This window comes from Elaeis guineensis, chromosome 3 (assembly GCF_000442705.2).
Source record: "Elaeis guineensis isolate ETL-2024a chromosome 3, EG11, whole genome shotgun sequence".
NCBI classification, from domain to species: Eukaryota; Viridiplantae; Streptophyta; class Magnoliopsida; order Arecales; family Arecaceae; genus Elaeis; species Elaeis guineensis.
The window spans coordinates 6,287,361-6,359,449 of record NC_025995.2 but is presented as its reverse complement, the minus strand read 5'-3'; the positions used below and the strand labels follow the sequence as shown (position 1 = coordinate 6,359,449).

General features: G+C 38.3%; 2 protein-coding genes across 6 annotated transcripts; one reads left to right on the top strand and one right to left on the bottom strand.

The window, feature by feature from the left end:
- The first annotated feature begins 31,547 nt into the window (after positions 1-31,547).
- On the top strand, positions 31,548-32,573 carry LOC105042302 (uncharacterized). Its single transcript, XM_010919450.4, has one exon. It carries the CDS (start codon positions 31,867-31,869, stop codon positions 32,431-32,433), a length of 567 nt encoding a protein of 188 aa, XP_010917752.1. The 5' UTR covers positions 31,548-31,866; the 3' UTR covers positions 32,434-32,573.
- Positions 32,574-38,986: 6,413 nt separating this feature from the next.
- LOC105042301 (uncharacterized) lies at positions 38,987-56,268 on the bottom strand. 5 transcript variants are annotated; one of them, XM_010919447.4, is made up of 6 exons: positions 56,052-56,268; positions 55,621-55,703; positions 53,169-53,568; positions 50,681-51,249; positions 50,492-50,558; positions 38,987-39,613 (listed from the first exon to the last, which is right to left on the bottom strand). In XM_010919447.4, exons 3-6 carry the CDS (start codon positions 53,536-53,538, stop codon positions 39,102-39,104), a joined length of 1,518 nt encoding a protein of 505 aa, XP_010917749.1. In that variant the 5' UTR covers positions 53,539-53,568; positions 55,621-55,703; positions 56,052-56,268; the 3' UTR covers positions 38,987-39,101. The 5 variants fall into 5 exon arrangements, with proteins under 5 accessions (XP_010917749.1, XP_010917748.1, XP_073109701.1 ...); XM_010919446.4 differs by lacking the exon at positions 55,621-55,703 and having other exon boundaries at positions 55,943-56,268; XM_073253600.1 differs by lacking the exon at positions 55,621-55,703 and having other exon boundaries at positions 53,169-53,604.
- Positions 56,269-72,089: the final 15,821 nt, after the last annotated feature.

Genomic DNA, 72,089 nt, shown 5'->3' with positions numbered 1-72,089 from the left:
TGTGAATCTACAATCCAACTATCAACCTCATGCATGCCTCACTTGATGATCACTCTTCCCACCGTAGGTTAAGGTATAATATCTCCTATCCATCTTGATTTCTGTACCTTTGCTTGGATGCCAGGATGTACATATGGGACTACTGTAATTCTTTCACTCTTCCGTTGTCTATCTTAATATAATTATAAGGATTCTAATTTCTTACAGTATTGTGATAATGGGTCTATCTCTACTCTTCAAGATGTATGAGTTAAAACATTCTATCATATTATTTTGTACAATATCACTACATGCTCTCTTTGTGAAGAAAGCTCTAGTCTATGTTTGAGGAAGAGTATCCTTATTATTTATAATATTCTTGTAATCCTCTTCACTTAGACTCTTCAAGCATTCCAGTGCAGCCTCATACTCCTATAATGTGTAAGCAAGCGCTACCTCCCATAATTCATTTTTAAGAACCTTATATTTATATTTTTTTTTAAAAATTATTTTGTATGTATCTCATACAAAACCTATGCACAATGCCCCCAAGAACTTGTTGAAAGTATCTGTTGGGTACAAAATAACCACAGTCGAAGTTCTCAGCAGAATCAGCTCTGGGAGGACCCCGCCCGGACTCCTACGGGAGCCGGGCTCCGCCCATGACTCCAACTTCAAGAGAGACTCTGTCCGGACTCCTACGGGAGCCGAGCTCCGTCGCCAACCTCGACTGCCGGTAAGCTCCGTCCGGACTCCTATGGGAGCCGGACTTTGTGCCTGACTTTAATTGCAGGAGACTCCGCTCGGACTCTTACGGGAGCCGGGCTCCGCCCACGACTTCAACTCCGAGAGGACTCCGCCCGGACTCCTACGGGAGCCGGGCTCCACCCACGACTCCAACTTCAAGAGGGACTCCGCCCGGACTCCTACGGGAGCCGGGCTCCGTCGCCAACCTCGACTGCCGGTAAGCTCCGTCCGGACTCCTATGGGAGCCGGACTTTGCGCCTGACTTTAATTGCAGGGGACTCCGCCCGGACTCCTACGGGAGCCGGGCTCCGCCCGCGACTTCAACTCCGAGAGGACTCCGCCCGGACTCCTACGGGAGCCGGGCTCCGTCCACGACTCCAACTTCAAGAGGGACTCCGCCCGGACTCCTACGGGAGTCGGGCTCCGTCGCCAACCTCGACTGCCGGTAAGCTCCGTCCGGACTCCTATGGGAGCCAGACTTTGCGCCTGACTTTAATTGCAGGGGACTCCTACGGGAGCCGAGCTTCGTCCTCGACTCCAACGACTGCAGACAGACTTCGTCCGGACTCCTACGGGACCCAGACTCCACCGACAATTTCGACCGCAAGTAGACTCCGCCCGGACTCCTGCGGGAGCTGGGCTCCATCCTCAACATCAACTGCTGGTAAGCCCTGTCCGGACTCCTACGGGAGTCGGACTTCGCCTTCGACTTTAATTGCAGGAAGACTTCACCCGGACTCCTACGGGAGCCGGGCTTCGTCCTCAACTCCAACGGCTGCAGAAAGACTCCGCCCGGACTCCTACGGGAGCCGGGCTTCGCCCTCGACCCCAGCGGCTGTGGACAGACTTCGTCCGGACTCCCACGGGAGTCGGGCTCCGTCCATGACCCCGACTGCAAGTAGACTCCGTCCGGATTCCTACGGAAGCCAGGCTCCGTCTTCTATTCCGACTGCGGGAAGACCTCGTCCAAACTTCTACAAGCACCGGGCCTCGCTACCGACTCTAACCGAACTTTGACCGACCAATCTGGATCCCCTGGCAGGCCACAGTAACGGACAACACTGCTCCACTCCCTGCGGTGAACCCTACGCAGCTCCATTACTCCCTGACAAACCGTATTAACGGCCATGATTCTGCTCCACTTCCTGCGGCGGATCCTGTGCGATTCCACCAGCCCCAGATGAGTCACGACAGCAGACGTCGCTCCACTCCCCGTAACTGATCCCACGTGGCGAGCCACGACGATAGCCACGACCCCACTCCATTACTCTCCGCAATAAATCCCTCCTGACTCTGGGCGGCCCACCACCAGATGGTTAAAAGCGTCGCTATCAATCTGTTGCCCTCTCCGTCTATAAAAGGGAACCCCAGATACGTTATTCCATAAGCTCTCACTTTTCATCTCAAAACTCTGCTAAATTTTCCGTTCGAGCACTCCATTCTTGTTGAGGCAGAGAACTGACTTGAGCGTCGGAGGGTCTTGCCGGAGCAACCCCACCTCTGCTTTAGACTTTCTTTGCAGGTCCCGGCGGCGACCGCGACTCCCTCGACTCCAGCTTCTCTGGCGCAAGCGAATTTTTGCACCAACAGGATTGACGCTAGAAGGAGGGGCTCCGAACCTTCGCAGTACCCTTATTCTTAAAGGAGCGCTCAACGGATCCGCCTCCGGTCATCTTATCCGGCACCCACTCCTCCTTTCCTCCACTGGATCCTCACCTGATGCCTTCTCGCGAGACATTCACACAACTACCCACGGCCTCCACAGCCGTATCTCGGACCCCGGTCTCGCCCCTGGTTTCCCAGGCCCCGCATTCTCCGGCTATGGTCACCGACATGGGGTGGCCGGACGATCGGCCTCTCACGAATTCCGTCAACACCATCTCGGGAGGATCCCAGCAGGAAACAACCAACATACCGGCTGTATCCCCCAAGCGGCAAAAGGTTGAAGAACCCATAATCTTTATCGAAGAAGACACCCAGGGAGTCCAATTCTCTCATAATGATGCAGTCGTAGTTTCTTTGAATATAACAAATTACGACGTCCGTCGCATTCTTGTCGATAATGAAAGTTCGGCCGACATCTTGTTCTACGACACCTTTTCAAGAATGTCCGCTCTTAACGGTCATCTGAGGCTGATTAGCTCCCCCTTGGTAGGGTTTACCGGCGACGCCGTTCCGACGGAAGGGATGATAACTTTGGCTGTGGCCGCGGGTCAATATCCAAAGCAGTCCAGGGCTCTGGTGAATTTCTTGGTGGTGAAGGCGCCATTCGCCTACAATGCCATCCTCGACCGATCTGACCTCAATACTCTCCGAGCTGTCGTATCGACCTACCATTTGAAGTTGAAGTTTTCCACCAACCAGGGGATCGGAGAGGTCCGGGGAGACCAAGCCCTGGCCAGGCACTGCTACAACATCGCCTTGCAAAGAAGCGATCAATCTGACCCCTGTCCCGTCGATGGACTAGATGCTCGCGATGACCTCACCGAAGAGAGGGGCGCCCCAATCGAAGATCTGGTACCGATCTCTTTGAATGACGGAAATGCGGAACATGTAGCGCTAATCGGCTCCAACCTGGGGGAGGAGGTGCGGACGCATCTCATTAATTTTCTATGAAGGAATGCGGACGTTTTCGCTTGGGTTCCGACGGACATGTCGGGGATTGACACGGAAGTCATGGAGCATCATCTGGCCGTCGATCCAAAGCATCAACCGACGAAAGAAAAAATTCGGAGTCATGCCTTGGGGAGGCAAAAGGCGATAGCCGAGGAAGTGGATAAGCTCCTCAAGGCCGGGTTCATTAAGGAAGTCAATTATCCTGATTGGATTTCCAATGTTGTCCTGGTCAAAAAAGCAAACGACAAGTGGAGGATGTGCATAGACTTCAAAAAGCTGAATAAGGCTTGCCCAAAGGACAGCTACCCCCTTCCCAGAATTGACCAGCTGGTGGACGCGACCTCAGGCCATGAGCTCCTCACCTTTATGGATGCGTTCTCTGGCTATAATCAAATTAGAATGGCGTTGGAAGACGAAGAGAAGACAGCTTTCATCACTAATCGTGGCCTTTACTGTTACAGGGTCATGCCTTTCGGCCTCAAGAATACGGACGCAACCTACCAACGGTTGGTGAACAAAATCTTCAAAGAGCAGATCGGTCGAAACATAGAAGTCTACGTGGACGATATGCTCGTAAAAAGCAAGTCTTTCAGAAGTCATGTCGCCGACCTCGAGGAGACCTTCGACGCTCTCTGAAAATATAGAATGAAGCTGAACCCCACTAAATGCGCTTTCGGAGTAACCTCAGGAAAGTTCTTGGGCTTCATGGTATCAGGACGTGGGATCGAGGCCAATCCAGAGAAAATTCATGCCATCCAAGAGATGGCCGCCCCAAAGTCGATCAAAGAGGTTCAGCACCTCACGGGGAGGATAGCGGCCCTTAATCGCTTCGTCGCAAGGTCGGCCGAACGGTGCTTGCCCTTCTTTCAAATCCTCAAGCAGCCGAAGAACTTCTGTTGGACCTCTGAGTGCCCACAGGCGTTCGAAGAGTTAAGAAGCTACCTTCGCTCACCCCCGCTGTTGGCAAAGCCTGAACCTGGGGAGGAACTATTTTTATACCTAGCGGTCTCTCCCATGGCCCTCGCGGCCGTCCTTGTCAAAGAAGAAGTGAAAGTCCAGCGATCAGTCTACTACGTTAGCCGCGTGCTGAGGGACGCCGAGACAAGGTACACCAAATTAGAAAAACTGACTTACGCCTTGTTGATTGCAGCTCGGAGGCTCCGACCTTACTTTCAAGGGCACACCGTGACGCTACTCACCAATCAACCGATCAAGGCAGTCTTGCACCGGGCGGACACCTCCAGGAGAATGGCAAAATGGGCGATCGAGCTCACGAAATTTGATATCAACTACCGACCCAGACCAGCAGTGAAGGCCCAAATACTGGCGGATTTCGTAGTAGAGTGCACCATCCCAAAGGAGGCTGAACCTGAGCAAAGCAAAGTTGATGACCTGAAGTCTCAACCGAACTCCCCCAACGAAGAGGCTAATCCCTCCGATCGCTTTTGGACCCTCTATGTGGACGGATCTTCCAACATGTCGGGCGCAGGCGCAGGCCTGATCTTGGTCAGTCCAGAGGGAGTCATCGCGGAGTACGCTCTGCGTTTCGAGTTCTCCGCAACAAACAATGGAGCGGAATATGAAGCTCTAATCACAGGACTAAGGATCGTCAAAGAGCTGGGAATAGGTCAACTCCGGGTACACAGCGACTCCCAACTAGTGGTGGGATAAGTCAGTGGGAGTTATGAAGCGCGGGAGGACAGTATGGCCAAATATCTTGAGAAAGTAAAGGAGCTTACCCCCGCCTTTAGCAGCTTCGACATTAGGCAGATTCTAAGGTTGGAGAATACCAGAGCTGACCTTCTCTCCAAGCTGGCAACGTTGGCTCCGGCCGAGTTGCCCAAAGGCGTTCTCTTTGAAGTTCTAAAGCACTCGAGTACAGAAAGAGTCGCGGCCCGTGATGGAGATTGACCACGAACCCAACTGGATCGACCCACTGATGGAGTCCTCCCCCAGGATGTGAAAGAAGCTCGGAAGCTCCGAAATTAAGCCTCCAGATACCTCCTTTATGAGGGTAAATTGTACAAGAGATCATACTCTTTACCCCTCTTAAAATGTCTCCGGTCCTCGGAAGCTGACTACGCCTTGTGGGAAGTACATGAAGAAATTTGCGGAAACCATTTGGGAGCTAGATCTTTATCCCACAAGTTGCTCCGTCAAGGATATTACTGGCCAACGATGCATCATGATTCGATTGAATATGTCAAAAAGTGTGATCGATGCCAGAGATACGCCAACGTCCAGAGACAGCCCGCCACCGAGCCCACACCCTTGAGTGCCCCATGGCCTTTTGCACAATGGGGGATGGATATCCTTGACCCCTTTCCCATGGCGTCTGGGCAAAGAAAGTTCCTCCTTGTAGCGATCGACTACTTCACCAAATGGGTTGAAGCCGAACCACTAGCGAAAATCACAGAAGCAAAAGTGCAAGATTTCGTCTGGAAGTCGATCGTGTGTAGGTTCGATCTGTTCAGAACCCTAATCACTGATAATGGACGGCAATTTGCGGGAGCAAAATTTATCGAATTCTATGAAGATCTAAACATCTCCCACAACTTCACATCAGTAGCCCATCTCCAGGCGAACGGCGAAGCTGAGGTGACTAACAGAACCCTTTTGCAGGGGATTAAGACAAGGCTTGAAAAAGCGAAGGGAACTTGGGTGGACGAGCTTTATCATGTGCTGTGGGCGTATCGAACCACCCAGAGGCTACCTACGAGGAAGACCCCCTTCGCTTTAGCCTTCGGTACGGAAGCCATCATCCCAATTGAGCTTAAACTCCCATCGGCACGGGTCGTGGTATTCGACGAACATCAAAATTCACAAAATCTTAGAGCCAACCTCGACCTGCTGGAAGAAAGACGGGAGATTGCTCAGGTTCGAATGACAGCCTATAGACAGAAAGTTGCTCGATATTACAACGCCCGAGTCAAGAACAAAGCCTTTAAAGTAGGAGATCTAGTACTTCGACGAGCTGCTGTCTCGCAACCTCAGGATCGAGGGAAACTCGCCCCAAACTGGGAAGGACCGTATGAAGTCAAAGAAGTAGTCCGACCAGGAACTTATTATCTTAAGAAACTCGGAGGAGCCGACCTCCCGCGACTGTGGAGCTCGAAAAACTTACGGGTGTACTACCAATAACTTCATTTTAATTGAAAGTCGCATACCTGTATGTCTTTGAATAATTCGCACAAACTGTGTCAGAAACGAAAGGGAAACGTCGTCCCGACAAAGTCGAAGGCCCGGTTCCATTTAGATCGGATGGGGGGAGAGGCCCTGCAACGCCCATATGCGCCCCCACAGCCCTGTTAGGGACAAGAGGAGAACCTCGCCCTAACTTGAGCAAAGTCGAAGGCCCGGTTCCACTTAAACCGGATGAGGGGAGAGGCCTTACAGCGCCCTAACATGCCCCCACAGCCCTGTTAGGGACAGGAGGAGAACCTCGCCCTAACTTGAGCAAAGTCGAAGGCCCGGTTTCATTTAGACCGGATGGGGAGAGAGGCCCTGCAACACCCATATGCGCCCCCACAGCCCTGTTAGGGACAGGAGGAGAACCTCGTCCTAACTTGAGCAAAGTCAAAGGCCCGGTTCTTTTAGACCGGATGGGGGGAGAGGCCTTACAGCGCCCTAACGTGCCCCCACAGCCATGTCAGGAACAGGAGGAGGACCTCGTCCTGACATGAGCAAAGTCAAAGGCCCAGTTCTTTTAGACCGGATGGGGGGAGAGGCCCTGCAACGCCCATATGCGCCCCCCAGGAGGAAAACCTTGCCCTAGCTTAAGCAACTTCAACCGGTGGTAAGCCCAGCCCGGACCTCTACGGGAGTCGGGCTCCATCGCCAACTTCGATTTCTGATAAATCCCGTCCGGACTCCTACGGGAGCCGGACTTCGTACCCTACTTTGATTGCAGGAAGACTTCGCCCTGACTCCTACGGGAGCCGGGCTCTGTCCACGATGCCAAGGAAGACTCTGCCCGGACTCCTACGGGAGCCGGGCTCTGCTCACAACATCAACTCTAAGAGGACTCTGCCCGGACTCCTACGGGAGCCGGGCTCCGCCCATGACTCCAACCTCAAGGGGGACTCCGTCCGGACTCCTACAGGAGCCGGGCTCCATCGCCAACTTCAACCGCCAGTAAGATCCGTCCGGACTCCTACGGGAGCCAGACTTCACACCTAACTTTAATTGCAGGAGGACTCCGCCCGGACTCCTACGGGAGTCGGACTCCGCCCACAACTCCAACTTCAAGAGGGATTCTTCGCCCGGACTCCTATGGGAGCCGGACTTCGTCACCAACTTCAACAGCTAGTGTTCTTCGTCCAGACTCCCACGGGAGCCGAACTTCGCCTTGACTTCAGTGGAGAAAAACTCCAAGCGAAAAAGGAAGGCAATGGATCGCAACAGCGACGATTGAAAAATAAACAGCGCCCGAGGTACAGAAAATCCTGTCACAGCAAGGATTGGGACTTCCATCGGGAGTTCCAGCTTTCAAGGAAGCTTTCGACGCAAAATAGGACAACTTACTCAGGGTGACAGAAGCTCGGACCCCCAGACTCAAGCCCTAAGAGGGACCCCAAGCCCGAATGGCCCCGGGCGAGCCTGCGGCCATTGACGGAAAAGATGGGTTAGTGCAATGGCAACCGGATACCTTCGAACGGCGTAAAAATCGAAAAGGAGCTCGGCAAATGACAATCCAACACAAATAAAAGGGACCACCGATGACCTTAGGACGCCGTAAAAAAAAAAAGAAAAAGAAAAAAGGGAAAAAAGAAAAGGAGAAAGAGAGAAGAAAGAAGAATAAAGAAGTTCGACAGACAACTATTCGATGCAAGATGCGGATGAAGTAACAAAATCTCCTTTTCATTTTTCAATTAACAAGATGTACATTACAAGACCCGGTTGGCCAGGAAAAAAAATATACATCATTGCAAGTCTCGCGAACACGGTTTGGAAAGAATACACCGGAGGCTGCTTCGAGCTGCAAACTTCTCTTCCCATTTCTGTCCTTCCCAGCCGCGTTGTCCAGTGCGTGTGACGGGCTCATCGGCTTTCGCCCCACCTTGTTTCGCTTCACCTCCGAAGTCCCAACTTTAGGGGGAAAAGGATGGGATAGATTCCCGGGGGCTGTAGGGGCGACGGCAGTGGCGACGAAGACCTGTTTCAAGAAGAACCGGAGTCACCCCGGGGGCAGCGGTGGCACCAGAGATATGCGTCATCACCGAATGCTCCGTGACAGCCACCATCCAAAATGCTCCGGCAAGGTCGGCATGCGCTACTTCCACCATCCCCGCAACAAGTTTCACTGCCCCACCGTCGACGTCGACCACTTCTGGTCCCTCGGCCCCAACGACATCAAGGATCCCGCCACAGCTTGTGACGGCAGTTCTGCCCTCCTGATCGGTGTCACCCCATCTTGCTACTCTGAAATTCCCAGGCAGAACACCTTTACCGGCGGTCCCCATTATTAAACCCCTGTTGTCGAAGGAATTCTTCCTCGAGCCCCCTTCGAAACGACGGGGACCCTCAGCGGCCGCTCGATGGCCGGAGAACTCACCGACCGCTGTTCTCCTCCTCGCCTTCCTCCAAGCCCTTGACATCCCCTTGAGGATGGCCTCCGGGGTGGAGGACATGACGGGGAAACCCCTTGGAGAGGAGTAGGGGGACTGAAGACGGCAAGGACCAGCGCGGAGGATGCTCGGAGTTGGCAGGGGCACCAAGGAAGTGGCTGAGTAGCTAAGCTCTCAGACGGAAGAAAGGTGCCGTCCTTTTGGCAGGATGAAGCCCCGAAGGAAGGGTAGGGGGTTTAAATAGGCAGCGAATCTTAGTGCAATTATGACGGCGGGTGACCTTAGGCCAACCGGTGCTTACCATGTGTCCCGCGTGTCCCACTCGCCGCTATCGAGGATTGACTGTTCGCGAATTTCCATAGCGCGATGCTTGGGCTCGCATTTCGGCGGGAGTTCCGAAAAGACTCTTCAAGTCGCCCTAACCGGAAAAAGGGCTCTGGCGCGCGCACATTTAATGCAAAAATATATGGGGGCGGCCGTGCGCAGGATTCGAGGGGACAACTTCGGCTATATCTCTGTACTTCATTCGAAATTCAAACTCGAAAGTAGGGAGACTGGTGTTGGGTACAAAATACCCACAGCCAAAATTCTCAGCAGAATCAGCTCCGGGAGGACCCCGCCCGGACTCCAACGGGAGCCGGGCTCCGCCCACGACTCCAACTTCAAGAGGGACTCCGTCCGGACTCCTACGAGAGCCGGGTTCCGTCGCCAACCTCGACTGCCGGTAAGCTTCGTCTGGACTCCTATGGGAGCCGGACTTTGTGCCTGACTTTAATTGCAGGGGACTCCGCCCGGACTCCTACGGGAGCCGGACTCTGCCCGCGACTTCAACTCCGAGAGGACTCCACCCGGACTCCTACGGGAGCCGGGCTCCGCCCACGACTCCAACTTCAAGAGGGACTCCGTCCGGACTCCTATGGGAGCCGGGCTCCGTCGCCAACCTCGACTGCCGGTAAGCTCCGTCCGGACTCCTATGGGAGCCGGACTTTGCACCTGACTTTAATTGCAGGGGACTCCGCCCGGACTCCTACGGGAGCCGGGCTCCGCCCGCGACTTCAACTCTGAGAGGACTCTGCCCAGACTCCTACGGGAGCCGGGCTCCGCCCATGACTCCAACTTCAAGAGGGACTCCACCCGGACTCCTACGGCAGCCGGACTCCATCGCCAACCTCGACTGCCGGTAAGCTCCGTCCGGACTCCTATGGGAGCCGGACTTTGCGCCTGACTTTAATTGCAAGGGACTCCTACGGGAGCCAGACTTCGTCCTCGACTCCAACGACTGCAGACAGACTTCGTCCGGACTCCTACGGGACCCAGACTCCGTCGATAATTTCGATCGCAAGTAGACTCCGCCCGGACTCCTGCGGGAGCCGAGCTCCATCCTCAACATCAACTGCTGGTAAGCCCTGTCCAGACTCCTACGGGAGCCGGACTTCGCCTTCGACTTTAATTGCAGGAAGACTTCACCCAGACTCCTACAGGAGCCGGGCTTCGTCCTCAACTCCAACGGCTGCAGAAAGACTCTGCCCGGACTCCTACGGGAGCCGGGCTTCGCCCTCGACCCCAATGGCTGCGGACAGACTTCGTCCGGACTCCCACGGGAGTCGGGCTCCGTCCACGACCCCGACTGCAAGTAGACTCCGTCCGGATTCCTACGGAAGCCAGGCTCCGTCTTCTATTCCGACTGCAGGAAGACCTCGTCCAAACTTCTACAAGCACCGGACCTCGCTACCGACTCTAACCGAACTTTGACCGACCAATCTGGACCCCCTGGCAGGCCACAGTAACGGACAACACTGCTCCACTCCCTGCGGCGATCCCTACGCAGCTCCATTACTCCCTGACAGACCGTATTAACGGCCATGATTCTGCTCCACTCCCTGCGGTGGATCCTGTGCGATTCCACCACCCTCAGATGAGTCACGACAGCAGACGCCGCTCCACTCTCCGTAACTGATCCCACGTGGCGAGCCACGGCGATAGCCACGATCCCACTCCATTACTCTCCGCAATAAATCCCTCCTGACTCTGGGCGGCCCACCACCAGACGGTTACAAGCGTCGCTATCAATCTGTTGCCCTCTCCGTCTATAAAAGGGAAACCCCGGATACGTTATTCCATAAGCTCTCACTTTTCATCTCAAAACTCTGCTAAATTCTCCGTTCGAGTACACCATTCTTGTTGAGGCAGAAAACTGACTTGAGCATCGGAGGGTCTTGCCGGAGCAACTCCACCTCCGGTTTAGACTTCCTTTGCAGGTCCCAGCGGCGACCGCGACTTCCTCGACTCCAGCTTCTCCGACGGCGACCGCGACTTCCTCGACTCCAGCTTCTCCGGCGCAAGCGGATTTTTGCACCAACAGTATCGAATTAGATCCTACATTGTAAGGCTAAAAAATGTAAAACAAGTTTGTATAATTATAATAAGAAAATATCTAAAAAAATACTAAAAAAATCAAAAATTAATTGCTCAATATTATCTTTTGTTGGTCTGATATGAAAATCCAACTTTTTTTTTATATAAAGCTAGTGTCTATTTGGAGTAAATTTAAAAACAACTTCGATGACTCTCTTATTCTTGCATCCACTACTGTCCAAACTATAGAAAATATCCTCTTATTGGCATCTCTCTCAATTGTCACCAACAGATATCTTTGGCAAACTAACTTAAGTAAAAAGCCATTTAAACATATTATAGGCTCATAACCAGCAAAAAATCCATTCTTGCATACATTAAAATATACATAAGACCTTTGAAAAATAGGCTTTACCTTAACTTGTAGCCTCCATACATGAATAACAACCATCCTATTAGGGTTTGACATTTTCAGTTTATGAGCATCATCATGCAATCTTATATACTGTACCTTATAAGTTGACTAAATTTTCTCAAGTGCCCTCTTTTTTGCCCTATAGCACTGGTATATTAAAATGTTAACCATCATATTTTTGTGAATATCATCCTGCAACTCCTTATCTATAAAATCAAAAATACTTCTAAACTTATCTAACTAGTGATTAGCAAGCCATGATGACTTTGTTTGGTAGTTTTTATAGCTTCTATTATATTTATCTTCTAAATACTTAATTTGGAATGATTTTTCTGTACTCATCATAAAACAAATATTCTTTATAGGTTGTCATCAACACATAAAGCAGGAATGTAAGAATTAGTATTTCTTTTGAACCTAATATTATATCCATTCAATATCTCACATGTCCTTATAGCATCTTTAAACTCCTTATAATTATCAAACTTCATTCTATTTGAGAATTTTTAGGTCCTTCAAATCTATCCTAATATTAAACTCTTCAAAGTTTTCATTACTTCTTCTGACACCATCACCATCACTATCAAAATTTGAATAATTAGATTGAGATATTTTTCTTCATACCATATCCTTTTACAATTGAGTGAATGATCTAAACTTTTGTACATATACATTTCTACCTCAAAATTATTTTTAAAGTCAATACTCTTACCAACTTCCCATTTATATTCATAAAATTCTTATCACAGTCAATAATAGTATTACCATCACTATTAAAATCATTATCAATATCATCATCAATACTAGTGTGAACATCATTATCAATGCTATCAATATCTTTGTGAGTCTTTTTTATCAATATTTATATTTGTATTATCAGTAGCATCAATATTACCATTAGCACCCATATTCTCATCTTTTTCCATTTTATTGGCAAATTGAGCTATATCTATGACTTCAAGTGTATCTATATGACGTTCAACATAAATATGCACGGTATTTCCATAATTGACTTGACTAAGTGTCTCAAAAATCTACTAGTCATCATACAGAAGTCTCAGTCCATGCTCGAAATCCCTTTCTGATACCCCATAGTATACTTTGTTCATATTACTATAACCCAACTCATTTAGCTTATCAATGATACTAATATATGATAGTTTATCTAGATTAATATTCTCTACCTCTATCATTTATCTACCGATATAATTGAATGCAGGATGGTTGACAAATGAACTACCACGATGAATAGCAACTGCAACAATTATATCTATACTGCAAAATATTAAAAGGTTCATGTAAATATTCTATAAAGATACTGAAGAATTTCTAAACAAGACATAATGGATACACTAAACTGTTAGAAATAATCTAGTATAGATATTAGGAGTGTGTTAAAATATTGTATAATGGGTCCTTTAGCAGGCTGAAGAATACATTAGCGATCTTATAGCAGATGGAAGCAGACATTTGAGGTTCACTACTAAAGCATTATGCTATGTATTTTCAACATTTCAATATCCAAAAGTAAAGACAAAGGGACCATTAAACATATTATAGAAAAAAATAACATATCAATATATTATACCGAAACTCCTAGGCAAAAAATATCACAGACAAAAATATCAATACTAAAATAATTATTCCATAAATAATATATAGATCCCCACATGCAAAGATCCATGCAAAAATCCTAATGCCCCTATTATAAATCTATTTTCTTGATGCCGTACCTCTCAAGTTGCCACAGTACTTTTAATTTAGGTATTGTGGCAGTTTTTTTTTTCACAACAATGGTGGCATTGCAATGGAGAATATGTAGATGGATAAGTTGGACGAGTAAGTTGCAAGTCTATCGAATTAAGAGACAGTCGATATTAGAGTAGAAGATTTGAAACTATTGATTGGGAGGGATGGAGGATTAGGATAAAGTTTTTCTTTTAACTGACTTTTATCTATTTTTATTTTGCCATATGAAATTTTTTAGTGGGCCACATGTGGTCATATAACAATTATGAGGAAGCTACGTTGAGCTCCATCTTTCTATTTTCTTATTTGGCTTGATTTTATCATTTTATTGATCAAATTAACACACTTAAAATTTGGATTACTTGATTGCTAGTATCTCTAAATTTTATTATACAAAAATATATTTTTTTCTAAAAATATAGAAAAAATTACCTATTAGTAGCCTCAAATTTCTTCAAGTTTCACTTATCGATCTTCTTATTTAAAAATTTTCAATTAGCTCCTTTAGATTCACTAAGTGATGCAATGTGATCCCACCATCCATCTTTATTTTCTTGATCTTAACAAATTATCTATACGATGGTCGTATAACAATGTTAGAACTAGAATATCTTGACTAAAAAGTATTCTAATTATTGATAATGGCCACAACCCTAGTAAATAATGTTAGAATCTTGTTGGAGGGCTTCCTCAATTTTCTATTGGCAACCTACTCCTATGACTGGCTTAGCCGTTAGATTTTCTTCAGCCATGAGAGAAGCAAGAGGTGTAGAGGGAGGAGTGGAGGATTTGATGAAATAATTAATGGCTTAGCCAAGAGCACCCCTCTAATCATGGAGCTATAGCCACTAGCCTCTTTACCCCAAACCTCTGCAATGGCCACAACCCCAACAAGGTCATCTATGTGAAGGGAAGCAAGGTGATTTTGTACATGCATTTTTTAAAAATTTACAACGGAACATACATAGATTAAACAATTTAATCTACAATGCATGTATAGATCAAATCTAAAACTACCATACAGAACCTATGACATGAACTAATATGCATATCTGTAAATCTGAAATATAAAATTCAGCAAGTATAGATAATATCTATATGTAATTAGATCATATCAAATTTATATTTAGATCACATCTAAATATGAATTGAGTTCAAAACTTCATATCTGAGCACGGATAGCAGATCACTGCATTCAAAATCCATAGTAGTTGATTCTTCATGTTGCTTGACAGCCGCATACGTGTTCGATCTCTACGGATATCCATACGAAGCCCTTATGCTAATCAATCTCTCCGAGAGTGCTAGCCCGTGAAGATACCACACTTTGACTGATCTAAGAAAAATATGAAGAAGATGAAGAATAAAAAAATTCTTTTCTTTTCTTCCTGTATCCACGCTCAGATCTCTACAATAGAAATCAAGAGAAGAATATTTTCTTCTCAATTTTTTTACGCACAAGAGAGAATATTTCTCTCTTTCTTTCATGCCTTTAAGAAGAACTTTTCTTCTCTTATTTTTCATGATGAAAATCAGATCTAATCTAATTTTTTATGCTAAAAATAATATAGATTCTCATATTCTAGAAAAAATTCAAAAGAGAGACCCAAGAGAAGAACCGTTCTTCTCTCTTCTTCTCCCTTTTTCTCCTTGATCTAGAACTCTAGAAAGCCTCAAATATCCAATTAGATTTTTTTGATATTTTTTCTCCAAATTCTCATATTAAAGATCAGATCTAATTTGATTTTAATCTTAAAAAAAATAAAAAAAATTTGAAAGAAGAACTCCTTCTCCAAGGCTGTGCACAAAAAAGAAGATCCTTCTTTTTTCTTCTTTTTCTCTCGTTGGAAAGAACTTTTCTTCTTCAATTTTCTACTATAAAACTAGTAAGAAAAGTCCTCTTTGATGTCTAAGAACCAGCAGCAAAAATCTTATAAATCATTCTAAGATAAAGAGGAGAAAAGGGGATGGTGTGTGCAGTATGGGGCGTCCAACTCATGGACGGATGGACGCCCCTCATTTTTTTGTGGCGACAAGAAAGAGGGAGGGAATACCTATTTTCTTTCACGGAACAAAAAAAAGGGGGCGTGGGCTTTCTTGATGGGCATGGGTTATTTCACGTGAAGAGAGGTGGGGCGTGAGGATTAAATATCATATGGGATTTTGAGTTGGTTTAGTCCTATTCCAGATAGGATTCTTGTTGGACGCCCCTCATTTTTTTGTGGCAACAAGAAAAAGGGAGGGAATGCCTATTTTCTTTCATGAAATAAAAAAAAGGGGCATGGCCTTTCTTGATGGGCATGGGTTATTTCACGTGAAGAGAGGTGGGGCGTGAGGATTAAATATCATATGGGGTTTTGAGTTGGTTTAATCCTATTCCAAATAGGATTCAAGAATCTTGTTCCAACTCTAACTAACCCTTGGATCCAAACCTAACCAATTTAAGAATTAGTTATAACAAACAACTAATTAGATCCTAGCCCAATTATAAAACTAATTAGGCCCCAATCCAATGAAAGAATTAGTTAGATTAAATCTCTATTGATCCAGAGATTGAATCTTGATAAATATTAGGGAAGCTATTTGATAATAGGGCTTGATCCAATCAATGCCTATGATCCAACAAAGTTTGATCCAATCAAAATCTATATAAAACTAATAGAATCTCATTCAACTTAAAATTTGATTTGTACCCCTGAGATCAATTGAAACAAGTCCTGATATCCAATAGGGATGCATCCAATCAATTTCAAGCCAATCTAATTGAATCCAATTTAATTAGATCTGATCTAATCTCTATTGCTCAATCAAATTGAGTCAATTAACAATCATATTATTAATTAATTATTTTTTTAATTTATCAACTATTAGTAAATAATTTATTACAACCTTTGTAAAGGATTAATTATCAATCAAATTGATAATTAAATCCTTCAATGATTCATAATCATCGATCAGTCATTTGATCAGACAGGTACTTCTATGTGTGTTATCCTATAAGTTTGAACTTAAATCAGTAGCACAAAAATAATTTTTGTATTAATCGATGTTACCATCTAGCAATGGTTCCCGACATCCAGAAAGGCTGAATGTATGTCCAGCAACACTCTAGAATCTATATGAATATAGTTATCATATAATTTATCCCTTTGACACTTGATGCTCAAAGATGACTAAGGATTAAACTGTCAACTCAGAAAGAGTGGTCCACATTGTATCTCAACCTTAAAAATTCTATGACTCCTCACTAGGACTACTTTGGTCAAAATTTTGCTAAATTGAAACATAATGATACATCATCTCTAATTTTACTTGAAGCGGTCCATCCCATCTTGACTTACACTCAGACTTTACAAGTACTTGACTGTATCCAAAAATCTTCTATCATCGAATTAAAAATTCGGATAGTTCGGCACTAAAGTATAGTGAGTTGCTTACAAATCACCGAAGCAATCTCAGATCAAAGGGACACTTATACCTATATTTCATCCGAGCAATCTTTGACAGCAGAGTACTCCGAAAGTGAACACACTCAGTAAAATATACTCCTATATATCATCCGTATGCCATATCCATATCACCACACGTCTTGGTTAAGAGGACAACTAACTAATATAGCACACAATGACCTATACTCGATACAATTATCATCCTTATAACAATTGTATTATTTAGTCACGAGCAGGATTTAAAAATCACATGATAAATCTTTCTTTATCGTTTTAAAAGTAGCTCTAAGGACTTCATCATAACATATGAGTTCTATTTAGGAAGATGTATTTCTTATGATGAGTCTATCAGATAATATTTATCATTTTATAATTTATATACATGTATGGAGCACAATTATCTACAACCTAGGTGATCGACTTTAGGACATAATTTTTAACAACTTTCACTTGGATTAAAGCCAATCAGATCAGTATCAAATATCCATCTTTTATTTGAGATCATCGAACTCATTAGATTTGATTGCTCTAGTCAATGGGTCGGCTAAATTTTTTTTTTGATCGATCTTCTTAAGATTGACTTTATTTCAATCTTATCGAACAAAATAATTGTAATGCAGAAAGTATTTGGTTCTCAAATGGAACATCAATTCTTCAGCTTGAGCTATGGCTCCAGTACTGCTATCAATACAGAAGGATTGGACCATCAACGGAGGGTGCCTTTCCAAACTTGCTAATGAACTTTCATAATCAAACAACTTCTTTACCAGCATCAAATGCTACAAAGAACTCTATATCGTAAATAAAACTAGCTACTGAATACTGCATAGAACCTTTCCAGTATATCGCTCCTCCTTTTAGGATAAAAATATAACTTGATACAACTTTATTATTTCGATCCAACTAAAAACTAGAATCAATATTCTACAGATTTTAAGTCAGACTCTCCATAAACGAGCCATTAGTCCTTAATATTTCATAAATACTTAAGGATGGTTCTCATAACCTTTCAAATCTTTATGGAGAACAAAGATGACAACCAAGCTTTTATTTCCTATAATGTAGGAATGTCATTTTTGATTAAGAAAATTTTATCCAAATAGCACAAAGAATACTTTTACAGAACTATTAGCACATTTATACATATAAAATTTTGCTTCATTCTCAACGATGCCATACGTTCAAAATATATATTTCAACTTCGAGAAGCTTGATTTAATCTAAATGGACTTGAGGATTGCCACAAAAAAATATCTCGTCATAGTCAACACTATAATTTTGATGAAATCCTTTGATAATCGGATAGAATTAATAGGTCTCCACCTTTCCATCTGCGCCTTTATCCATCTAAAATTCACTTACACCCTATGGGTCTTATCCATTCAGGTGAATCAATAAATGTCCATACGTCATCGATCTTCATGGACTTCATTTCATATTTAATGCTCTGTACCACTTCTCAAAGTTAGATCCCTATATAGCATTCGTATGGGAGATCAAATCTCCATCTCAAATCTAAAAATCGAAGTATCTGTTTGGCTGATACGGTACTCTATCATATCCACTCATAGATGCCTTTACATCAGGCTCTGAATTTGATCTAATCAACTCTGATTCTATTGGTTTATATCAGAGTCAGTTCCTCTACCTATGAAGCTTCACCAAGCTTGCTCTTAACGGCATCAGTTCTTTCACCAAGGAACTTCTTTTTCAAAAAGAATATCTTAAAATTTATGAATATCTCATGTCCATCAAGAAGGTAGAAAAAATATCTCTAAAATAATATTTATCAGACTAAGATTCAATCTATTCGATTTGTGAATATTTCACATAAGTTCGACATTCCAAATCCTAAGGTAAGAGAGCATCGAAATAATCATGTTCATATCTCATATGGAGTTTTGGTAATCGATTTGCTCGAAACGTTCTTAAGCACATATCAAGTAGTCTCTAAAATATAACCTCAAGCAAATCAGCAAATCCCACAGTGGATCGAACCATATCTAACAAAGTTTGATTTCTCCTTTTAGAAGCCCTTTTAAACAGTGGTATCCTAGGAGAGGTCCATTGAGAGAGAATCCAATTCTCTTCAAGATATGTCAAAACTTACTGTAAAGATATTCACTTTATCGGTCTAATCGATGAGTTTTAATACTCTTTGCAGTTAGTTTTTCTATCTCATTATGGAATCATTTGAATATTTCAATCGATTCAAATTTGTGCTTCATAAGCAAGATGCACCCATATCAAGATAGGTCAACAGAGATTTTAATAAAGTAATAAGTCCTCTTCTAATACTAATGTTCATGAGTGCAAATACATCAATATATATCAAACTCAGAACATCACTAACTCATTTACCCCTTCCAATAAAAGATGACTAAATCAATTATACCAAAGGCAAACTTTTGTAATATTATCTAATCTAGGGTGCTAGTCAGATGTGTATATTACACTAACAAGCTATGGTACTGAGTTTATGTCATTTTCAATTATCCACTCATTATTACAGTATCATTCACAATAATATTATAATAATCATTCTTATTGATACCATCAATAAGATTGGACAATAGTGACAATCACTTAAAATGACATCTTCAGGATTGAAAACAAGCTTGATGATTCTTAATGTTAAGACTAGAACAGACTTCCATTTTTTACATTCAGAAGTCTCTTGCCGTTTACAAACTTTCTACTATCCTGAAATCTTTTGCAACTATTTACAAACATGACTTGTACTGTCGGTATCCTATATCCAGGTAGTAGTATTATCAATAGAGAAACTTCAAGAAGTTATTATATAACTATCTTGACTAGCAACCATTTGTTGATCTCTCTTTTAAGTCTATTTGGGTTAGCCCGAGACTTCTTGATCAATTCGCTTAAAAACCATACTCAACTTCTGATACTGACTATCAAAGTTAGGTCGGATAATATTTTCATTATCTAACAGTGAAAAGAATGATAATATTCTAACCATTTCTAAAAAAAAATAATTGATTTATTAGCATATGAACTATTTTAGACCTAAAGACTTGAACTTTAGTCTAAAGATGCTCCCACTATTTTATATGAATTGATAGCCTTTATCTCCAATCTGAGAAATTATCTTAATTCCTTAGCAAGTACTAGAATCCACACAGACTGCAGATAAGCCTGAGGATGGTTTGGTCAACCCATATGCACCTATGGGTAGGTTCTCAACTAATTGTTTCTCCAAACAACTTCTAGTATTTAATTTAGCCTCAAATTTTATTTCAGTAAGCAATGGGCCTCCACTGAAAGTCTCAGTTAGGTCCAACCATTAACATGAACCTACTCAGTAATTCTAGCCAAAAAATGATCAGGCCCGAGGATGGCTCGATCAACCTAGCCATTCATCAGATAGTTTAACAGAATCATCATATGATGAATGATAATTTCATTATTCAGAGAGAACACCAGACGGATGGCGCTTGCAATGTCAATAAAAAATAATGAATCCATTATCATTCACTTTAATGGGAGGCTATGATCTAGTTATTTTCATAACCAGCTTATTTTATGGATCTAATAATTTAGAGAATTTGATTAAATTTTTTAGAAGATATCAGTCGACCTACAAGTTATAAATCTTTCCACTGACTTTACTAAGTCATGAAAAGGACTAGTGACTAGCGGGTCTAACCGACATGTTATAATTCTCCCACTGACTTCATCAAGTCATGGGAACGACTAAAAACAAATCGATCCAGAGCACCTAAATTAGTCATACTGATTAACCTTAATGGCACGGGCTAACTCGAATCATTTAGTGATCTAATTAAAATTTAATTCATCAAATTGGTCAGGTAAGTAAGATCAATGAGAGAGTTTGCTAAGCTTACCTTAGACACCATCAAAATTGTCAGATAAACCACTCTCAATTAAAAATCATCGATCGAAATGCCAAACTTACCTTAGACACCAATTGGTTAACTAGTTTTAATTTAACCAACTTAATGATTTTGGTTCAACCACTGAGCCACAATCAAGATCCATTTGATCTAATCAAAGACATGGACTTAACCATCTACAACTATTATATTAAAAAAATCCTAATTAATCTAATTGAATATTTGGTTAGATTTAATCAATTTCTCTACATGGTCAATCAATTCTTTGATTCTAACCTTAGGTCTAACCCAATTAAAGAGAAGAATCTGATTTGAGCTAACCCATGTCCTATGTTTTATGCAACGTCATTAGATATCAAATCATAATTCTAGATCTATTCAGTTCAATACTTAATTCTTAATTCAGTTTTTGCATCAACATGGTTAAGGTTTTGAAATAATTTCTTATGTAAACCTTTTATATAAAATTTTTTAGATCAAATCTAAATTTTTATGATTTTAAATCAAAATAATTTTGATTGATCAAGATTAGATGTAACTAGTTCTTCGCAACTTGCATCACATACAACAACACCTAGGGTTTTAAGATCTAAGATTTTACAAGAAGTAAGTTTTTTTCTTTCACTTTCTTCTTCATGGGACCTTACAGTGGCATCCCTACACACCATAAGAGCATTCCATTGAATGAGAAGAGAGGGTCATGTAACCCTACTTGCTCCTATGATCGGACAGTCTGGTGATTACCCAATTCGAGTACTTTACTACTCAAAATATCTAATCTAATTCATATATCATATATGCAAAAATTTAGATCTAATCTAAATTATATTAGATTTAATTTTATATTAAATCATATTTAAAATCAGATCATAATACATCTCATGCATTGCTAAATCTAAATTTCAACTCTATATTCATATATATTCATGTCATAACGAACCTTCACTTTGATACCATTTGAAGGGAAGCATGATGGTTTTGTACATATATTTTTAAAAAATTTACAGTAGAACATACATAGATTAAATAATTTAATCTATAATGCATGCATAGATCAAATCTAAAACTACCATATAGGATCTATGACATAAACTAATATGCATGTATGTAAATCTGAAATCTAAAATTCAGCAAGTATAGATCAGATCATATCAAATTTATATTTAGATTACATCTAAAAATGAATTGAGTTCAAAACTTCATACCTGAGCATGGATAGCAGATCACCGCATCCGAAATTTGTAATAGTTTGTTCTTCATGTTGCTCGACAGTCGCACACATATCTGACCTCTACGGATATCCACACGAAGTCCTTGTGCTGATCGATCTCCCTGGGAGTGCTAGCTCGCGAAGACACCATATTTTGACTAATCTAAGAGAAACACAAAGAAGATGAAGAATAAAGAGACTTTCTTCTTTTCTTCTGCATCCACGCATCAGATCTCTATAATAGAGATCAAGAGAAGAATACTTTCTTCTCAATTTTTCCACACACAATAGAGAACCTTTCTCTTTTCCTTTCATACCTTTAAGAAGAACTTTTCTTCTCTGATTTTTCATGATGAAAATCAGATCTAATCTAATTTTTTATGCTGAAAATAATATAGATTTTCATGTTCTAAAAAAAAATCTAAAAAAGAGATCCGAGAGAAGAACCGTTCTTCTCTCTTCTTCTCCCTTTTTCTCTTTGATTTAGAACTCTAGGAAGCCCCAAACATCCAACTAAATTTTTTTAATATTTTTTCTCTAAATTTTTATGTTAAAAATTAGATCTAATCTAATTTTAATACTAAAAAAATAAAAAAAAAATGAAAGAAAAACTCCTTCTTCTCCAAGGCTGTGTACAAAAAAGAAGACCCTTCTTCTTTCTTCTCTTTATCTTGTTGGGAAGAACTTTTTTTCTTCAATTTTCTATTGTAAAACTAGTAAAAAAAGTTCTCTTTGATGCCTAAAAATCAGCAATAAAAATCTCATAAATCACTCCAAGATGAAGAGGAGAAAAGGGGTTGGCGTGTGGAGTATGGGGCATCCAACTCTTGGACGCCTCTCCTTATTTTTTTTGTGATGACAAGAAAGAGGGAGGGGACGCCTATTTTCTTTCACGGAACAACAAAAAAGGGGTGTGGCCTTTCTTGATGGTTGTGGGTTATTTCACGTGAAGAGAGGTGGGGCGTGAGGATTAAATATCACGTGGGGTTTTGAGTTGATTTAGTCCTATTCCAAATAGGATTCAAGAATCTTGTTCCATCTCTAACTAACTCTTGGATCCAATACTAATCAATTTAAAAATTAGTTATAACAAACTAACTAATTGGGTCCTAGTCTATTTATGAAATCAATTAGGCCCTAATTCAATTGGAGAATTAATTAGATTAAATCTCTATTGATCTAGGGATTGATTCTTGATGGATATTAGAGAAGTTATTTGATAATAGGGCTTGATCCAATCAAGCTTGTTATTCAATAAGATTTGATCCAATCAAAACCTATATAAAACTAATTGAATCTCATTCAACTTAGAATTTGATTTGTATCCCTAAGATCAATTGGAACAAGTCTTGTTATCCAATAGGGATGTATCTAATCAATCCAAAATCAATTTAATTGAATCTAATTTAATTAGATCTGATCCAATCCCTATTGCTCAATTAAATTGAGCCAATTAATAATCATATTGTTAATTAATTATTTTTTTAATTTATTAACTATTAGTAAATAATTTATTGCAACCTTTACAAAAGATTAATTATCAATCAAATTGATAAAAAATCCTTAACGATTCATAATCGTCGATCAGCCATTTGATCAGATAGATACTTCTATGTATGTGATCTCATAGGTTCGAACCTAAGTTTGTAGCACAAGAATAATTTTTGTACTAATCGATATTATCATTTAGAAATAGTTTTTGATATCCGAATAGGCTGAATGTATGTCCAGCAATACTCTAGAACCCATGTGGATATAGTTACCGTATAATTCATCCCTTTGACACTTGATGCTCAAGGATAACTAAGAGTTAAACTATCAACCCAGAAAAAATGATCCATATTGTGTCTCAACCTTAAAAATTCTGTGACTCCTTACTGGAACTACTTTGATCAAAATTCTGCTAATTGAAACACAGTGATGCATCATCTTCAATTTTACTTAGAGCGATCAATCCCATCTTGACTCGCACTCAGACTTCACAAGTACTTGACTGTATTTAGAAAATTTTCATCATCGAATTAGAAATTCAGATAGTTCGACATCAAAGCACAGTGAGTTGCTTATAAGTCACCAAGACAGCCTCAGATCAGAGGGACATTTATACCCATATCCTATCAGAGCAACTCTTGACAGTAGAATACTCCGAAAGTGGTCACGCTCAGTGAAATATACTTTTACATATCATCCGTATGTCATACCCGTGTCATCACATGCTTTAGTTAAGAGGACAACCAACTAATATGGTATACAATGACCTATACTCGATACAATTATCATCTTTATAACAATTGTATCATTTGATCGCGAACAAGATTTAAGAATCACACGATAAATCTTCCTTTATCATTTTGGAAGTAGCTCTAAGGACTTCATCATAACATATTTCTATTTAGGAAGATGTATTCTTTATGATGAATCTATCAGATAACGTTTATCATTTTATAATTCATATACATGTATGGAGCACAATCATCTACAACCTAAATGATTGGCTTTAGGATATAATTTCCAACACTATGACACCTCCATCCTTTGCTTATTTGCCTTGGCACCCCTCTAATACTAAGAATCATGTTAGATACATGATAGTTAATAGCCTCTTTCCCAATAAATTTCTCTGCTCTACCCTCATCATCGGCTTCTTTTGCTCTGGCTATCCCATAAGATGATGAGCATAACAGATGAGATCACCATCACCTCCTGCTTATCCTCTTTTAGAAGGCCCAATATTGTTCTGTACATTGCCATCATCGATGAGCTTCACTATCATGTGTGAATGAGGCCATCAAGGAGTTGCTTAGTAAAATGACCAAGAAGGACCTACACCCCAAATGTGTCGACTTTTATCTCCATCATAAGGGGTTACTTCTAAGTGGATAATAGTCAACAAGTGCTTGGTAGTGTATAGTTGAAATTGAGTGCGACCCCAATAAGGTCAACTATAGTATATTGAATGATGGTTTGTGCTAGGAAGGAAAATTAAAGGATGAAATGATGGTCTAGTAGAACATGCTAAGCAAGAAATGCATCCCAGACTTGATTGCCTACAACTCCATGATCCAAGGGATCTGCCAAGCTAGGATAGTAGATGGAGGGATGAGAATATTCCTCTTATTAAATTTGATACAGTAAATCTCCTATAAGAATGTAATCTAGTGAGAACCAGTGAGGAGACACTTGGTCAGGATAATGTAGGAATAGAAATAGTCTCCTTAGTAGGAAGATCGATTCCCCAGGAGGTAGCAAGGTTTAGGGCAAAAGGGAAGTTGGAAAAGCCCTCAACTAGGGTCTAAGGGTGTGCAGCGGCACCTTTGTAAATAAGAGTGCAAATCGATCAAATTGAATTGGATCATAAGTGATCCTAATCTAATACGGTTCCTTGATCGAGTCCTAATGTTGGATCCAGATCCAACTCAATAGAAGATTGGGTCAGATCGAATCAGATCCATGGTCAAAAATTTTGTCCCACTGGATCATTTGGGTCGGATCGGATCCATGTATAATCAGGTTCCAACCTAAAAAATTTAGATCCGATTCAGGTCCAAATTCAAGTCAGATCTGATTCGTATAATAAGACAATATATGAGAAGTTATGATAAAAAAAAATAAATATTAATTTATCTTGACTATTAATTTATAAACAATCAATAATTTTTAACTACTAGAGCTCAAACATTATTGAAGAAAATTTTAATACAAAATTTCACACATGAATGGATGCCATCAAATATTATAATGACTTTGATACATTACTATCAAGAACTAACTAAGATATAACTATAATCTAGAGAAAAAAAATAAATATAGAAACCAACTCAAAGATCATTTTCAGTTCTCTGCAATATCTCTATCTTTTCTTGACAACTGAAATATTTTTTTTATTTTTGGTATAGTATTTGTTCTGAAATCTAAGTAAACAAATCATAACAAATAAATAGATTGATGGCCTTTGCCTTGATAGCATGTACAAATGAGTCGGATCGAGTCGAGTCAAATTCAGTAAATCTAAATCTAATCTGAAATATAAAATAGATCCAATTTTAGAACCTGATCTGGCTCCGCAGCTCCTTTAAAATGGATTAGATCAGATCAAAACGAATCAGATCAGATCATGGGTCAATCCGATCCATTTGCAGCCTTATTTGTAAGCATCCCATTTTAGTCGGAGTAGATGGCAAGACTATTAGCAGTACAACAATAGGTTGGACATTATAGTTGTCAAAGTGAAGGAGCAAATGTGTTTGTAGGCCAAGACATTTGTTGTTGCATGGACATGGCTGTGGCATAGGAGGCAAAATTGGGCATCATCAATGCAATAGTCGTATGCCACCATAGCCTTGCCATAGTAGTCATAAGGAGTCTAATCTAACCTCTTCTCCTCCCCCATTTCCTTCCAAGACCCTAAAATGAGATCTTCCAAGCTTCTTCCAAGAACTCTAATCCTTCAAGATCATGTTCTAGGGCTTGGAGCAGAGTCAAGCAATCCTTAACTTTTTATTAGAAATTTTATCCAGAACTAAAATTTTGAAATAATAGTAAGAGTAATTTTATCATTTTAGATGATTTTTTAATTGCATTAGATGGCAGATGGGGCTTGGGACTACTTTTCATCAATAATGTATTTAAAGGAGCTAATTGAAAATTTTTATAAGAGGGAGGACATGTGAAACTTGGATAAACTTGAGAGGATGAAGAGGTAATTTTTAAAAGAAATATATAGGTGTGGGAATAACTATGTGAAAATTTTCATTATTTTCAAAATGCATGTATCTCTCTTCATTAAAACTCTTGCAAACCCATTCCTTTAAGTCTCACAAATTGTATGTAAAAAGGTGAAGAATAACAAAGAAGATGAATAGATGATTTTGCTAACTTGGCGGAACTCTCTATTAGACTGCATGCAAGCATTGAAGGGAGGGAAGACATGGACTTGCGTAAGAACATGGGTGATTGTGCAAAATTATTAAATAAATGATCGCTCATATCTCTTTGAGTTTAGTTGAAAAATATCAACTATCTAAATTATCATATGAGAATCCTCCTTATGTCAAATTCCCTATCTTGCATAGGATTGCTTGTTGTGCTTTCTCATCCAAAACACCCAGCAAGTACCCAATAGATAAGTTTTAAAGTCATCCAGATATCTTCAATAAAACTATTTATATGAAAGAAAAGTTGAAAAAAAAAATTTTGCTAGTACCTGGAGCAATTCCTGTTGATGTCTTGATGGGCATGCATGTGCTTGAGAAGAGGGAGAGAATTATGGAACAATTCACACTACTAATTATATATATTAAAATGGATCATTCACATATATATATATATATATATATATATTAAAATGGAGGCTCTGTATTAGCAAAGGTCTCCGTTTACCATCTGGACATGTTATGTATTAGCAATCTGCATGGGAATTTAATTCTACGTAGAATCCATTCAAAAGCCTAATGAGGTAGATAATTATTTAGAAAAGAAGGATAGTGAAGGCACGTAAACACATGGCTCAAGGCGTTATTGTCATGTAACTTTTCCTTCCTGCTTTCTCTAATCCAGTTTTCACGAAATATGCAGGCTCATATGGAAAAAAAATTAGGGCCCATGCCTTTATGATAGCAATAACAATGTTGCCATACAAACCTTTTCGTTCTGCTTCCTCCAACCTAGTTTTCACTAAATCAATGCTATTTACAAGATCATATTGGAAAAAAAAAAAAAAAAAAAGTGAGGCTTGTGCTTTTATGATAGAAATAACAGCCATAATATTTTTGCCAATTGTAGAATTTAATGTTGCTCAATTTTTGGATTTGACAAGATAGAATTTGGAGCTCCAATAATTAGAAAAAAACAGCATGTAATTTCTAATCATCTAATTGCATGGATTATGGCTCTGGGTTGGTAGCTCTCCCCATGTATATACACAGTCATTTGCCATGTATGGACATCATATTTAATTCAACATGGAAATTTTTCTTTGATGGAGAAAAGCTCTGCGTCAACTTCCACTTGATTTTCTTTTGTCCCTCCTCTTCGTTTGATCACCTGTGCCTTATCAAATTGAATTCGATCATCGAATGATTAGAAATGAAAGTAGAAGTTGTCACTGGAGTTTCTCTGGTTATCCATTGGAGCCTTATGTGAAGGAAATGCCTTTTTTTTTTATATATTAAAAATTATCCACCAGATGCATGGAATTGCCAAATCATATAGATAGCATTAGTAAAAAATCAATAATATTTTAATACATTAATTGAAACTAATAATATTTTAGTAAAAGTAATAAAATTAATAATATTGATAACACTAATAATACTAAAAGTATTTTAATAAAATAATATATTTAAGTAAAAGTAATAGCATTTTTTTACTAATGATCTTCTTAAAAGATTAATAATGTTTAACAATATATTAATCTATTAAAAAAATTATATGTTATTAAAACTAATAAAATATTTAGTAATAAAATATATATTTTATATACTAATAAAAATATATCACTTTCTAAATAACTATATAATTAATAAAAAATAATATTTTAGCAGTGGTATATTTTCTAAATTAGAAAAAAGGTATCCCACGCATGGTGCAGATTATATGATAGTGTAATATATAATGCTATGAAAAGTACTACTTTTTTTAATTTCTAAGCAATGATGTACATTAATTAATTTTATCTTTTCACACATTCTTATTTTGATTGGAATTTTTTTTTTTTTAATTTTTTGTGTTGATGGGCATATGCGTTATGACTAGTATTTTGCAATGCGAGACTCAACCTCAATATCACTTGTTGTTAAGTGGCAGGTCAACCACAAAAGATGTACGTCTAAATACCTACTACCATTTTAAGCCAATGAAACATGAACCAATTATAAGAGTCCAAAAGAAGAAAAATCCTAGAAATAGCATATGAAGTGCAATTGTTGTGGTGTGAAAGTTCCCTGAACCCCAATACAAATGTGAGTTTATTTGTCAAAGGCCAGGAGCTTTAGTAGCATGAGAGTTTCTTCAGTGATACATGGACCAACGAGGCCGTCTTGACCCTTCACAGAGGCATTTGCATATGTTCCAAGGAATAGCTCATTTTACTATTAAAAGTAAATTTCCGAGCAATGCATAGGGTTTTGCTTGAGAGGTTCTTTTCAAATTTTAGTATGATATGATGGGAGACCAAACTCTACAGCGATCGTTTTATTATGATAAATATTATCTCAGACCTTCCTTCTCAAAAGAAAATGTTATCTTAGACCGTGCATGAGAAAACAATTTATCAAAACCAGACTTATAGCCATTGTTTGAGTCTAATTTCTAGATTCCCATTGAGATCAAATATTGTATCTTGTCCAATACATGTTACAAAAGTTAAATCATAAATATCAAGCACTTAGGTATTAAATATATAATAATTGACTAAAAATTCAAAAGATACATTTTATTTAAAGTCAACTTTAATTACTCGAACACGTTATAACATGCCATTTTTATTTTTCTACTCCATTTTTTAAAAAAAAAATCAAGTACTTCTTTGGTAGAAAGAGCTTGAATAACTTCATTTTTCTGGAGGAATGGCCACTTCTATCAGGAATGCTATGCCATTTACAACCCCAGCATTTTTCAATATTAGAACACTATGCCATTTTCATATATACTTTTCATACAATAATTGGGTAACTATATGGATTTTGATCAAGTGCTTGTTGGTTAGGTCCGATAAATCTTAAATCCAAGTTTAATCCAAAAGTTTCACTGAGTTTGAGTTTCTTATCCAACTTATTCATTCGGATTGGATCAAATCAAGATGAGGTTGCTCTAGTTAGATACTAGGTTAAAGTGATAGCTTGTATTAAAAAATTGAAAAAATTATAAATTGCAAATCCAAATTTAATCCAAAAGTTTCACTGAGTTTGAGTTTAAGTTCTTGTCCAACTTATTCATTCAAGTTTAGATCGATTGACGTCGATCTAGTCGGATATTGGGTTAAAGTGGTAGCTCATTTTTAAAAGTTGAAAAAATTATAGAGACATCACCTCAACTTAAGATATGACCCAGAGATACCTCTTGACTTTCAAAAAAATTTAAGCAGCTCTATTAAATCTCCTAACTATTTCAAACCGGTCCTTCCCTTCATTTATATCACGAAACCATCATATGATTGTATAAAATTATTGTAGCATAAAAATACCCTTGATATTTGTTATTTAGGATGGAGTCCTTGCACCAAAAGAGGAGCTTGACAATAAGGATGTCTCAATCAACAATTAGGATCATCGAAAAATCAATAGGCAAATCACCTTCTTCTCATGATCCAGTTGTTGTAACATGGGGCCATCAATCCTCTCGATGTTTAAACCAAACATCAATAAGAAAGAAACAATTTATGATCAAGAAAACTAAAAACAAAAGGTAGACAATGAAATTGATTAATAAAAGATAAAAAATGGACCTCATGGAGCTGAAGATCCCTTTTAACTGAGCTGAGGCGAAGGCATGATTGATAAGCTTGATTTTGTGGTGGACAGCAACGAGCTCCTACATGTGAAAGATATGGGTGGTGGGTGGCAAAGCACTCTACGATGATGGCAAGGTGAGAGATCTTCTTGGCCAAAAACAGGGGGTCTCAGAAGTTGTTTAGGAGGGTGAGGTGCATAGAGCCTAGGTCATGGTTGAAAGAGGGTGGTGGGGAGTTGTGGACCAACAGTGGTGGCCCTTCATTGGGTGGGGCGGCATCCAACTCCTTGACATTGATGGTAAAAAATCCTGAGAGAACGAGAGGGAGGGGTTTACTAGATCATAGGAGAAGTTACGAGGAAGAGAGTACATGTATGGCATGGAGCATCGTGAGATTTCTCCTCCTTTATCTTCATCCTTTTCAAGCCCTCGATTAAGTTTCATACTTCATTGTAAAGAAACGAGAATGTATTTCTTTGCGGAATGATAGCTATTAGAGGGATTTTCTATGAAAATAAATCAACAAAAGCTCTTTTTATGGATAGTTAGACATCTCTATCTCTAGGCATTGTTGTTGTATCTTGTGTCTATTTTGTTCTATTGCTACATACTGAATTTTAGAATCAGAACGGCAAGTTTGGGAACAAAATTTTTTTTGCCCTTTAAATATGAATGAATGAATAAGATAGAAGAAGAGAAGAAGAGAATAGAATACATTAGCATGATGAGAATAGAAGTCATCCTGTTGCTGCTCTTTATTATTATTTTTTTTCCCTCAATAATCAACAAAAGAGAAGGTGTGCAAGAATGAAGCAATAGCCAACGTTGAATGAGGGATCGAATAATCATTGAGGGATGGAGGACTAGAGTGGCGAGGTCAAAGCGAACCATTGGAATTAGGGGTAGCCAAAAAGATGTTTGAATAGGCAAAAAGGGAGAGTGAGAGAGTGAATATTTTTATCATTTAAAATTGGCATAGTTGGGAGATTTGGAGGACTTTTCTGAAATTTTTTAAAGTCAAGGGATGTTTGGGGAGTGTTTTTATAATTATTTTCAAAAAATTAATTTCTCAAAAGTTGAGATCTTTTTCTACGTTTATGACGCGTGGCTTAAATAATAGAGAGAAATAAATCTCGAAGGCAAACTTTCCATGACGGTTCTCTGATCCCCTCTACTTTTCTATTTCCCCTGATTAATCCCATGCTGCTGTGCTTGTCCTCACCTCACCTATATTATTCTCCGCAATCTGGTATCGGGTTTGCAGCCGATCAACCACTTCAAGATTAGGTTCAGCCCTTAAAGGAAATTTTTTGATGCCTTTCCCTTAGATTCTCGATCGCACGAGCCACGCGGATTCTACCGTGTCCAAAAAATAGCAATCTTTCTCTCAAGATCGGCAATTTCTAGGGTGAGAGCCTTGGATTCAGGGGCAGGGGCAGGGGCAGCGGCAGCCATGAGGATCCAACCAGCTCCCAAGAAGCGGAACATCACCTTCCGATACGACGTCGGCGCCGCCCTCTCGGCCGCGGAGATGGTGGTGCTCGGGCACCAGAAGAATCTCCGCCGCCTGCCCCACATCTTCAGCAAGGTCCTCGAGCTCCCCCTTGCGGCCGACGCGGACGTCGCCGTCCACGAGGGCCCCGACGGCTTCCGCTTCGTCGCTGCAGCCGGGGACCTCGCCGGCGAAGCAGTCCGGGCCCACGCCGTCAGGATCCACCCCGGCGTGATGAAGGTCGTGGTCCGCGGCGGCGCCGCTGGCATCGACGACTTGGACCTGGACGGCCTTGAGCTCAACCGGTGGAGGTTCCGGCTCCCGTCATGCACCAGGCCGGCGCTGGCCACCGCCGATTACGTCGATGGAGAGCTCGTGGTGACCATTCCGAAGGGCGAGGGCTCCGATGAGTCTGATGATGATGAAGAGGAGGAGGAGGATGGAGGAGAGGCGGAGCTTTGGGGTCGAGAGGAGAAAGGGGATCTCAGAGGTAATGGAGGCATCGGCCGGCTTGTGGCTGTACAGTAATATGCTTTACTACTTCAGTTTATAGATAAAGATGGTTCTTTTGAATCATGGATGAACTGTTTGTGATGTGGTTTTCAATTCAATGGAAGAATGTTTGATGTAATTAATTATATATGGTTCTGGCTGTGTTTACTTTGCAATTAGCTTGTCAAGTTCATTCTTCTATCTTCTTGACCTAATTTCTCTTGCTCAATGAAGTGGAGATTTCTTGAGTCCCATCTGCATCGAAGTAGGAGCCCTCCCCTTGATCGTCAAATGAAAGCATCTATTTTCTCCTGTATATATTGAATTTTGGTTTATCAAAAGAATTTTGTGTGTGATTCGGTTCACTTTCATGTCAATCTAAAATTCCTCCATCTTCTTGATTGTTGTGTTGGTTTATATGTCTTATTCTAAATATTACTTGAGAAAAAGAGTTTTTTCCTATATATCCAGTTCCTACTCTTGGTCAATTGATGTTGACTTGATTAAAACCTGTTACTTATCTTTTGTTGGAAGTCCAATGTAAAGATTTTGAAGATTTGCAGGTCTTTTCCATTGGGGAAGTGAGGATCCTTCACTTATGTTACATGGTTGGTAGCACTTGAGAGTTGTTCTCCAGATGCCTTTGGCCTTGCTGTTGATAACAAGCACTAATAAGGGTTTTCTTCCTGATCTGTGCTGCCAGTGATTTATTATTGTTCATGCAGTTGTTCTCATTGAGTTCAATCTTGTTTGAATGGGTTTCTTTCTTCACTTCAGGCTTTCAAGTTGGTTGGCAAGTATGTGTCTATGTCCTAGGCTAGAATTCAAGCATTAGGTCCCCTCCAAAGGGAATTGAGTTAACAAAATGGAGCAAATATGATGTTATTGCCATGAAGGGTTCTGGTTGATCTGGTTTCACTAGGCTCAATTGTTCACTCTCATTCTAGCAGTTGCTTGTGTTTTTCTATGTTTTAGAGACCTTAACATTCGCATGTTCATGCACTTGGCTTATATTTTTATTGCAGTATATAATCTATGTTGATCATCACCCTTCTGTCCCATTTTTCTTACTGTCTATATTGTGGAACACTTTTGTATTTTTCCACTGTGCGATCCAATTCCGTGAGAGATGGCATGTCTACTTAATCTGATGCAGCTCTTTCGTTTAGTCAGATGTTTGAACGATTAAGTGTACAAGTGAACTTTTATTAGTGCTGACCATTGTCTGCTGGAGAAAGAAATTCTGTCTTCTTAATAGATTTTAACTTTTGACATTTTCTGTTGTTTCCATTGCTTTGTTTCACACTATGGTCAAGCTAGATTTATTCTCCACTTTTCTGCTTTCTAGCTATTAAAATTCCATATCAATGTTTCAGTATTGCAGTAAGTATTCTTCTTGCTATATATTACTTCTGAAAATATCTGGGTCATTACTTCTGAAAATATTTTTGGACTGCCCAAGAATAATTGTTTTTTTCCAGCTCACTTGCTACTGGATAATTGCTTGCACTGCTATTTCTTTTAAATAGATCAGTTGTGATATCACTGAGAACAGCCTACCTTGGATGCCGCTGGTCCTTGTCGTTCCTTAGCTCATCTTCATTCATTCAGCATATTTGCAATTCATTCTTGATGTTGTCTTATTAGGAAAGCTGTTTGTTGGTTAGGTTCTTTTGAAGCAAAAAATGCTGCATATTTTTGTTGTGTTCCTATAGTTTTTCCAGGTGCATGACATCCTTGTGAATGTCTTCCTTGGATTCGTTCTTCCTGAAAATATTTTTTATTCATGTTTTTTGCCAGTTTGTGCTTTCGTTTATCTTTATTCTATTCATTTCTTTTTCCACTTTTCTTTAATGTGATGCTTGCCAAAGAAGCGTGAACAAGTTGATCATCTGAGTTGGATGATAAGTATAGATATGTCAACAGCATGGCGTCACCAATTAATTTGCAAGGTCGTTTTCAAGCTGAAGAACAACATATCTTATTAGCTTGATTGGGAAGGGCCACCACCTATTAAACCTATGACTGCCCTCTGTTTTTGTTTATCCTCCTTTGCTGCGTTGGGGATTGGATTACATAGTTTTATCTTGAATGTCTTCAATACCATGTTATCCTCTGTTGGCATATTTCATTGAATGATCATGCTTTTATGCTAAAACGTTTAGACTATTTTGGTATTCTATGTCACTGGCAAACCGTGGTATAACTGCAACTCAAATATTTGATTTAGAGTTGGATGAACCATTCTAAAGCAAAGGGCACTGGAAGCATGATTCTTAATCTAGCAAGCCCTCATACTGGAGGTTACAATGTCTCTTAGAGGATGCTTGATTAGGGAGAGTGGGGGTCCGAAATCAGAATGAAAATAAATGATTTCTATTCCAACCGTTTGGTTGGAAGGAATTCTATTTGGATTCCGATTCCGGGATGAAATAGTAATGGTCTAATTTACTTTGAACGCAATCCCTGTTCTCCTCTCTATGGATTCAAATTTTCATTTCGATTTCGATTCTGATAATGAACCAAATGCTTGGGAGGATTTGACTATTCTGATTTCAATTTTAATCCATTTCAATTTTTATTTCGATTTTAATTTCGATCATGAACCAAGTATCTCTTTATTCTAAACGATCCAAGCTCAAGACTTAACATGCTTGAGGTAATATAAGACACAAGCAACAATATTTACACTATCCAACTAGAATGATCTCAGTTACAAACTTGTGTGCAAGGCTTAAATGAAGAAAACAACGCATTGGCAATGCCTGGAATGTAAACAAAACAAAATAACTTCAATCAAAATGGAAATGAAAGGCTCACGTGATGTTAGGTGTAATTATCAAAACACCCCCTCAAGTTAAGATGGACCTCCTTTTTAAGTTTTTCAGATGGATCTTTTAAGTTGATTAAGTCATGCAATATCGTCCCACCTTTCATTTCCTATTACTTATCATTTGATGGTCAGTTGACAACTTTATGACTAAAATACCATTAACTGTACTTGTCAACAAAAAAACTTAGGTTCCATATCATGAGAAATACCAGCCCAAAATGGTGCCTAATAATTATTGATTGGATCTGATTCATCATGGATCATTAATAATTTATCAGTCAAAAAAAAGAAAAAAGAATTAGACACATCTCTAATGATCTGAATCAGGTCCCATCAATAATTTTTTAATAATTTTTTGTGCATCGTGTATAATGCAATAAAATTGACGTAGAGCACGCTGTCCAATCATATAGAATTATATAGCATAATTAATAATGAGATAGATATTAAATATAACTCTATTTTTTTCATCAATTTTTTTATGATGAAAATATCTTTTCTTTCGTAGAATAAAGAATAAATAATTTTATTACTTTCTGATATCTTATATGATTTTCTTTGAATATATATGACATTCTGGACAATATATGCGACTTTTTGTGTCTTTATGACATTCTAAACAATATATATAACTTTCAGATTTTTTATATGATTTTCAATGAATATACATAACATCCTAAATATATATAATATATTGAATAATATATATGGCTTCTAATATCTTATATGATTTTCTATGAATATATATGACATCCTGAACAATATATATAATTTTTTATAAATATATATAATTTTTTAGACAATATATATGGTGACTTATATAATTTTCTATGAATACATATGACATCTTGAATAATATATATGACTTCTTATCAATATATATGATATCTTGAACAATATATGACTTTCTATTGGTAACTAACAGAAAATCATATAAGACATTAGAAAATCATATATATTATTTAATATATCCAACATGAAGTCGTATAAAGCATGAAGAAGTCATATGTATTGTTTAGAATGTTATATATATTGACAGAAAGTTGTATAAAACATTTGAAAGCTGTATATATTGTTTAAAATGTTATATATATTCACAAGAAGTCATATATATTATTCAGGATGTCATATATATATTAATCAGAAATCATATAAAGTGATAGGAAGTCATATATATTCATAGGAAGTCATATGTATTGTTCAGTCATATATATTCACAGAAAGTCATATAAAGCATCAAAAAATCATATATATTATTTAAAATATTATAAAAATATAAGTTACATATATTGTTCAATATGTCATATATATTCGTAGGAAGTTATATAAGACATCAGAAAGTAATAACATTGTTTTTTTTTTATTCTACGAAAAAAAAATATTTTTGTTATTAAAAATTAGAAAAAAAAAATTGAGCGGCATTTAAATGTCTGTCCTGTCGTTAAGTGTATTAAGTGATCCAATGTAATTGAACGTATGCCCCATATCAATTTTATTGCACCGCATGTGGTGGGCTAGAACTTTTTCATAATTTTTCCAAATGTGCCAGTGGCTTGGACCTCCAGATCCCCGTCATCAAAATCATCCGCCTCTCTAATGTCCTCCGCCTCTCCGCCTTTCACTTCGCCAATGCTGGTGTTGTCCCACTATTCTTCGCCTTCACTCTTCGCCAAGGACTCTCATCCATGAAGCTGTATGAGGCCTGCTCTCTGTTTGATATAATGGCTGGCATGGGCCCATTTGTTCGCAGGAGTTTTGCAAGGGAAACAGGCTATTGGAGGTGGAAATCTGTGTAGAGTGAGAGAATCTCATGATTTTTGTTTGAACCGAGTAATATGCATTAGCCATGTATGGAAGGATGGAGTTGGCTCGGAGTATCCTCGAGAGAATAAGGGAGACGGGCAGCCCTGGGGCTGATCTTTACGCCAACAACACAGCGATAGGCGGGTTGCTGAAGCTGGACTAATTTGATTATGGGACTTAGTGCAACTAGATGGTGGAGACTGGAGAGGGAGACTTCAAATTTTCATACAAGCCAAGCTTTATTATTTTGCCCGAGAAACCAGAATCTATGGATAAAACCCAATAAACCGGCATCAAAATAATCAAATTTCTAAAGAAAAAGAGATGGAAGCTGGCATCTTTGAAGCAACAACCCTCGTTTGAGATCCAGATAGCCATCTTATATGATTTTTGGGAAGAAATGGGTTGTGGGAACCATTTACACCTCCCGCAAAGGATTCGGTTCGAAAGAGAGATGGATTCACAAAGCGTGGAGGGAGAGCAAGAGGAGATGGGGATGGAGGTAGATGTGACGTGGGCGGTAGGAAGCTGCATGACCAAAGCCTTCTGATTAGAAATTCGAAATAATGACGAGAACAATTTTACCGCTTTAGATGATTTCTTAATAGCGTTGGATGGAAGGTCGGGCTCTGGACCACATTAAATCACTAAACGAACTTAAAGAAATTTAATTGAAAAAATTTAAATAAAGAGGAAAGATAAGTAAAAATCTCCACAAACAGAGAAGTTGTTTGGGTAATACTTCAATAATGTTATACTTCAGTGGGGACTATAAGCTATATTACAGTCCTTATTCATTGAGGAAACTTCCTAGAAAAGAGTGCTGGTGTATGGCAGGACAAGACAGGCTCTGGAGAGAGAGCTTCTGGCTACAAGACTTCCTATAATTCTCAAACAGTGGGCTCGAGCTAATTTTTCCACATGCCTCCGTGCTGTAAGCATCAGATCCTGAATACATCCAAACCCAACAGCTTTCATAGCTCCATACCTGTAGTTCTTTATTAATCTTGGCACACTACAGAAGGCTGTTAGTTCCTTGTTGTATTTTCTTCAACAACTAGGAGGGGAAATTCTCTATGATTCTAAATTAGTTTCTTGTAGGGGAGGGGTCCCTGAAAGAATATGAGCTTATCCCCATAACATTATTGACCTTCAAGCCATGCAAAAATGCAATGAAAAAATAAAGAACTCAAAAGAAAAAGCAACATGGAAGTCCATATTACACGTCAATAATTCCTATGGAACATTAAAGCAGTCATCAGTTTGTACATGCTAATGCTAAATGTAGCTAGGGAAAAATAATAAATAAAAGCAAAGTTCCTTCAAATAAAACTTTGTATAGATGACCCGTAACGCATTCAGCTTGAGTTATTTCATTCCGACAAAATGGTGATATAAACCAGAGAAGTCAAGATGGTGGGTGCTTGATATATTCCATCAAGGCACAGAACTGCAGAAAAATCCAAACCATCTGACTGAATGGGATTATAAGCTTATCAATGCTTACCCAATTTTTGATTCATTCCCCTCTAATGATGTTAAGAACTTCCCAACTATCAAGTGTTTTCCCAGCTCCATGAATGTAAAAAAACTGGGACAGTGACCTGGAAACAAGTGCTTCCTTTCCATTTCATAAACCTAATCATGTTCAGATGATTGTAAGCACCAAGATGAAAAGTTAAACAGAAGCAATAATTAAAGACTACAAACAGAGATAAAAAGAGGCCTATGTGGCCATCAGATTACCTATAACCAATAGTCAAAGATCATGAGAAAATTGAATGAATAGAAGACTGGCGCCCACTTGATACAGAGAAAATGTTGATCATGAACCAACCATGCCACTAAGTAGACAGCATATTACATAAAGACACCGATGGTTCAACTTCTAATAAATGAAAAATTAGAGTGACCGACATTGGTGATTTACCAGCTAAATTATGGCAGAGAGGATAAAACAAAGCAAAACATGTTATTTCTTAAGAAAATGTTAATAATGTCATCCTTCTTCTCAATTGTGAAAACAAGATCAACAACGTAACAATGTAAGCTGATACAGAAACTTTGTTCAATTATCAGAGGCTAGCCCAAAGTGTTCATGAAGGATACTTTTGTTGGTTTCTCCAAGTCCTTTAGCAATTTTCATAATATTCCTGAGTTTTTCCTCTTCATGCCTTATTTGATCCACTCTGTCCAGAACATTGGCAAGAAGATTATCGCAATCACCCCCATTAGGTAAAATAGAAATAGGATTTGCGAGTGCTGATCTTTCAGAATCAAGCTGTCGATATAAACTCAGAAGGTAATCTTTCTGATCATAAAGCTTTTGCTCCACAATCCTACAGTCCAGCTCTTGGGAACTTTTCAATTCCCGAAGTATGTTATCTATATCATCTTCAAGCTTCACAGACACATTATCATAATCTGAAGTTATGTATACTGACAGCTGAGCTCTCCCATCAACTACATCATTCTTTTGCAGAAGTTCAACCTCCTCTTTGAGACCCTCATTTATTTTATATCTTGTAATGTCTGGTGCCCCTAAAAGTGTTATCTCATTTCCAAGATGCGAGGTATCTCCTGCATTTTGAAAAAGAAAACTTTGTAAATTTACAAACATAGATTGGATGGAAATATCAAATTTTGAAAAAGCTATGGTATATAAAAATTAGTATCAGTATTTCTTCAAAAATATATATTAAAAAAAAAAACATTGTCAGCGTGTTCCTAGAAGCTGCTATATGACTTCCCAAAGATGAATCATGGAAGTATTGACAGTAATCCACATGTACGATAAGAATATTGACCATCTAGGTCGACATTACGTCATTGTCTCATTGGACAAAAAAATTGAAACAAAACAAGGATAAAGCGTGTTCTCATAAAATTTCAAGCATTGCATTGCTATTCTCTAAATATTTGTATATCAGCAAGGTCATGACAAAAGTAACTGCTCTGTCTGAATGGAATTAAATTGAGGATTTCCTAGTCATGAGAGGTTTGGCAGGAAAAAATCCAATGAGCTCAAAATTGAACTCTTATTCCTTTCTGATCCATTTCTTTTTACATAATTCACTTAACAACAATTAAGTTTGAACTTAAAAATTGTTATCAAGCTTCCCAGCAGAATTATGTTTATTGAAGAGGTTGACAATGCTAAACCTCTTCCAACTCCTATTTTGGTTTGATCTCATTATTATACTTTACTAGGCCATTTCTTAAGTGTGTTTCATATCATTGTTGGCAGCATATGAAATCTGGATAAAAGACTTTAGATAAATAGTCCAGCATATCAGATCATGAATACAAAATCAGCTTTACGATGCATCAATGATGCAATATAATTCCATGAAATTCGAGTCAAACAAGGAAAATAACAGAAGCGCAGGCATAAAGACAACTGGGTGATGATGGTTAAACATCAACAGAAGGGATGTCAACCTAGGAACTTGATCTTGCAGAGATGCTAGGCTTGTTAAGAAGTGTTATGCATTGCATAAGCACAACGACTGTATCATGTGACTTTAGTCACATCAAAGGCCAGCTAGGTTTGTAATACATCAGTAACATAGCAGTGAGTCATGCCACGGTGCCATGGTGATCAGACACAAGGTGGCAAGGTGCACAAGGAGCTTGACTTACAAGTAAAGACAATATAGCAAACCAAGGTGACTTGTGGTGGTGTTCTCAAGAAGAACAGTCATATAACAAGGAGGTATGCATGCACATTGAGACTAACTTGATAGGTGGTTGCTTTTGGACACTTCGAGGGTGTTGAAAGGAAGATTTTCAGTTTCTATGCAGGAACCTATACTGATAGCTTACTGTACAAGTCTAATCAATAAGGTACACCCCCCATAACAAAAAATGGTATGCTGTTTACGGGGAGACAACAGCTGTAGCATGTGTTAGTACAATGCTGTATCAAGCCCCCATACTATATCGATATCTTACCGACGCAGTATTGTACATCCAATACACAGCAGTATAGTCAGTACAGAAAAACTTGGATGCCAGAATTCGGACCTATTTTTTCTAGCAGGTAGCACATGTCTGTGCGCTTGGCTATGTTGTTGGATTGCTAGATGGCTAGTCTGGGTGTGCAGCAAACTGAGGCCCTGAATGATGAAGGAAAATTGACCCTACGACAGACACACAAAAAAGGAAGAGGGAGATAGTGTCAGCTCTGCTCTTCTCTTTGTTCAATGGTTGTCCCCTCCTATGGGCCCCATTACTCAAGTGATGCAAAGGTGGCAACTAAGCTTAAGTCCTGCATTCAATCAACTAATATAGCCATCCAAAAGGTCCTGTACTAAAGGCATAAATAAAACTGAAGCACTAAATTTCAGCATATAATGATTCCAAAAATTCAGATCTAACATCTAGTCCTCCCAAAATTTGACTCGTGATGTCTAAATATATGCTCCACAACTCCTATATGCATCATAGATGTTGAAGAGGGGATAATAAGTGGAGATTAGGGATTAGAAAGTGTTCTCGGTAGAGGAGAGGGATAGGGCAGGAGCAACATAGAGCAGGTGCACAAAAGTAGGAGCGATGGCTAGGAAGAGTGCAATTCTGTGGTTGTGTTGGAGCAAGATCGATATGGGCTTGAAATTGTCAGAACTTTGCTGATGAAAAATAATCAAGCCAGGCTTAGGTTGAGTTGATTCAAGCTATGAGTCAAAATTCAAATAATTCCACAAGTATGGAACTGATCTTTGGCCCAATCTAAACTTCAGAATTAAAGATTGCACAGAACCTTTGAGTCCTAAAATATTATTTTAACCATTCTCACTCCACTTCTGCCCAATCAAGACTCCTAGCTCCTCCCCTACCCCCATGCACCGCACACCTCCCCCCACCCCCCAAACCACCACCACCACCAAAAGAAAAAAAGAAAACTTTCTCCTTCTCCCATTTCCCACTCTTTTTGGCCGTTGGTTGATCAACTGGGAGTTGGTATAAGAGTGGGAAATGCTGCAAGAATCTTTTTAGAAGTTCAAAGGAAGCACTTGGGAAGCTGGTTTAGGAGCAAATTTCTAAGGAGATGTTCAACCAAGGTATAATCTTGGATTGAAGTTTACTAAGCATTGGCCTCTACAGTTGTGATATCTAGCTGCCACTTGCTTTTCCACATCAAGAGCGGTTTGGAGAACAAATACGCATGGGTTTTGTCTATTACTAGAGGATGCTGCCACGACATGGCATCACCCCTTTCTCCCTCACTTTTTAAAAATTTAAGGACCAAACCAAATTAGGTTCGGCTCAACTTTGATTGGTAAAACTTGGCTCAAAAAATCACCAAAATGAATTTGCTTCAGATAGGAGCTAGGTCTAGATTTGGCCAAAATGAATTTGCTTCAAGTGTGTGGTCCAGCGGTAAGATGATGATGTATATAGTAGAACAGGAAAAGAGGAAGAAATGATACTACATACCAGCAAGTTAACCTAAACCTGTTATGCCAAAGTAGGTGACAGGAGCCACAACTAATTTCAAGGGACCTGGACATAAGATGAATCAAATTGGTTGTAGGATTGGAGGAGGACAAGGACGGCTGGGAGCCCCTTTAAATATAGGTAGTAGAAATAAGCAAGAAAAGGCTTGTGTTGACCCTAAATGATTAGAAGCCCCAAGTTGGACATAGGAATAAGTTCAAGGTTTTGAGAACATTCTGCTAAGCATTAAATCATTGTATTGAAAAGAAATATTGGAACAAGAAAAGTTCAGGATCTGATGGTTAATTAACAGTAAATAATCTAAAAATCGACATAGCAACTTAGTGATAAGGAAAATTGAAGTAAATTAGAGTAACTTGTGACAACTTAGCAAAATATTATAAATTATTTGTAAACTCTAGCATAAATCCGTAAACTCATGATTTATTTGTTAAATCATTATATAAGTGACTATGAAGATTATAGATGCGAAATTGAAGAATAAATTAAAATTTCTTGATAACTCACTAGGCAAGGCCAGAATCAATCACATAAGTATCTATTTATCAATAGTGAATGCAAGGCAAAAGTAGGAACAACAAAGAGAACAAGAACAATGCAACACAGGAATAGCTTTAACACAGTTTAAACTTGAAACTTAAAAAAATCAACACAGTTCATTATTTTATTTGTTTGCACTTTACTCTATTTAGAAGTCACCTTCAAATGAGCAAACCATAATATCCTTCTTCATCTGCCCTTTTACTTAGGATAATTACTACCAACATCTATTTGCCAAGGAAGGATAACTTCAAAGTAGCAGGATTAACAAATACAAACAAGCTATTGTCAGGCAAGGGTGATGGAAGCAGCAATAGTCATTCACAGCAGCGACATCATCAAAAATCAGCAACTCATGGTGGCAACAAACTAACATTACCTTTTAGGCATGGTTGGTTACCATAACCAAGTGCCAGGGCAGCAGCACTTTAAACAAGTACACATACCATGCTTTTCCCATGGTCTTTCAAGGAAATGTAAACAAAAATAGTTTGGGTTTCCAGGTTTATACATGAAAATGATTTCTTTCATTGACCGTCATGGGTCACTGATCTTGACTTGTTAGAATATTAAAAAGGATCTAAATTCATGAGACAATAACTTCAATATGTTCAGAAAGGGAGAGGAATTTCTTAATATTATCTCAAAAGGAATAATTATTTATTCTTTTAAATATTGTACTTAATGTTCCACTATTCTCAATTTATGAACGAAAGAATTCCATTTTGAATCATATCTTAAAACAAACAAAACAAGCAGCATATCCTTTTAGCTTTACAGGTTCAAAATTTTTTCTCTAGTTTTCATCTCGTTATTCAAACTTGACTAGTTTATGGGCCCAAAAAATTGTATGACGAATTTTTTGAGCAAGATGAAAGTATTAACTACTCAGTAAAAACAGAATACCAAAATGATAATAGTTCTAGCATAAAAATGATCTATTTTCCACTAACATGAATTTCCTGGATGCAATTTAGTATTGTCTATTTCTGATTCTTCCTTTTTTTTTTTTTGGATAATTAACTTCAACAAGGCACGCTACCATTTCATGATGCCAAGCAATCATACCCTATGGTCCTGGTACAAACATTTTTGAATTTTTCACGAAACTAGCTGTCACATGTCAAAAGAAATGGGTCTGCACAGAAAAAAGTTGGCATCATAAGTGATGGGTTATGATAAATTTTGACACTTTTAGGTCTATCTAAAGAAATCTAACATCCCGTATCATATTAATGAAGCTTGGAGACTGTACCAAATTCAAGTACTTTTACCTGAGAGCAAGTAAACCAAAAAAAAAAAAAAAAAGTTCAAATGAACTCAAAAATCATACAATTACCAAAAATAACGAGATATGGTTAGGTTGCTATAAATGCATCAATGAGATGTAGGAACCAACAAAGTAAATCCAATGATAAGTAGAAATGTATGTACCACCAAAAAGGCATGTGCCATGCATGTGCTATATGATGACACTTCTTTTAGGTTCAACAGTTTACTTCTATTAATCAATTTTTAAATGCACCTCTCTAATTCTGTTTTGCAATAGTATCATCAACGACAAAATAAATATAGAATCTTCTGCACAAAAAAAAGCAATTTTTTTTAACAATAAACAAACTGGTTTACATCAATACTCAGAAAAGGCATTCTGATCCTCGATCATTTATCACAGCACTATTATCATCCAATGTGGCCCAAATAAAATACCAAGCATTTTAGGTAATAACAGGCTTGAAGATAATAGTCATCATAACAGTTCCAGAGGCTTCCTATTATCTTATAGAATTAACATATATACTAAGAATAAAACTAACCATTGGTGTTTAATTGTTGTCTCGTTATAATGTATTTCACCAATCATCCAAATAAAATAGCATTTTTTATGCTCGAACTTTTGTCAATATTATATATATATATATATATATATATATATATATATATATATATGGCCTGATCTAGAAACATGATTATGAGATTATCCTGCCATTACTGTCCATTATTTTCCACAATGGTATGATAAACAAGGAATGCTGAACCGACCTGAGCTAGGCGGGTTCTGCCCATACTAAGCTGTACCAATGCCAGACAAAGGTGGTTCAGCCGCTTGAGTTGGTTAGTTTATAAAATGCTCCCCAATTTTCACTTTGATGGTTTCATTCAATGGTTCAATTCATTTATAAAACCCTCTCTAGTCCCCACCCCCATTCGAAGGTTCAACAGCTTTTGAGGTTCTCTCATTCATTTTGCTGTTGGACACTACTCGCTCCCCCCTCTTCGATGTTAGCCATCATCGATAATCCTCTCCTCCTTTCTTTTCTTTGTGCTAGGGTTAGAGTTAGGTTTAGGCCTCGACCCTCCACTTCTTCATCTGGTGTTCTTCGCTTCTTGGTCTCTCTTCTTTGTTTTTGTGTGTCGAATGCCATGTCATTGAGACCGAGCGAGCAGGCGGAGGTCCACCAAGAGGAGTCCTTGGTAAGCCTCACTGCTTGCTCTCTCCTCCCCTTCTTTCCTCCCTCCCTTCCTCTCCCTTCTCGCGCGCCCCCCCCTCCCGTCCCCCCTCTTCCTCTCTCTCCTTTTCCCTCTCCCTATTCCAATACACCCTGGAACAAATGATACAGACCCATATCACACCAAACTAGTCACCAGTTGATACAATTTCAGTATCGATTCGGCAGAGCTTGATGATACGAATCACCTTAATAGCGATTATTTTTTTTCCAAAAAAAAAAAAATCTAGTCAAAGCATGAATGAAAGTATGTTGACATTAAAGTTTGGACAAATAATGACCATTACTTCTACTACAATGGTAATTAATGACTTCAAATTGAGTCCATTATTAGGGAATGTTGGCATTGTTCAAAACTTGGTTATTGAATAGAAGTATGCAATGAGTTGTTGATTCTTGCTCCTAACTTCACCAAATAAAAACTAACTTTCAACCTCTCATAGCCCACTTTCTTATTAACTAGGTGTCCCTTAGCTAGGGTGGATCAAGTAAAACTTTGATGAGGCTATCAAGAATAGGGGTGTTGGAGAAGCTGTTTACAACTTAGTCGTGACCTCCGCATGGTAATCAAGGCAAGTATTGTCCAGTTATCCCAATGCAGTGTTCCTGTAGCAAAGTTGAAAGCGGCCTTGAGGATTCTTCAAGATGTCACATGGATTGACACAACATAAAGTGTGACAGACAATTCTCAGAGTCAAAAGCACAAATTGAAGGAAAATTACATTGAAGAACCCTCCGCTCGATGAAGAGATCTTGCTGAAGAATTAAAACTAATACAGAATCAGACTAGAAATAAAACTACCTATCCAAATAAAGAAACATACTAAAATTATTGAACCCTAAAAACATACAAACTTGGCAAAAATCAGTGATATCTCTAATGAAAAACTTATAGGAAAATATTTGATTGTCGAAGCCCTCACCCCTGAATCATTGGCTCCCATGAATCTTGGCATGGTCTAGCTAGTCACAGTGCTTGGCAACTACATATCATGCAGCATCAAGAATGGACTTCCATAGGGGGGTTGGGTGGAGGGAACTCTTAGATGGTGACTAATTGGTTGACTAATAATAGTGTCTTCTGCTTGGCTCAGCTGACGATATGCATGGGATGTGATGCATTCCTTTCCCAGGGCCAAGCCTCATACTTTGAAAGAAGAGTAAGGTGTACACTTGGTTAGTGTTGGTTCCCAACTGCCAGAGCAAGGAATGTAGACTAATGGATCTCCCCCATCTATGGGATCTAATAGCATCTGATCCAAAGGGTGTTTGTGGGATCGATGCCTAAGAGAGACAAATGAAATCATCCCAAGAGATGAAAAATGAACTCTTTTTCTCCCGCTTCGGCGAAGCTTCTCGCTGTCTCCGACAGCCATTCAACGCAGAGAAGCCTGTGAAAATAATTTGGCAACACCTTCGTGCGGTAATAGCAAAAATGAACAGTGATCGGGGGGCAAAAACCTTTTATAGACAAACTGACGGCTTAGATTAACTGATCTCCTTGCCAATTTGCAACACTTGACGTTACTCCGATGCTCGATCAGATGACGGTTAGGCGCATCTCCCTCCTGATTTAGCTACGACGGATCGATCCGTGCCCAAACTGATAAGCCAATCAGACGTTGACAAATGACGCACTCTTATTTGATATTTTCAAACCGCCCGTCCAAATAATGATGGTAGAAGATCTGGCGGATCATTTTCTGAAAGATCAAGTCTCTTCATTTTCAACAAAGTAATTAATTTTGATGCTCTCGAGGCACGGTGCATTTATTCCAAACTGCGGCAACACCAGTCTGAAAAGTTTCGAGATAAAATACAAAGATAAGATCTCCTAATCGATGAAAATCGGATCGAAAATACAAGTACGGAGATAAGATCTCCTGATCAATGAAAAATCGAGCCAAAAGTCAAATGCAGAGATAAGATCTCCTAACCGATAAAAACTGAGCCAAAAAGCAAGTGTGGAGATAAGATCTCCTGATCAGTAAAAATCGGACTGAAAATTCAAATATAGAGATAAGATCTCCTGATCGATGAAAAACCGAGCCAAAAGTCAAATGCGGAGATAAGATCTCTTGACTGATAAAAACTGAGCCAAAAAGCAAGCGTGGAGATAAGATCTTCTGATCGATGAAAATCAGACCGAAAATTCAAGTGTGGATATAAGATCTCCTGATCGATAAAAATCGGATCGAATATTCAAGTGCGGAGATAAGATCTCCTGATCGGTGAACGATTGAGCGAAAAAATAAGTGTGAAGATACGATCTCCTGGTCGGTGAAAATCGGACCGAAAATTCAAATGCGGAGATAAAATCTTCTGATCGATGAAAATCGGATCGAATATTCAACTGCAGAGATAAGATTTTCTGATCGGTGAATGACTGAACCAAAAAGCAAGTGTGAAAATAAGATCTCCTGGTCGGTAAGAAATCGGGTCAAAAATTCTAATTCGAAAATAAGATATGTTAACCGATAAAATCCGATCTCTATGGCAAACACCTCCCAAATTAGTAAAAATCCAACCTTATGAAGATATTTTTACTTCCTAGTCCGATCAAAGAATTATCATCTTGGACATAGAAAGTGGAAGGCAAAGTGTTGGTGCATTAAACCAGTCTCATGACACGTGACATCATCATACGAGATCAAAGAGATGTCAATCTGAAAGTACGAGGTCCCAACAGATAATTCAGCTCAGTATTTTACCGACCTGAATAAAGAACACTCTTGTATTCTATCCGAATGATGTCTCAGCTAACAAAAAATATTCAGATCGGATATTTACCGACCTGAACTCCAATGCCTCATCCGAGATGAATATTATGACATTTCTGTTTCATCCCGATCATCTATCGAGGTGAACTATTATAGTGACAGACTTAATCATTCTGCGAACGTCCACAGTGGTTTTCTCAACTAAAACACAGCTGGCTACGATCTCATGTCCAGCTCATATGTACCGCTGTACGCCAGCTCACTTACAGGTGGCTCTTTAACTGCCTAACAGATTCTTCTAATGGCCTAACAAACTCTGAAACGGCCTTCTCAACCCCTCTATAAATAGAGGGTCAGGGATCATCCATCGGTAAGTTCTGCTCTCTGAAACTAGGAAAGACTCTGTCGGTAGAAAATTAGGCCAGACTCTTGGCTTCTACTAAGTTCTCCTCCAGTTCCATTCAACCTTTCTTACTCTTTCACTCTTTTTCACCTCTGCTCTCAAGGCTCGAACTGACTTGAGCATCGGAGAGTCAAGAATCGGAGGATCCCCATTCAGTTTTTTGACTGATTTTGCAGATTGGAGAAATTTCCACCGGATCGCATGAATCATTCCAGCCTAGCCTCACTCGATTCGAGTCGTCCTACTCCAGATTTTGAGCCTTGTAGCAACAGAAGCCATCATGGCAAATATTGCAGTAGTTTAGGTCTAAAATCACTATAGTGCCACTATAGCACAATCACGGCTATATTTAAAACGACGACATAGATTTTACTCAAAAATTGATCTTCTTTTTTTGGGAAGTGACTTATCAACCAACAAACAATTGTCATCGCAATTCATATACATTTGGGCTTCAGATGCAGGTTATTCAGGCCTATGTAGGCTCCTAATGGCTCATTATGTGGCCAAATGGCACTGCAGTCTAGTCACGAAGGCTTTTATGCATATGCAGCTGCTCTAGACCGTATTTTATAACAATAATTAGAGCACAAAGTGGGCTTGCTAAGTGCTATTTACTTGTAAGTGCTTATTGTGAGCTTGAGATGGCCAATAATGACATGTCCAGAATTTTCGCTAGAGAGGACTTGCAGCGAAAGAGTGTCAATATCTCAATCTTCTCAATGCTCTTAGCAATGCCTATCCTTGATGATGCATGTATTTGAGCTAGAGAATTGTTTCTTCACCATGTTTTCCCTTAGCATTTTTCTTATTTACTTTTATGGGCATGGTTCCAAAGGACACCTATGCTTAGATTTGGAGCTGCCTCAAATAATTTTGTTTGTTCGGGGGTGTCTGTTAGGAAACCTTCCGTGATGAATTCTCTGCAATAAGTACAGTTTATACAAGAGCCCTTGGTCGACTATTTGTTGGTGTTTCAATATTCCAATGACATAATACCCACAAATCTCCTCATCCACCGAGATTCTTCGATTGATGTTTAATGTAAATCAAATGCTGATAAACTATCAAGCATGCAATGTGCTTGCCTTAACAATTTGGCCAATGTTTAACAATGTACATGGCTCTAAATTTTTGGCAATACAGGATGGATTTTATCAAAATGTCATCCCATGAACTTTTACAAGTGCTGTGTGAAGAATTGGAATGCTTATCAAGCACAAGACCCTGCCAACTGAAAATACTTCAAAAGAAGATAAAAACATGATTTAAAAAGTTACCTTGCACCTGTAGAAAAAGATTCCCATTAGATAACAAATATATCAATATTTGCATTCCATCCTAAGCATTGATGTTAAATGTTAATGGCTTAAAGAAAACTAAACTTCGATAAAAGTCTAATGAAAATTTCAGGCTTCAGGAAAAAGGAAGACACATGAGAAACGACAAAGACACATTTCTGTTATGCAGGCTTAGAAAATTTAAGACTGAGCAAAGCAGATGGTAAAAGCACTCGAGAAACCTTTAATGAAACATCCAGACTTTCCTAAAATGAGATTAGAATACATGATGGGTGAAGGACCCAAATCTTTGGACAACTGAGACTGGATACCTGTCCAGTGCTGTTGCCCGTGTACTTAAAAATATTTATGAGTCAGAATGATGTTTATGGTACTAGGAATCCACAATCAAACATAGGCTTAATTTATACCTCTACCGGAATTTTCATAATACTACCTTATTTATACCAACTAGTACTAATTGTAACAAATGTGATGAGTGTCACAGTGCTAACGTCCTGAGAAAAAGTATAAGAAAATCTGACCTACAGTAGGCATTGAGATGCTATCCTCCATCTTCCAGATTTCACCAAGAGGAACACCTTGTTTAAGCTGGATCAAATATCACACATCATGTTGTTGGTTGAGAAATCATAAATAAGGGGAGGAAAGAAATTTCCATTCATCACAGATGCAGCAGCTCAAAGTGAAAACTAAATCATAAAAAATAGTACCTTCAGCAAGATCAATCCAATCTGGTTATGCAAGCTCTTTGCTCCCATCTGTTGAGAGCCACGCAAGATGCAGAAGCCCAAATTTAAAATTTTTTCAATATCATCCCTGGAGTCAAGAGATTCACATATTGTTATTAGCTTGGTCACATGTGATATAAGGTCGGTTTTATTGTCACAGCGTCTGCAATAATATTCCACATCCAAATCAATGGCTCCTCCAACAGTCCCACCCATGTAAGAACGAAGGGCACATTCAATATGTGCAACATGCCCACAGATAAGATTCTCATCCACAATTGCCTCACATCTAATAAAACTATAAGCTCCATATGCCCAATCAACAGTTTTGCAGCACAGGATACAACAACAGTCACGACAGAAACCATATTCACTGCAGCAGATATTACAATCCTTGGCTCGCAATCCATTGCTTCGTTCTTTCTCTTGGAGTTTGCACATCTTATTCCCAGCTTTACAACCCCCAACCCGAATTTCTGATACAGAACCATAACATTCACTGACATCCACACTATTGGGAGATGCATGAATATATAGGTTTTTCTCAGAACCTGCAAAATTTGAACACAGGTATGCAAGTATCAGCACTAGTGAATGAATATAATTATCTAGAACTGGAAGATCTTGAAAAATATAAATAAATTTAATTTGGAACTATTACAACTATAATGGGGTGGCATTTATAATAGAAGAATGAAATAATGGAAGGGGGTTATAAAACAAGAAAGGCAGAAGAACTGGACTTGTAATCTAGAATAGAGTTTGCAGTTCTTGTGTCTACTTGGTCAACCCAAGAATGTAATGATTAAAGCATTCTTTTCTAGGAAAAGATAATAATTAAACTACTTCGTGCACAGAAATATGCCTGGGAATCTAGTAATAACAACATTAGCCTACAGTGAATGGCAATAAAGAAAAAACTTCACTGAACTAACATATTAAACTTGACAAAATAAGATACTCTTCTTTTCCTGTAGATCTGGTGAGTTTCTTCAACAATTGTACAATCTAATAATGCACAATTAATCAACTTCTGTTCGAGAGTTGACACCAGACTGATAATCAATGGTTAAAACAAGATCCAACTGCAATATGAACCTTGATTTGTAATGCCAAATGAAGATCATAATGTGATAGGGTTTTTAAGGTTGTCAAAAGACAGCGTAGAGAGTGATATTATGGTATCTGAACCGAGCACTTTTTAAGTTTTAAGGACACCACTTAATAACACCCAAATACGTAAAGGCTGATGTCGCACCATCTTCTACCTGTGACAGACACAGAGCCCCATAAAATAATAGTTTAAACAGATGCAGGGGATGAAAAATATTATCTAATACATGATGCTATGATTTCCATGTTGTTAACCAGTTGCCCAAGCACTTCCCATTTGAAAGACTGTTAACTATGACAGATTATCAATTGTGAACATGGGCAAGGAAATCAGAGCAAACACTTGGGGTACTTAAGGAAGTCTGAGGTAATAAATAGAAATACCAGTTGAGTTCCAAGAAAAGAAAGATCATAGGGAAATCAATTAACCTTTTTAAACACCATATAAATAATTTAACATCAACAGATTACAAGTGTCGTATAACTTATTGGCATAATGAAGATATTCAAAGGTAAAGCTCAACCAATGTTAAGACTATTATGACTTCTCCTATGGTTACTGATACAAAACCATATTGTCAAAATGCTATCATCATAACAACTGATATCCATCTACCTCCCAAGAAAGAGAAAAAAAAAATACATTACTGCACATATATCTGCATTATCAATGATTTCTCAATTTCTGTCCATGATTTAGAAATGATATCAAATACTTTTAACAATCCACGTTGGTGATTGAAGACAACATGGTAGTCCAGACTTTGTTTAGCTGCATATCTTACATGTAGAAGTAGCACCACTGATGCTACTGAAAAGTAATGGCAACTTGAGTTTTCGACATCAATATCTTATCTTCCAGATATGTACCTAACTGAGAACTCCATAGAAATGCAAGGTGTTAAAATTTCCAGTTACCTATTGTCACATACAGGTGTATGCATCACAGCTGCATAATGTTGATTTTCACTTCGATACCAGTCTTGTACCTTTCTTCTTCTTTTTATAATTTTTTTGCCTGATGGAGAAGAAGTGCTTCCATTATCATCTTTTTGCAATTGTGATAATTCACAGGTGAGATAACGAGGAAAACTTAGGCAATTTATTAACTCATCTCAAGCATATCTAATTACTGTAATTTGTGTCAGAAGGAATGCTTGAAAAGCACACTTTCACTAAGATGTTCTTCAAATGATGCAATACAGAGATTCAGTTAATCAAGTGTTGATGTCAGTACTCAATCAAGTTGAATACAAATTTAATAAAACAGAAGTACAGACTTAAAACAAAATCCAGTACAACAAAACTAATGTAACCGGATAGATTAGAAGAAGACAGGTACTAAATGAAGTTGAACCTTTTCTTGGAGCATGACCAGCACAAGGAACCCTCCAAATAAAAGAGGCAAAAAAGGAATCAACATCCTTGTCAGGAAATTCCTTCCGAATGTATTCTTCAAGTGATGATTTGCTTGGAAATCCCGACTTGTTACCAGTAGCTTTTGGAAGATGGGCAGGGGGGTAAAGATATCTGTCAATCCAGTGGCCAGAAGCAGTTTTTCTATTCCCTACTTTCCACCGCCATTTATCTCCAGGATGGGGCCAATCTTCAGGAGCATAAGGCAAGCCTTCACCAGATGAACCACCTGCAACAGGTATGGCAACTAGGAGCTTTCCATTTGAAGATGGAGTCTGACAATTACTCCCTTCTGATAGATCACCCTCCATGGACTTGTTTCTTCCAAAGAATAACTGATACTAGGGAACCATAAAGCATTCAATTAATTCCCCACCCTGGATAATTCAAAAATATATTGCATTCTACATTTTCAGTAACTAGTAATTTGCAAACTTTTGATTTGCAAAAAATATGTTCAAGACACACACACACAAAAAAAAAAAAAAGGCCAGCCATCAAGCAAATTGTTGAAAGAAATGGGACTTCAAAAATGCAAAATCATTAGCACTTCTAAAAACTTTGGGAGAAAAGAGAGCTTTAATATTAAAAAACAGCAGTTAAAGAGCTTTAATATTTAAAAACAGCAGTTAAATCACTTTAGTGAACATATATTTTAGGATTTTTCTTATGCTACAAAATACTCAACTCCAGTTTGTTTGCAGGATTGTCTCATATTGACAACTGCTTGCATACTCCTAAAATGGCATCAGTAATGTTACAGAATAAACCCCATAATTTACAACAGACTGGAACTCTCCACCAATACTAGCCATTATCGATCTCAATATAGACAAGAAAAAATCAATCATGTTAAATCAAATCCTAAATGATAAATCAAATCCTAACATTAAACTGTGTTGTTAAATTGTCTATCATGGGAGTAACTGATGCGTAAGTAGAAAATATCAACCCCCTGATTTTTTGGCCAATAGATGCTTTATATGTTTTAAATTATGTTTCATGGTATGGCTTTTCAGTTAAGATTTTTTATCACTAATTTTGCATATTAGGAGTCTCAATTCTACTGACACAAAACCAATAATGGGCCTTTTAAATCGAGGATCCAAGCTGTTAATCATCATTGAAAATATTTAAAGGTCTTAAAACATGATAACATATATACATATATTACGTATGTGTATATGCATATGTATGTATATATACACTTATGTTTTTAGAAGTTCTTAATATGCATCAAATGGACCCAAGACAAAGAAAAAGTATGTCAAAATATATTGTATGCAGTAAATTGGAAAGGAAACCGTTGATTTTTAACTAGACATTTTAAATTATCTACAAATCTTTTTCTCAGAAAAAAAGTATAAACCAAAGTTCAATTATCTAAAAGCTCTTTAATCATAAATCTATCCCACCATTGAAATTGATGATTTCATGACCATCTCATGGATAGGTTGGATGCAACCAAAAACATCGATCTTAAAAGTTGAAAAGCTAAAACTTTTAATTTTTGGTCACTGAGCAATGGTCATTTTAGGCATTATAGATCACTTTATTTTGAAGAAGTAGATCGTGTGCTGATCATTGGTTCTAGATCTCGACATCCTACAATGTACCAATCAGTTGAACAACATCCTACATTACATGCTTGTGAAGTAAGAGGTTAAAGGATCAGCATTTTATGCCAATCAATAACAATAGTACATTCATCCTGAAACAAAATTTCTGTGGTTTAACTCAATTATCACCTCCAACAATTCTGATAATCCAAAAAATTTTCCACTAGGCACCAGAGTTAAAACCTTCAATGGCTGGGTTGAATGATGCAACCTCCATAATTTCTAAAAACAAATCTAAACTCAAGGAAAAAAGACAAAAAACAAAAAAAAGGGAAAAGAACAAGAAAAAACAAATCCTCTCCTCTCCTCCTATGCTTTCTACTCCACCCTCCAAATATACACAGCGACTACTATGGATGAATTTAACACTGATGATTCACTGATTATGATCATGGCATGGGCCTCCATAAGACTAGTTCAAACACCAACTACTCCATGCATTTGCCGCCACATGCCAGCTATTGCCTGATCTGAAACTCTGAAAGTCTTCCAAGTTTTACCTGTATCATTTATTAACACTATAACAGAAAAAATTTAAAACAACTCACAATGTGTTTTCAAAAGTCTGAGAATGTTTCAAGCCGATCATCAATCATCAAAGTTGAAAAAATACTTCTCCATCAATCCATATCAAGCTTTCAATAACAATTAGCAGAATACCAACCGAAAGTAGAAATATAAAACCACCAATTTATAAAATAAATGACAGACAAAGGACCTCAAAAGACATCATTAGGACAACAGACAAGGTTTTCTTAGCATGTTGGCTGATACCTTGGCACCAATTCTGGTGTAGGATAGATTTGATTATCCTGCTGGCTAGCACCTTAGGAACTCATTTCCTTCCAGTGAAGAATCTAGAAGTGATATATCAAAAACTATAATCGTTGAACAAGATAGGAGACTAAAATTTTCTTCTTGCGTCGAATTAAAAACCAAAAAAAAAAAAAAACGAACGAATGAAAAATGCAGAAAAGATTGAGCTAGAAAATATTCCCCAATTAAATCAAAGAATACATGAACTTAAACAAAACGATCGCCTTGGATGTAGCAATCTGAATCGAGAAAGCAGAGATGAAAGAATCCGAGTCAAAACCTTGAGAGAGCTAGGGTTCCAAAAAATCGTTCATTTTTCTGGAGAATTCTACAACTCTTTCCTTCCGTTTCAAAGATTTAGAAAGGAGAAGAAGGTGGACAAGGGTTACCGGACAGAGAATTAGGATTCAGGAAATCGGAGCGACCATCAAACAGCAGCGAAGGAATTTTATTTCGAGTGACCCCCTTCCTTTCTGGATCGAGGAAGAGAAAGAGCGAGATGGACGAGGGAAGGAGTGGGGTTGGGGGGGGAGTGTGGTTTGGGGGTTGTATGTGGCTTTCTCGTCGAGTTCCCCAAATGCCCTCGGCGTCCGACAGGGAGAGTGGCTGCCGCGAGCGGGGAACAATTATTGGTAAGAACGGTTTTGGCATGTACATCTGGAACCATCCAGCAACAGTATTATCTAAATTTAATTAAAAATTTTAATAAAAAAATATTTTTAATTATGATGAATCAACTAATAATTTTTTTTTGTTTTTAATAAAAAAATTATTTTTTTAGATGGTATACTAATTTATTATTGGATGGTCCAAAATACATATAATAAAACTATTCTAACTAATAATTTCTCGTGAGCGGGAGACATGTTGTTTTACATATCGCAGGCAGTTAGAAACCTAAATGTAATAACTCAAATTTTTTTTCTGTATCAATCTTAAAGTAGAGCTAAAAAAAAAAGCTACGGAAGAGAAAGACTCCTGATGGAGTCCATCTCCTCTTCCGAGTCCGATTGGGAAAGAGGTTTTAAGCCCATTCAAACACCGACGAGGCCCTAAGATCTACGCTTATAAATTCCTCTCTCATCCTCCTCAATGCATCGCCCAACTCTCCAATCAAATCGTCGGTGAGGCCGCACGATCTCCATCTTTCTCCAACGTGTGTTCCTCGGTGAATCATCATCAATTTCTCGTCAGAGACAAGGTAAGGATCCCTTCTTCTCCTTCTTCCTTTCTTTTCCGAATACCATGAAGCTTTTGATGGCCGGATTTGGTTGCCGACTGTCGGATTTCATAAGGGATAAGATATCTCCTATTTTTGTTTCTTCTTTTCCTCTCCACTGGACCGGCTACCATCGTCGGATGACCTTAGTTACTGAGGATCTGAGGCCGTCGGACGGTCCGCCACCACGATGAGTCATTGTCGGAGATCGCCGCCATGGGAAGTGGCCGGCCAACCATCCTTTTAGTTTCTTCCCCTATTTTCAATGAAGAAGAAGAAAGAACGATACAGGAATAAAAAAAAAAAAGAAAGAAAAAGAAGAAAAAGGAAAAGAAAGGAAAAAGAAAAGGAAAGAAAAGAAAAGAAAAAAAATGAGAGAGAGTTCTCTCTCTTTACTTTCTCCTCTCTCTATCTTCTCTCTCCACTTTCTCTTTATAGATTCTCTCTCTACTTTCTCTCTCTAAAATTTTTTCTCCCTAGGCATTTTCTCTCTTTGTGAATTTTCTCTCTCTAGAAGTTTTATGGACCAGTGGAGGGTCCAGATATTTAGACAAATCTCAATCTTGATTGATCTTAGGAGAGGTCATGGATTTATGTTATTAGGATAGTTTATCCGTAATTTCTCCATATATAATTTTTATGTTTGATTATGGTCATGTAAAGATGCGACTGTCCGCATAAGATATCGAGTGAAATATCTTATTTTCGAAATTCGTAAATCAAAATGTTCATTGATTTTTATGCTTGGATCAATCACCGATAGAGGTAAGAATCCCTATATATGATCACCATTATATATATTATTTTTATTATTGAATTTGTATCTTTAGTTTTATATCATTAGATTCGTATTGATGGACTATCATGTTGAGATATTATTGTTTCTCATATGATTTTTTAATATACATATATTGTGTGTTATTATGTATGTATGCCAGTTGTTGTGGCCAACTCCTTGTTGCCTGTCGCCGGTGATGAGCACCTGTAAAACAGCATCCTCACAGATCGGAGTTATGTCCGACGGGAACCCTTCGATGCTTAAGTCAGAGTGAGAATTGGTGAATAGTAGATTTGAATGTCGAGAGTAGCAGAGCTCTGGCTTAAAAGTGTCTTACCGGTGCTGTTCACTTACCCTCCTTTTATAGGTGATTCTGATGTAATCGTTAAGCACATGGTCTCACTTTTTATTACGCTAAATTATCAGGCCATAATTATGGAGTTAGTGAATCATTAACTCCCACTAATTGTCATGACATGTAATCGATAACTGCTCATAACGGTTATAGTATGTTGAGTAGATTGGCCGACTATATATCGGTAATATTGATATGTCAGTAGAATGTCCAAATGATCATCGATAAGTAATTCTGATATACCAACGATCTTAGATCAGAGGTTGTTCAAGTCGTCTGTTGTTGGTCGATAGTAGCTGATTGTATGTCGGTCTATCGATCAAGAGTCGGTGTGATTTGCTCAATCAGTCGATGTAGAGTCGGAGTTGTATGTTCGATCGATCGACCATTATTGAGTCGATAACGGGTTCGGTTGATTTAAGTTGGGGGTCGATTGACTTACCCCAACAGTTGCCCCCCACTCCTAAGTCCAAGGTAATCCTACGTGCGTGCCACCATGTGGTTTATCATGTTGGATGAAGGGAGTCATTTCATGTCCTATCAAATCCTGATTTGGTCGCTAGTTTCTTCGGATTGTGAGTGTCGACTGTTTTGTCGCTTCGATGAGTAAAGAATCATCATTAAACTGTTATATTGACAGGACAATTCGATATCGGATGTCAATGTCAGACATCGTTTCGGAAAGATGATTCGATATCGGATAATATAATTCTGACAAGTAGATCTTTACAACGTGTCCGAATGTCATTGGGTCAGAGCTGTTTACGCGGATAGTGGTGACGTGGCTTGATCTTGAGTAGGTGCGTCGAACTATCTGATCAATGGTCAGCTCAGATGTCACCGCATGTCAAAATCTGGTGAGATCTTGATTTGGATGCTTCGATTTTGGCTGTTAAGGGATCCTATATATATAGGATCACTTTCAGCCAACTTTTTACTTTTTATTTGTCTTCTTTGCTGCGAAAGCTCTGTCAAAGGATCGTCCCAACGTTTGAAGACTTTTCTTTCTTCCTCATCTTTCTCTTTGAGTTTCAGGTTAAGTTCTTTGTCTTCTTTGAATCGTTTTTCATCTCCTTTAGTCTTCTTCTCTTTGATGGCTAGGGGTTCCTCCTCTCGAGATGATCGGTCGGAGAATCCGACTGACGACTCCCCATCGGACCCGAAAGTAGAGGCTTCTTCACTTTCAGAACCGAATATCGATAAGCTTCGAGAGCAATATCGTATCCCGGAGCAATTTCAGCTCTTCACCCTTGGTACCGACGGTCGGATGAACGCCTCTCTTTCAAACCAGATGGCTTTTTATGTCGAAGATCTTCAGACAGGTCTTCGATTTTTGATTTCGAAGTTCGTTCAAAATATTTTGGACTACTATGGTCTTTGTCCTGCCTAGCTGGCACCAAATTCGATCCAGCTAATAATCAGTTTTGCTCTATTATATCGGTTACTGCCGATCGAATCTCGTCCTTTTCTTTTTCATGCTTTTTTTATCCTCCGACCTCATCTAAAGACCAAGGGTTGGTGGTTCTTCAACCCTCGAAAAAGCTTTTCTTTCATTACCGGTCTTCCATCATTCATCTATGGATGGAAGAACCAGTTCTCTTTTGCTTCTTGCCCTCTCCCTTGGGGCTTTCCTTCTCATTGGGACGATCTAAGAACCAGCCCCAACGATAACAGTCGAGTGGAGGTTGGCGATCGGGAGGACTTTCATTGGCTGAAGGATATAGCAGTCCCATCACAGAGGAAGCTTATGACCGAATAGGCTCTCTATGACATCGATCTCAGTTCGGTCACCAACATAGGTATAGTATAGTCGGTTACTTCCAACTTTATTTTTCTTTTGTTTGTTTCTGGATTGTATTGATTTTTATTCTGATTGTAGCCATGCAGTCGAAGGCATGAGTGTCGAGCATCAAAATTCATCAACATGCTGCGAGGAAGAGGACAACGTCCGAGGTTGGTCCTTCCTAACTATCCAAGAAGTGTTGAGCTACTGCTTCAACGTCGGGTCGAGCTGCTGCTTCAACGCAGGATCGAGTTGCTGCTTCAACACCGACTGAGGAACTCGATGTGCCATCTACATCGATTTTTGAGCCGATCTTGATGCTGTCAGTCTCGATAGTACTTCCCATTGCATCGTTTGAAAAAGCGACGAGAGAAGGAGTTGCCGTAGCAATGTCGATAGCTCCACCAACCGAGGAGGTTCGGGCTGAGGTGGAGGATGCAGTCGAACTTAAGCAATCTGCAGCTACGCCGGTCGCTCCTTCAACAAGCATTTCTTTGGCACAGTCAAGTTCGAGCTTCCTTTTACTTTCGAATGTAGGGTCGTCGACAGAAAACTAGAGAAAGGCTCTGATGACTTCGATAGAAGACGCAGCATCGGAGGGCCACATGGTCTACTTCAACCTTATAGTGCTTGGAGATGAGTCGGCTCTGGCCAATCTGACATTGGCTAAGTGGCTCATCCAAGCCGCTCTTCTCCCGATCGATCGAGAGAGTCAAAGAAATCGGATAGTGGCTGAGATGTTCTCGTCCTTCTACCCGACGATACTCGGGATAAGCTGCTTTCACTCTTTTTTTTTTAAAATCTGATCTGACTCATCTTCTGTCTGCAGTTGGTCTATGACATGTTCGACTTGGAGGCCGGCTATATGAAGTTCGATGACTTCTATCGGATATGGATGAATAAGGTGGCAGCCGTCGATGCTGAGAAGATGGCTGCCCTCGAACAGCTTAAGTCGGCAATTGAGCAGGAGGCCAAGCTTCAGCAGGACGTCTCTCGATTGATTGACGACTTGGAATCTTTTGGAGCCGAGCTTGAGTCAGCTTGCCAAAATATTTTTGCTCTTGAGTTGTAGATTGAGAGCAAGAAACACTCCATTCACCAGCTTCGATGGGAATGAGATGGATGCATTACTAAACTCGAAGCTGAACGTGGATGACATCGGGCCAGCCTGGAAAGGTTGGCATTGGCCGAAGAGTCATCTTCCGCACGAGCCGATGCTGAGTTAGCACGGTCGATGCTGAGTTGGTGAAGGCGGAGTCAGCGAGGGAGGCATTAAGTTGGGTGATCGAGGACTTCAAGAATTCAGGGAAGAAATCCTCGAAGGCGAGTTCGCCTCTTATTGCGTCAGGTATGAAGACGGTCGAGACACGGTCGAAAAATTATATCCGAATCTTGACTTGAGCAGCATCGTTCCTCCATGATCGAAAGACGGAGCTGCTGAAGAAGACACAGTGTCGGCTGAAGGAAGGACACCGACAACACCAGAAGTCGTCCAAGTCCCTGCAGCTACTCCAGAGCAAAGAGGTGAAGGCGGTGACTGGTGATCAATCTATTTTTATTTTTATTTTTGTAATTAAATACTTGTAATCGAATTTTGATCTAATTTTGTAATCTTCTCTTTACAACGAATGAAAAAAAATTTTCTAAGTCTAGACTTTGTTTTGCTTGTTTGCAATGTATGTAGTTACTTAACCACCGAACATTAATCGATGAACCAATCATTTGATAAGAACTTATAGAATCATCCGTTAGTCGAGTAGTTCTTTTGACGTACCTTAAGAATTAGGATAAATGATAATAAGTCGAATACCCTGGATCTGACGTTTAGTCAGGTTTGTATATCAAGTCATTTGATAATCGATGGCAAGCCGAATATCCTTCAACTGACCGTAGCCGATTCGGTATAATTCTAATTCGACCTTGATCATATTGGTATAATGTTTCGCTTAGTTAGGACTAAGTTGGCATAATAGTCTTTCAACTATGATCGGTTTTTACAGTAGAAAGCCGAAGTATATTTAATACCGAGACATAGTCGGTATTATGACTTTTGCAATGAAAGTCGGTATAATTAATGTCAATTTTTATAGTAAAAAATTGAAGTAAATTTTATGTTGAAGTATAGTCAATAGTTCAATTTTTATAGTGAAAGCCGATGTACGATCGATGGTTGATAGAAATTGACCGTTCACTTATCGGTTCGAAATCATTTTGTAGTCGACCGAGACGTGATTCTAAAATTCTATATTTCATTCCAAACAATGTATACATGGGTAGTTTTATTGATGATACATCTTTAAATTATCGGTATTCCATGTTCAGGGAATAGCCGATCCTTCAAGTGTCTCTAGCCGATATGCACTCGATTTGAGTGTTTCGACTATTCTGTAAGGTCCTTGAGCTATCCTTTGCCAATATGCAGCAATCTGAACTTGAGCTTGCTGTCAGACTTCTGAAAGTAGATCTAAATCGACTCTCCGATATTCAAAATTATTCGGCTCACTGTATTGCTCGATCCTCATTGATGGCAATTTAATCTCAAGTGGGATCATTGTTTCTGTCTCGTAAGTCAAATTGAATGATGATTTTTCTGTCGGTATGCGAGGGGTTGTTCGATATGCCCATAAGATCGAATATAGTTCTTCCACCTAGAGGTCTTTAGCTTCATTCAGTCAGATTTTGAGTCCATGCAGAATCGTTCGGTTGGTTACCTCCACCTCTCTGTTTGATTGTGGATGGCTGACTGATGTGAGTTTGTATGTAATATAAAATTTCGTATAGAAATCTTTGAAGTTCTGATTGTCGAATTGTCGATCATTATCCGTGATGATGGTGTGTGGTAAACCGAATCTGCATATAATTAATTTCTGAATGAAGTCTTCCATCTTACTTTCAGTAATTTATGCCAGAGGTTCAGCTTCTACCTATTTGGTGAAGTAATCAATAGCGATCACTATGAACTTCCTCTGACAAGATGTCGAAAGAAAAAGACCAAGTATGTCAATTCTCCACTGTGCAAAGGGCCATGGTGCAATAATCAATGTTAGCTGGCTGGTTGATTGGTGTTGTAGATTTGCATATCTCTGACATGGTTCATACCTCTAAATAAGTTCAGCTGTATCTTTCTTCATGGTGGCCCAATAGTATCCTTGTTGTAGGATCTTATAGGTTAGAGATTTATCTTCCAAGTGATTTTCACAGATCCCTTCATGGATTTTTCTGAGTGTATAGTGTTGGATTTTGGGATTTAATGCATGCATATGTGTTTCAAAAACTTTATTTTCTAAATACCGTAGTAGAGAATAAGATTAAAATAATTTTAATTTTAATTTTGCATGCAAAAAAATATAAAACCACATGATCTATTTCATATGCTGAAATTGATATATGCTGAAATTCAGATTGTGATCAAATCACATACCTATTTCACAATCTCTTTTTTCAAAATTGGATCCGAAAGAAAAGAGACTCTCTCTTAGCTGCACAAGTATCCGACTTCTACGAGTATCCACTCTGGATCAGCCTGGAACAGTCCTCTTTAATCTGAATTTTGGTTCTCCAAAATTCAGCCCTGCTGAATCTGAACAAAGTCTGGATCACGATCAACACTTGATCTTTCTCCTTGATCTTCTTCTTCTCCTCTTCTCTAGAGTTTCTCCTTACTATGTGCTGCTATCAGATGTTAGAAATCAGCAAGGAAGAGGCACCCAAACTCCTTTGGGCATGAAACTCCTTGGGATGTGCTCTCCTTACTATGTGCTGCTATCAGATGTTAGAAATTAGCAAGGAAGAGGCACCCAAACTCCTTTGGGCATGAAACTCCTTGGGACGTACGTTCCAAAGAAAGGTTGTATAGAACACCCAAAAGAAGAGAAAAGGAGAGGAAGAGAGGGTGTGGGGAGAGCTTTTGGGTGGGAGGGGTTGTTTGTTTTTATGCTCTAGGGATCTTAGGGGAGATCCCTTTAAATAAGCATAAGGATTGAATCATGTTTAATCTCATAATACAAGTTCTACTTGCATTAGAATTTCTATTAACTTAAGTTATCCAACTTACATTAGGAAGCCCATTAGGCGCCAATAATTGGAGCCCTTGCACCCATAATTAGACATCCCAAAACACACCCAAGAGATGCCCCATATGAAAATAAAAGGTCCTCTAATCAATGGACATGCCCAAATTGATCAAATCAAGGTGGCACTCCATAATAACTATCAAGAAGATTCATAAGGGACTTGCACCTTTAATTTATGTGATCTATAACCTTAGACACCCAATAGTTGAAGTCTCATGAATCTTATTCATGTAGGTTATTAGCAGATAATTAAGTTAGAATTAATTTATCAAATAAGTAATCCTAATGGAAAGAGAAATTGGGTCTAACCATGTGCTAGCAAGGTTACCATAAATCCAATGAATTTCTCTAAATCTAATCGACACTTTATTAGCTCAATTACTTATTTCAGACGTAATTCTTTTCTTGTGTGACCTCATAGGTTCAATTCTATCTGGTAGTAAGACATACAATGATCTCTATCATTGTATCATTGAAACTCTTTTTAATGGATTGGAATAATTTCACTCTAACTTAATAAGAATTGTCGATCCAGAACAATCTTAGTGAGCTCTCACAATCTACTAGTGACACCTAGCAGTATGTAGTGGCAACCTAGTGAAATTAAAATGAACCTCTAGGTATAGTTAACGTGTGATTCAGTTACTTTATCGTGAGTCCCGACTAGATGGCAGGTCATGGATAAATCGTCAAACCTCAATATCGGTCATATGATAGATTCAATCAGCTTAAGTCCATATATGATTCTATGAAAATTTTTTTCATCAATCATACTGCTATGACTATAGACTTAAGGACTCAGCCTCTTAAATCTCACAGGACTACTCCCTTTTGCTAGGATCGATAGATCCCATCTTGATGCACACTCCACTTCTACAGTAGACCAACTGTTGCCAACATCCACTACAATGGCTTCTTAAAATCTATGTTGATATGTCAGTTAAACTCTATCAGTCTCACTGTAAGCAGTAGTATCATCTCATATCAAAAGATTAGTCATACAACTGCAGCATCGAGAAAGTCACTAACGAGTGAGCAGACATCCATGTGACTTCTCGTGTTGGTCACACTCAGTACTAGTTATTCTCTGACAACCACCTGTATCCTCGCTCTAGTATCTCTACACTACAGACTCGAGACCTATCTGTTCGAAGAAAGCGATTCGTGTATTGATCTATCCAGATCAATCACTATCCTCATGATAATCCTATGACCAGGAGTAATTTAGAAATCAACCATCAATGACATATGCCTCAAATTTTTAACTCTTTGAGAATATGTGTCATCATCTTGTTAATCTCTTAGATGATTCATGGACATATAGACATGAATGGTAATATAACTGCTCAATAAGTACAAAATCATATCCTAAAAATATGAAATGTATCAACCAAGATTGACTTCTAGGGCACACATTCAACAATCTCCTATTTGCACTAAAGCCAATCTATCACGTACGAAGCCCTGTCTTCATAAGACAAGCTATAGTCTTAGATTAGCTAAGTGACTTACCAGTGGATCATCCACATCACATGTGAAGTTTGCTCTCTGTACCTCTATATATTTCTACTCGAAGTAGTCGCATGTTCTGCTATTCTATGTGCTTAGATATCTGATGAAACCTAGGCTCCTTAGCAAGGACTATGGTGTCATTATCTTTGCAGTATAGTGTCACGATATCTTATAAATATGATAACTAATTCTGCAACTAACATTATAACCAGAATGCATCCTACACATCTACAGTGTACTCAGCTTCTATTGATCGATTATTTGGAACACTTCCAAAATATCGACATAGGAACACTCCCATGATGTAAACATTCTACCATCAACATCAGATATAAAATTTGAATTGATGTATCCTCCCACTCCTAGCTTTGATCCTTCTTCAAATTAAGAACATATTCTTAGTTCTTCTTAAGAGCTTAAGGATGTTTTCACAGCAATCCAGTGTTCACAGTTTGGATACAACCGATATCTATTTGTGACAATCACGGTATAATCAGTTCAAGTACTTTATAGTACATGACTATGTCCGAGAGGATAGCAGACCCCTCTCTAAGATTTTTATACCGAACCCTTTCAGCATCTACTTTCTGTACTTTATCTGTGAAAACATAAGCATCAAATTGCATCTATTACTATAGATCTTTAGGATAATCGCTTTATGTCTTTTATAAAGAAATCTATATTCAACCATATTTTAACCGATGTCAGTATTTGGATACTCTCACTGACTCTTTTGAAACCCATAATTTCTCATATCTGATCAAACAATTTGATCATATCATTAAAATGAATGTTCCAACTCCAAGGGTATTATGGTTTTTGTGATCACTTATCACAAGAAGTAAAATTCATAGGTTATTCCATATAGAAATCTTCAAAAGATCTTTACTCAGAAAAGTTATTTCACATCTTTTCTTGGAGTCGATATCTCATATTGCCTCGTTCTAGGTTCTGGGATCATCTCTATGTTTTCTATCTCTCAAAAGAAATGATTTTCTCTACATTCTCTATTAAGCATACTTAAGTATCTTTCGAGAGGATTGGAGATCCTACTATGTGTATGAGGTGGAGGAGGAATATACATCTACTGGCTCATGATTAATATGTTCTTAAGGTCCCAAGACTCCCTGCTCTTCAGAGACACTCTCTTAGAGCTTAATTTTTCTTCCACTGCTTCATCTTGGTTTAACAGTTTTCCAAGAAGATAGCATTGAGTCACAATCACATTGTAATTCTATCGAAAAGTAATATTCCAAACTCTTTTAAAAAAAGTTTTATAGACCTATCCTCTAACATATCCACTTGCTGTCCTAGACACAGACTGGATATTCTTGAATCTCAAAATAATCAAGATTCAGTTCTCACTATGTCATATCTTATATGGTGTGGTAGGAACAGATTTAGAGAGAATCTAATTTCATAGAAATAAAGTATGTTCCTAAAGAAATATAAATAAATCAGTGAATTTTATTATGGACCAGATCATATCTCATATAGTCCCATGACTTTTCTTATCTCATCGAGTTGAGATTTACTAAGAGGGATCCAATATGAAACAATATCATTTTATGAGATAATCAAAAAATTTCTTTCAATGGTATTGTATTTTTTATCCGATCGAAATATCTTCAAAAATTTTTTGATTTGTTTCTCTACTTACATCTGAATTCTTTGAACCTTGCAAAAATTTTAGATTTGTATCTTATATATAAAGTAGAGACAACTCCTTGATTAGTATATCACATGGGCTACACATATCAAATGTGTACCAAGATAAGTATCTTAATGGTCTTTTGCTTTTTATCCCACAAGAGTAGCTTGATCATATTTTCTCAAAGAGATGATGTACAAACTAGATTTTACTCAACAGTCAATGAGCCCAAGCTCATATTTTTTCAGTTTGTTAATCATTTCTTCTCTAATATGACTTAGCTATAGGTTCTACATATACTTTAAATTTTATCTCAATTTTGGATCTCTCAGATCTAATGACATTCACTGATTGCTCAATTAAGTTCATATATGCATCAACATGCAAATGATAGAGACTATCTCTAAGAACTAAATCCAAACGATGATCGCAAAGGACAGATACCCATAGCCACAGCAGCAACTGTTATCTTATAGCCAATTTAAGGGTTACTTCCTCAGCCTTCTACCTTTCCATCGACTCTACACTAGAGTCTGTAGCTCAACTAGGAGAAGAAAAAATCATAAGAATAGTATTGAGCAATTTCGACATACTTACTCTAGGTGTGTCTTTGTTACTTTAGGCTCTCCAGGTATTTACCTCTGAACTCTTTCAAGGTTTCTTTGTTATCAATACTTTAACCAATTCAGATAAAGTGCCATGATGATCTTTCATATAGTAATTTATCATAAACTATCCATATAAACTAATCAGAGATCGTAGGATCAAATCTATAAGTAATTCCTTATGCATGGTCATGTCGAGCTTTTTAAGCTCTTTAATGTCTTCGATCATTATCAAATAAAGATTATAGATTGATTGTCCATCATGCATCACATGCATTGTGCGACTCTGATCATCTCATAATACTTATGGATGAATCAATATGTTATTGACAGTGTACATATACTCATGCATAGCACCTATCTTTATTGTCATTGTCTATCCACTCGTCAAGTATAGCTCATTAACTATGGGTTGGACGGGTTGTTAATATTAGAATAACTTGGTAGAGAATATTGCTTAATTTTTTAAAATTAAAAATAATTTTTAAATTTGCAAGCCAGTCTATATACTCGATTTTGGTTAATTGATTGATATCTAAGATTCAAACTAGAGAGTTAGAAGCTGACATAATGAATAGCAGAGAGCAAAGATTCTAATTGAGTATTTATATTTATTTTATAATTTTGCTCTATAAATTTTTAGATGTAAAAGACTCCCACTATTTTAGCAGAACTTCCATATTCTCCAGATAGAGAAACAAAAATTCTAATACAATAATTAGATTTCTAGTGGGTGCTGTGGTCCCACCGATATCGTGCACCTCACCTAACAGTTATTCATAATATTAATAAATATCAATACGTGGATAACTCTTTGTCCAGATGCTTTTCTAAGCATATTGCAGCTACTTGGTTTCTAAGTCATGTGGGCTCACTTAACAGTTATTGCCCACACTTCTTAGTTAAGTCAGACTCACCATTCACAAGCAGATGTAAAGCCGTCATTGGGTCTCTCACCTAACAGTTATTGGGCCCAATCTCATCTTTACTCCACAGCACTTCTTTGTTAATAGAGTGGTTGCATGTTTTCGATGCAACTGAACCACTGTGACCAATCGAGAACAATCAACGTCGGTAGGATGCCCGCACATCAACAATGGTGGAAGACCTTGAATTTAATATTTTATGAAGAGATTTAAGTTTAAGTCTTATCTAATCAGTCATCACATGACTGATGTAATTGGCATGGGCTAAATCAAACCACCAAGCAACCATATTTGTGACTCAATCTTTTAAATTGATCAGGTAAGTGAAGATTAGTGGGGGTCCCCCTGTTGCTTTCTTTAGATACCAATAAATTGATCAGATAAGCAAATAAAATTAATTAAATAACCACCTTTCAATTACTGGCCTTAGACATCAATTGGATAATTGATCAGAATTGGTTAGCTCAAGTAAATCGGACTCAAATCAACAAGTCAAATTAGGTTTTTAGGTTAATCGATTCTATATATGAGACTCAATCAATTTGATCAACAATAATTGTATGATCATTAACTTAATTTATTTAACTAAATTCAATACTTGACTCAGTTTAACCAATTACTTAATCGAATTAGACCCATATATCCCAAATCAAAAACCTTAGATATAATCCTATTACATGACCTAATTTATGATTTTTTTCATAATCAAAATCCTCATATACAAACATAAATTTTAGATTCTAAAATTATATTTCAGATCTAAATACTTTACATGAAAGTAAGTATTAAAATATAAAAATAATTTTCAAGTTCTAGCATACAAACATATATCACATATATGTATGTAAAATCAGATCTTAAATAAAATTTCAGATCTAAACATGATATCATATATCTCATATACTAATCATAGATCAGATTAAAGTTAAATTTATAATTTAAATATATAATCATATATTATACATACGAATCAAAATTCAGATCACAAAAAAATTCAGATTTCATGCATGTATCTATTTCACATGAACTAGAACTCTTTCTAAATCAAGTTTCAGATCTATGCATGCATCAACATATCAACTATATATTCTAGAATTAAATCTAAAATTAAATTTTATAATCAAATTTAAAGATCCATCTATATATTTTATGTATCAAAAAAAATTAATTTAAAAATTTTATCAAAAATATGTATATTAAAATTCAGCATATGAAAATCCATAGCTCTGATACTACTGTTGGATTTTAGAGTTTAATGCATGCATATGTATTTCAAAAATTTTATTTTTTAAATACTGCAGCAGAGAATAAGATTAAAATAATTTTAATCTTAATTGTACATGCAAAAAAATATAAAATCATATGATCTATTTCATATGCTGAAATTGATATATACTGAAATTCAGATTGTGATCAAATCACATATCTGTTTCGCAATCTCTTTCTTCAAAACTGGATTTAGAAGAGAAGAGGCTCTTTCTTAGCCATACAAGTGTCCGACCTCTATGAGTATCCACTCAAAATTAGTCTGGAACAGTCCTCTGTAATCTGAATTTTAGTTCTCCAAAATTCAGCCTGCTGAATCTGAATGAAGCTTGGATAGCTATCAACACTTGATTTTTCTCCTTGATCTTCTTCTTCTCCTCTTCTCTAGAGTTTCTTCTTGCTATGTGCTGCTACCAAATATTAGAAATCAGTAAGAAAGAGGCACCCAAACTTCTTTGGGTATGAAACTCCTTGAGACACGCATCCCAAGGAAGGAGTGTATAGAACATCCAAAAAGAGAGAAAGGGAGAGGAAGAGAGGGCATGGGGAGAGCCTTTGGGTGTGAGAGGCTGCTGATTTTTATGCTCTAGGGACCTTAGGGGAGATCCCTTTAAATAGGCATAAGGATTGAATCCTATTCAATCTCATAATATAAGTCCTACTTGCATTAAGATTCCTATTAACTTAAGTTATCCAATTTACATTAGGAAGCCCATTAGGCGCCAATAATTAGAGCCCTTGCATCCATAATTAGACACTCCAAAACACATCCAAGTGATGTCTCATATGAAAATAAAAGGTCCTCTAATCAATGGACACACCCAAATTGATTAAATCAAGGTGGCACCCCATAATAACTATCAAAGAGATTCATAAGGGACTTACATCCTTAATTTATGAGATTTATAACCTTAGATACCCAATAATTAAAATCTTATGAATCTTATTCATGTAGGTTATTAATAGGCAATTAAGTTAGAATTAACTTATTAAATAAGTAATCCTAAAAAAAAGAAGAATTGGATCTAACTATATGCTAGCAAGGTTACCATGAACTCAATGAATTTCTCTAAACCCAATTGATACTTCATAAGCTCAATTACTTATTCCAGATTTAATACCTTTATTGTGACCTCATAGGTTCAATTTTATCTGGTAGTGAGACATGCAATGATCTCCATCATCATATCATTGAAACTCTTTTTAATTGATCGAAATAATTCTACTCTAACTCAACAAGGATTATCGATCTAGAATAACCCTAGTGAGCTCTCACAATTCACTAGTGACACCTAGCAGTATGTAGTGGCAACCCAGTAGAATTGAAATGAACCTCTAAGTGTAGTTAACATGTGATTCAGTTTCTCTATCATGAGTTCCGACTAGATGGCAGGTCATGGATAAATCGTCAAATCTCAACATCGGTCATATGATAGATTTAATCAGCTTAAGTCCATATGTGATTCTATGAAAATTCTTTTCCATCAATCACACTGCTATGGCCATAGACTTAAGGACTCAATCTCTTAAATTTCATAGGACTACTTCCTTCTGCTAGGATCGATAGATCTCATCTTGATGCACATCCCACTTCTACAATGGATCAACTGTCGTCAACATCCACTACAAGGACTCTTTGAGACCCATGTTGATGTGTCAGTCTAACTCCAGCGGTCTCACTATAAGTAATAGTATCATCTCAGGTCAAAAGATCAGTCATACAACTGCAGCATTGAGAAAGTCACTAATAAGTGAGCAGACATCTATGTGACTTCTCATATTGATCATGCTCAGTGCTAGTTGTTCTCTAACAAGCACCTGCACTTTCGTTCTAGTGTCTCTACACTGCGGACTCGAGATCTATCTGTCCGAAGAAAGCGATTCGTGCACTGATTTATCCAGATCAATCACCATCCTCATGATGACCTTATGATCAGGAGCAATTTAGGAATCAACCATCAATGACATATATCTCAAATTTTCAACTCTTTGAGAATATGTGTCATCATCTTGTTAATCTCTTGGATGATTCATAGACACGTAGACATGAATGTTAATATAATTGCTCAATAAGTACAAAATTATATCCTAGAAATATGAAATGTGTCAGTCAAGATTGGCTTCTAGGACGTACATCCAATACATAGTTGTCGCCGAAACAACAACAGCATCATCATGAGAAATTTGAATTCTCCGAACATCCTCTTCTAAAAAAGTTATTACATCATTGAGTTATCGCCTCTTCACCGACTCTTTTTC

Coding starts and splice junctions, on each gene's coding strand:
- LOC105042302 (XM_010919450.4), top strand. CDS start 31,867: ATGAGGATCCAACCAGCTCCCAAGAAGCGGAACATCACCTTCCGATAC.
- LOC105042301 (XM_010919446.4), bottom strand. CDS start 53,538: ATGGAGGGTGATCTATCAGAAGGGAGTAATTGTCAGACTCCATCTTCA. Junction 50,559..50,680: donor TTGGATTGATCTTGCTGAAG/GTACTATTTTTT, acceptor TATTTGATCCAG/CTTAAACAAGGTGTTCCTCT. Junction 39,614..50,491: donor CATCTCAATGCCTACTGTAG/GTCAGATTTTCT, acceptor TTCAAAATGCAG/GAGATACCTCGCATCTTGGA.